General features: G+C 46.4%; 2 protein-coding genes across 3 annotated transcripts; one reads left to right on the forward strand and one right to left on the reverse strand.

Annotated features, from left to right (window-relative positions):
* Window positions 1–20176: 20176 nt before the first annotated feature.
* On the reverse strand, window positions 20177–22509 carry Dhrsx (dehydrogenase/reductase X-linked). The gene has a single exon (XM_041659170.1). The coding sequence runs from the start codon at window positions 22461–22463 to the stop codon at window positions 21456–21458; it is 1008 nt and encodes a 335-aa protein (XP_041515104.1). The 5' UTR covers window positions 22464–22509; the 3' UTR covers window positions 20177–21455.
* Window positions 22510–32701: 10192 nt separating this feature from the next.
* Window positions 32702–60514, forward strand: Anxa5 (annexin A5). 2 transcript variants are annotated; one of them, XM_041659129.1, is made up of 13 exons: window positions 32702–32943; window positions 33454–33490; window positions 43948–44032; window positions 45115–45209; window positions 47373–47486; window positions 48965–49055; window positions 51542–51621; window positions 52119–52175; window positions 56109–56202; window positions 57298–57393; window positions 58730–58788; window positions 58986–59108; window positions 60017–60514. In XM_041659129.1, exons 2-13 carry the CDS (start codon window positions 33482–33484, stop codon window positions 60077–60079), a joined length of 966 nt encoding a protein of 321 aa, XP_041515063.1. In that variant the 5' UTR covers window positions 32702–32943; window positions 33454–33481; the 3' UTR covers window positions 60080–60514. The 2 variants fall into 2 exon arrangements, with proteins under 2 accessions (XP_041515063.1, XP_041515062.1); XM_041659128.1 differs by lacking the exon at window positions 32702–32943 and adding an exon at window positions 33140–33345.
* Window positions 60515–60948: the final 434 nt, after the last annotated feature.

Genomic DNA, 60948 nt, shown 5'->3' on the forward strand with positions numbered 1-60948 from the left:
GGCCACTTCAGTGGGTCTCCATTTCTTAACACTTGATTAACAGAGGCAACGCAAACTCGGACACCTCTGCCGGTCAAGGAGATGGCAGGAAGGCATAAGCTTGTGTGTGTGTATGTGTTTGTGCATGAGCATTTATATATATTATGTGTTAATGTATATGTGGTTCCCTGTGTGAGCTGTGCATTTCTGTTGCATGTTGTATGTATAGCTGTGTGTCTATGTGTGCATGTACGTGTAGCTGACTGTATATAATTTTATGTGGTTGTGCTGGGTGTCGTGTGTTCCTGTTTGTGAATTGTGTATGTGCAGGTGTATGTGAGCACATATGTGCACACGCATGTGCATGAGGTGAGAGGAGGGCTCTGACTAGCTTGATGGCATCTTCTTGACCTTCAAACATCCTTTAGAAGTCATAAATATCATGCAGGCCAAACAGACAAAGCAGGATCACGTCCTATGGTCTGGTGTAGGCAGGCTGTTCAGGTTGTTCTCTATTGCTAATGATAGGAACAGCCCTGGCTGTCCTGGAGCTAGCTCTGTAGAGCAGGCTGGCCTTGAACTCAGAGAGATCTGCCTGCCTCTGCCACCTTAGTGCTGTGATTAAAGGTGTGTGCCACCACTACCCGGCTTGTGATAGGGAACTTAAAAACACCTTAGGAAGTTCATTTTGATGTCAGATTTGGACTGAGATTTTGTAATTCCGGTACGACATTGCTTTCTTCGTCTGTCTCCTTAAAAAACCAAAACCATAAGACTATTAGCCTGGCCAGAGTTTTAAAATCTCTGAAAATATTTAGTCCATTGCTAAGCATTATTTTCAACACATCTGTGTTACTGTAAAAGCAAAGTCACTATAGAAATTTTCAGTAAATATTTGACAACAAACTCAATCTGGTGGTTGAAGGATGATTAAATATGAGATATTTACTCAATGTGATAGATAACATGTTGTTACTTAAAGATGGGATGTAACAGGCTGATGAGCTGGCTTAGCAGTTAAGAGCACTGTCTGCTCTCCCGTAGGACCCATGATCAATTCCCAGCACCCACATGGTGAGTGACAAGCATCTGTAACTCCTGTTCCAGGGAGCCTCCTGGGGCACCAGACACACACACAGTGTACAGAAATATAGGCAGGCAAAACACCCATACACACGATTAGTTCTTTAAAAGAAAGAGAACCTCCAAAGTTGCGAATTAAAAAAATAAGAAAATAAAATAAAAATGAAACATATGAAATACATGTAGTAACAAAACATTTTTACCCTAATGCTAAAAAGTCCTGCCATAAAATTTTGTGTTACCATGGCTATAACTATATAAAACACATGCACAAATTGGCCATAAACAAATTAGAATAACCGTGGGCTACAGGATTTCCTGATTTTTTTTTAAGCTTTAAAAATGTTTTACTGATGCTTTAATTGAAAAATGAATGCATTACCATTAGGAAAAACACATCGTGGAACTGTGTGTATGCTTCTAGCCTAACCATTGGCATGTTCTCTCAGGGTGAGGCCTTGCCTGCTTGAGCTGGCGTGAGTGCCCAGGGCACAACTTGCTTGACCTCTTTACTTTGAAAACCTGGTTTCCTGTGTGACTTTTCACCCTTTGTGTTGAAAAGAATGAAGATTATGCCTTTTTTTCTGAATCTTAAACTCCATTAAAATATTCAATTATTTTATACCTTTAATCAGGTTATTTATTTGCTCCACGCTGAGGTCCAGATAGATATGAGAAGCAGAGGACCTGAGAAGATGGTCCAAGATAACGTGCATTCTGTGTAAGCCTGAAGACCTGAGTTTGCATCCCCAGGACCTATGTAAAAAGCTAGATGTGTTGTTAATAGTAACATGTGAAACCAGACTACCAATCTAGCCCATTAGTGACTGGTTAATTGCTAATTAATGAATGGTCAAATTTCTTAATTTATTCAGCAAATGCTTTGAGCACCTACATGGCTTTGACTCGTGGAATGCATGCGTGGACAAAACAGTTGAGCATCGGCGCCACTTTGTGGGAGTTAGCTTGGAGCAGGGAGACAGGAAATAAACACTAGGTATGACGGGAAAGTTATCTCACACATTCAGAGGAAACAGTGCCGCTAAAAGATCAAGCAGATCCGAGAGTGAGCTTTCGGCTGCAGAAAAGTAAAGAACCTCAAAAGTAAAGAACCTCTTGGCTGTCCCCTAAGCAGGCAGAGGAGGCCCTGAGCGGGCAACTGAGCTAGGACACCTGGTGGGGAATCCAGGGACATTGCTGCAGGCTGAATGGACAGACAATGCAACCTCACTGCTGTGTCTGGTGACAAGACTCATTATAGATCCCGACTGCCAACACATCTGGCTTTCTGGGGTGTCGGGGGGCACAGGAGAGTGTAGCTAAGAAAGACTGCAGCTGAAGAAGGGGAGCCCCAGAATTCTACCTTCAATATCAGTCACTTCTACCCCAACAGAACAGATCTGACTCCAGGGCTTCACGATTTGCTGTGGAGAGCTATCATGCTGGATTTTGGCGTGGGCTGAGACTCAGCTCACCTCACTCGTTCCTAATTCCCAGACTCTTTTGCCTCTGATTACCCTGCCTGATCTTTGATAGCAAGGCCCTTTGCCTACGAAGTGTATGGTTCCCATGGCTTCTGCGGGATTCTTCTGCTTCCTTGGGTCAGGAGGAGAAGCGAGAGGGGGCCACTCCCAACCTCTGCTTCTCCAACAGGAACAGGCCGCTGGAGAACAGCTTTCCCAACAGCTAAGCTCGCTAGCCATGACAACATTTGGCTCCGAGTCAGCTGGTCCTATGAGTCGTGCCGCACCAGTGTGTCTGAAGTCTCGCCAGCATGCCCATTTCATAAGAATTCCACTTTTCTCCCTCATGTTCCCCCCAGCAGAAATGATCTCACCATGATTCAGCTCTAGTCCATGAAGTCTCCTTACCCGAGTTAGAGAGGCGGTGCTTAAAACTAAGCCAGCAAAGCCCCGACATCCTGACTCCTCCCTCAGGCCCATAAGAAAGATGGTGATGGTGATGCATTTCTGTGGTATTGAACCTCTGTGAGGCATACCTGGGAGGGCATTGAATTCCTGGGCTATATAGCTCAAACGCTTTCTGAGGCAGGGTTTTATGTAACCCAGGCTTGTTGTAGACTATTAAAGACATGCTGCATTCTTTTATGTTGCATTTGCTTAACTTTGCTGGCCTAGAACATCTGATTGGTCTAATAAAGTGCTGAACAGCCAATAACCAGGCAGGAGAAAGGATAGGCGGGGCTGGCAGGCAGAGAGAATAAATGAAGGGGAAAAAGAGAGAAAGGAGGGGATCTAGGCGCAAGAGAAGGAGGAGGACTCCCGGGGCCAGCCACCCAGTCACACAGCCGACCTCAGAGTAAGAGCGAAAGTAAGATGTACAGAAGTAAGAAAAGGAAAAGGTCCAGAGGCAAAAGATAGGTGGGATAGTTTAAGTTAAGAAAAACTGGCTAGAAACAAGCTAAGCTAAGGCCGGGTATTCATAAATGAAAATAAGACTCCACGTGTTTTATTTGGGAGCTGGGTGGGCCCCCCCAAAGAGCAAAGAGCAAAAACAGCCAACAACACAGGCTACCCTTGAATTTCTCTGTAGCTAAGGATGGTCCTCCCCAGCCCAAATGATGGAATTACATGTGTGCATTGCCATACCCAGCTTATGTGGTGCTAGGGCTTGAAACAGGGCCTCAGGCATTCCAGTGAGCACTCTACCAATGGACCTACAGACCTTGCCCCAACTCCTGCGGTGCCTTTCATAAGAAGTTTTTACTTTGAAACAGGGCCTCACTCTGTAGCCCAAGCAAACCTTGACTTAAAAAAATAAAGTATTACTTAAGTGTGTGCACACATGCACACACACAGGTACCTGAAGAGGCCAGAAGAGGGTGTGGATTCCCTGGAGCTGGAGTTACAGGCAATTGTGAGTTGCCCATCATGGGTCTTGGAGACGAAAATCCATTCTTCTAGAAGAACAACAAATACTCTAAACCACTGAGCCATCTTTTCAATCCCCATAGCCTTGAACCTTTGATTCTTGATCTCATATCCAAGTAGTTTGGATTACAGGCCTGACCAGTAAGACTCCTTTTGAAATGCATTGAACATGTGTGCCCGTCTATCACATACAGACAGCTCAGTATCTGCCAGCTAGTGTTTCCTCGGGCCGGGTTAACTCCCATTACCGTCTGCTCCTGGCTGCGAGGCACCTTTGTCTGACAAAGCGCTAAACACTTTTTCCTAATGTTTCAGATCCACTCGGCTTACCACCTACACTTTATTAGCTTGTGTAGAGACAACTGAAACCCTTGTTCTCTTCCAAGACTTCTTGGTCTGCTCCTGCGCCATTGTTCTTCCTGCATGACACCTCGTCCTGCTAGCTGCACTTCTGTTGCGCTCATCAAACAACCTGGCCAAGTCAATTGAGTGGAGAAAAAAGGTTCGTTCGGCTTCAAATTCTAGGTCACAGTCCATTATTTTGAGAAAGTCAAAGCAAGAACCCAAGTAGCTAGTCATACTATATCCACAGCCAGGAGCAGAGAGAAATGAACGCACCCACGCTTGTTTGCAATCAGCTTGCTGCCTCCTGTGTTGCACTATTCAGGGCTTACTGCCCAGGGGAAGGGTGCTGCTCACAATAGGCTAGGTCTTCCTACTTAAACCATCAGTCGAGACCACCTCCTCTCCAAAACATGTGCACAGGGCAACCTGATCTAGACAACCTCTCACCGAGGTGCTCTTGTCAATTGATTCTCAGTGACATGAAGCCAACTGTTAAGACAAACAACACATTGCTGGAGTTTTAATGGGGGACATTTTCCCTTTGCAGCAAATTTGAAGCTCAGCACGTTCTTTCCGGTGCATGCAAAAAAAAAATTCAGCTCCTGCGAGAATGCGCCATCCCAGAAATCCCAGTTCATCCCTCCCCATAAAGAATGCCCACTGGTCACAGCCTATGCCTTCCTCAATCTTTTTTTTTTTATTATTAAGAATTTTTAATGCAATCTTTTTTCTTTTTACAGAGTTATCCCTCCCCTCCTCTTGCCCTGCCCACTCCCTCATTCACTCCTCAGAAAGAGTAATGCTTCTCATGGGGAGTGAATAAAGTCTGACACTTCACTTCGAGGCAAGACCAAGGCCTTCCCCCTTTATCTTGGCTGAACAAGGAATCCCCCCAAAGAGAATGTGCTCCTAGACTCCAGTTCAAGCACGAGGGATAAATCCTGGTCCCACTGCCAGTGGCCCTACAGTCTGCCCAAGCCTCACAACTGTCCCCCACATTCAGTGGGCCTTGTTTGGTCCTATGCATTTTCCCCTGCTATCAGTCCAGAGTCAGTGAGCTCCCACTAGCTCAGATCAGCTGTTTCTGTGGGTTTCCCCATCATGGTCTTGACCCCTTTGCTCGTATTATCGCTCCTGCTTTTCTTGGACTGGTCTCCAGTAGCTCGGCCCAGTGCTTTACTATAGATCTCTGTATCTGCTTCCATCAGTTGCTGGTTGAAGGTTCTCTGATGACATCTGTGACCACGGAGCCTTGGCCCAGACTGCCCCTGGAGAAGTAAGTGTCTGGGCTCCTGTTCTCTAGGCCCTTGCCCTGGGAGGAGCAGCCCTCCTGGCTCTTGCATTGCCTTCCGAAAGGAAAGCTGCACCTGTGTTCTACGCCTGGCTCTCCAGCCTCCCATGCAGGGCTGTGGAATGAGTGCAGAGTTCTGGAAGGTTGATATTCTTTCTACCTTTAGATGGACTGTTAGAGACAAGCTGGGGCAGGATTTTGTCAGTGCCTGCAGACCTTTGAAACCAATTTAGCTGCAAGGGAGTGGAAAGCCTGCGGGTATATTTGGAGAGTATCTCAGTGACCTGGGAGAGGTTTGCAAGGTTGGCTCTCAGTGGTCCCAGACTGGGCTCTCTGTGGAGTGAGGGGGTGTCCTGTTGTGTTTGTAACTGACGTGAGGCAAAGTGGTACTTGTTGGTGCTGCACCTCAGGTCACTGGTACCTGTCCTCTCCTCCGTCCCCCGTGATGAAGACTCCGAAGAAGCAGGAACTTACAGGGGTTCGTGTTCAGAACTCATTCTGTGCAGAGTGTCTCTGGACTGCAGTGGAGACCTTGCAGTGTGTCTTATCCTTTTCTTCTGTGGGAAGCACCTGTTTCTCTGCCTATTTGTCAGTCACTGAAACCCATGCTCCCTATTTTCTTACAGGGTGTCTGTCCTGGGGAAGAGATTGTGCCAAGGATTGTATCCTACCTCAGATTTGTCCGTATGTGTGTCCTTCCCCAGTGGGTTCTGGGCAGTCCCGACAATGGGTGTTTTTTACCAGTGGGTTTGGTGAGGTCCCAACAACTAATGTCCTACCCCAGTGGGCTTGGGGATTTCCTGACAATGAGTGTCCTTCCCAGTGGGTTTGGGTAGGTTCAGATTAGCTTCACTTTGGAGTCTTGATGAAAACAGATCCATTTTAAGTGTTTTCCTGGCCTGCTCAGGTTGTGCGGCTGACTTAATTTACCCTCCCCCCCACACCCTCTGACAGGGTGCAGTCCTTGTGTCTTAACCACTTCTCCAAGGCCCCTTTCTTCACACCCACAACACTCTCAGGGCCCAGAGTTACTGTCATGACCAGAGGATTCTGCAAATCTTACTTGGGGATCTGTTTATGCTCCCAATCTGAACTCTCTACATAGCACAAGAATGCTTGCATTTTGGGGGGTATTGGGGTTTCAAAGAGCCTGGGGAGGATATGCCTGTGATTCTTAGTAGCATGAAAGGTTATTTATTCCACACTGGACACTTGTCGTTTGTTTTTTTTTCCCCCACGTTGTTGGGGATTGAACCCAGGGTCTTGCACACGCTAGGCAAATACTCTACTACTAAACTATGGCCTTAGACCATTTATAATTATTTTTTTTAACATTTAGTGTGTGTGTGTGTGTGTGTGTGTGTGTGTGTGTGCATGTGCACATCCACAGCATGTTCTTATGCGGAGGTCAGAGAAGTCAGCTTTCTCCTTCCACGTTAAGGGTTCTTGGGTCTGAACTCAGGGTGTGAGCCACGCAGTAAGTGCCCTTATCTCTAAGCTGTCTTCCTGGATCCCGTTTGTGATGTTAATGGCTCGAAATGCTTATTAAAATAAAACAAACAAACTTCTGTAAACATTCATCTTAGCTGTGCTGTGACACCCAAGAGCAGAGTGTAGTCAGAAAGCGCAGCAGCAGTGGGAGAGCAATGGACAACTCTGCTCCCGCCTCTTGCTTTCTGGACCCTCCTCTTCTCCCCATGGGGCCACGTCACACTAAGTCATGGGGCCTAGAAAAGCGTCTTTGAGGGTGATGTCTATCCTCACAGCCTCTCGTGGTGGTGTGTGCCAGCAAGAGAATGTGAAGCAGCAAAGTCATAGGGAGAAGGCAGCTTCTAGAGCTTTCCACAGGCTGTGCCATTGAGTAAATACCTAAGAAAAACCTGGGGCAACATCATTTGAGGCAGGGGAAGCAAAGAGGGCACTGGCTCTGTGTAGGACTGTGAACGGGGAAGTGTTCAGCTTAGGGTGAGGGCAGAGATCACGACACACAAGTTTTTGAGCTCCTAGTAAAATATTAACTTTTACTTTGAATGAATTGAGAAAGTTTTGAGGAGGAATGCTATTGGGTGAGGCCCGTCCTTTCTTAGAATCTTACGACGGCAAGTTGAGACAAGCAGGAGTGGGCAACAGGAGGGCAGAGGCATCAGCTTAAAGCACATTTTACAGTGTGATGGTACTAGATCCAGGCATGATGGCTCATACCTGTCATCCCAGCAGTTGGGAAGTAGAGGCAGGAGGACCAGGAGTTCAAGAAGACAGCCTGAGACATATGGGACCCCGTGACCAGTGACAGTGATGAACAGCCCTGGAGCCTCCAGAGGTGTTGTCCCCAATGTGCCCGATATCAAAGCATCCTGTTAGAATTGTTTTGTGTGGCAGATTGAGCAGGAGTCTAATTCTACAGCAGACATTTTGATCCGTTGATGTGGTGTTGACTGAGGTTTCTGTCCCACCAGGTCCTGCAGCCGTTTAGTCCCAAATAAACACACAGAGGTCTATATTAATCATAAAGTGGCATGATTAATAGTAGAGCAGGCTTCTTATTAACTCTTATAACTTATATTAGCTCATAATTCTTGTCTGTGTTCACCACGTGGCTTTGTACCTTTTTGAACGAGGCAGTCACATCTTGGTGCCTTCTGTGTATGGGTGATGACTGTAGACTGAGCTTTCTTCTTCCCAGAATTCTCCTAGTCTCATTGCCCTGCCTCTACTTCCTGCCTGGTCGCCCCGCCCATACTTCCTGCCTAGGTACTGACCAATCAGCATTTTATTAAAACAAGTACAAGAAACAATTCTTTACAGGGTCAAACCATTGTCCCGCAGCCATGTGGGATGTGAGGAAGACAGTTGTCCCATGTCATGGCCTGGGCAGCTGGGACATGTTGATTGGCATTCAGCAAGAGGGAGGACATTGAAGCCTTTGGCTAACAACAGGGGAGCAGGTGTCAACACAATGGGCTTAGAATTCTGTATTCAGCAGTTACAAATATACAGATATCATTCAAAGCTGCAGGAATGAACAAGGCTGCATCACAAGTGAGTGTGGGAGAGTGGAGACCATCAGAGAATAAGGAGATCATGTATCCTAGCACATGATGCTCAGAATTCGGGCTCAGGGAAAAGATCCAGCCCGAGAAGGAACAGCAGCAGTCTGGGTGTGGGAGAAAGCCAGCCACAGCATTACCCTGAAGCCACATGGAATGCAAAGAGAGCATTCAAGGAGAAACACAGGCTGGTAGCATCCTTGCCTTCCACCTGGCCTTGATCTTCAGCACCGGAAGGAAACCAAAATTTTGGAGAAGACTTGACATGACAAATACAAAGTCCTTGCAGCTGCCAGCAGGGTGGCTCTCTGGCTGCCTGGGCTCTTAAGCAGATGGTAGTGGAGCATTTGAAAGCATTGTTCCCTGTGCCTCCCCTGAGCATTGGCAACAAGGACCCAGGTAGTCGCTCCCATGGTGCATCTGGTGTCCCGGAGGGCCCGATAGAGATGGCGCGGCAAGCCGTCCTATTGGGACCATAATTCCTTCCTTCTCTCTTTCTTTAAAAAAAGCCAGAAGCTGTCGGAGCCCACAGCCTGGCACAGCACAAGAGGCGTGAATGTGGGAACACGCATTGCTGACTCAGCGCCTGAAACCGCCTGGGCTGCGCAAGCGCAGCTGGTGTAACCGGTCGGTAAAAATAACCTAGGTGGATTCTTCGCTTGTTCGTCTGCTGTAGGCCGGGTCTCGTGTAGCCCAAGCTGCTTTAGACCCTATGCGTTCAAAATCCATCCTGGACTTCTGATCCTCCTGCCGCCACCTCCGCTGTGTTGGGATTGTAGGCACATGCTGCCATGCCCCATGGAATATACGTGCTTCTTTTCCTTATACACACAAACCACACACACACACACACACACACACACACACACACACGAGGGGAGTGACAGTAAGAATTCTAAAACATAAATATTTTCAGAAGACAAAAAGGTTAAGATGTTTTGCTACTAGTCGTTTCAAGCAGAAGTGTGAAAAATCGCTTTTTAAAAATGCGACGAAAACCAGTGGTGGGTATGGGCCAGGCTTCTCTCAAATGGGTCTTCCTCAGTTGGGGCATCTGTAACAAAGTGTGTGTGGTTTAATTCACTTCAAACGAAGTTTAAGGCAGGAGTAACATACAGTAAAGTTTACATAAAGGAATAACCAAAGATGGTTAAGGTAAATAGCAATTTCTTTTCTGTAGGAAGGAATATTTAAGTGTTTTATGGTATTTCAACTCCAAAATTCCTCACATGAAGGCCACTGAGAACTCCATACTCCCGAACACATGTAGTTTATATTGTGTGTGTGTGTGTGTGTGTGTGTGTGTATGGTGTGCATGCAAGTGTGTACATACATCAGAATGTGTGTGGGTGCAGATGCATGTGTGTGCAGATTGCACATGTGTCTGTGTACATGAGGACACCAGAGGGTGATGTCAGTGTCTGCCTCCTCCCTTTTCCCCGTATATGTCCAGTTGGGCCTCTCGCTTGAACACAGAGTCCCCTGATGCAGCCAGTCTAGCTAGACAGGGATCCTCTCTCTGCCTGCCTGGCACTGGGATTACGGGAGGGCCATCCATCAGACCTGCCTGGTGCTTCCATAGGTTCTGGGGATCTGAACTCCAACCCTCATGCTTGCATGGCAACGGTCTCCCCCACTTATCTTCTCAGGTCTCCCCCACTTATCTCCTCAACCACTGCCCTCTCCTGCTTTCAGGCAGTTTGATTCGCATCCTAACTGGTCTGGAACTTGTTTCCTAGATCAGTCTGAACTCAGAAATCCTCCTGCCTCTGCCTCCCACGTGCTGAGATCAAAGGAGTGCGCCACCACACCCAGCTCTACACACATTTTTAAATTAAAAGAAACCTTTTCTTTGTCTGAATAGACATTTTTTTACTTGTAGACTATTTCAGTCAGATAGATATTATAAAAATTATTATTAATTTCTTCACTTGGTGTTTAAAAACAATAATAAACTACTTAATGTTGCTATTTTCCTGTTGCAACCTAAGTATCACAGCCTCCATGCGCGCTAGGAAACCCTCACCCCACCACGGGTTTCCCTTGAACAAAGAGCCTTCTGGAGGGGATGTGGTTGGTTAGAAAGGGAACCTAAGTTATGACTCTAGCAGCCGCTAGGGGGTGACATCTCCTCGCGGTCTGTTGAGGACCTGGGCAAAGGGCCGGGACCCAAAGTCGCAAAAGCACCTCGGAAGTTCTAGAAGCTGATTCAGCTCCAGCGCTGCGGCCCTACTCTGCCTGGGCCTCTTTCCTCCTGGTGAAAGCCGTAGGTACTTAATGCTGGGTCTGAAACATCTTTCTCCAAGGCAGGTGTCTCCAAACCTGGGCTGAGGGCCTCGCTATCAATTCCTATAACAAGTGGGATCCCTCGATGCTCACCCAAGACACAGGGTTCATCTGGCAATCGGTGGTCAAAGAGCAGACGCCCACCAAGTCAAGCCGAAGACCGCGTCTGGGAAGCGTCTTGGGAAACGTTTACAGGCGACAAATAGTGCGTTTCCGGCTGGGATGGGAACTCAGCTGAAACTTTGTCTCTCTGCAGGGCCAAGACCAACCTGAAAGGCTAGGCCTGAGCAAGTCTAGGCGGCCCTTCTTGGCTCAGGCTCCTGTCCCTGACAACCCAAGCTTCCAAGCAAGGCAAGGTTCTCTTTTCTCTGATCTTGATTCCTTGAAAAAAATGGAACATCCAATTTCACCTGAGAGGAGTCTTGAATGTGAGCATTTGTGAAATAGAACAATATAATTTATTTTTCTTTTTAATTCCTTGAGGGCAGAGAATGAAAACAAGTACACGACCGCTCCCACTCCTAGGTATGGTTGAGAAGGGTTTTACTGTAGATATGAGGGAGAGACAGCCAGAGGCATCTGAAGGAGTCCAGACTGAATATGGTCAGCAAATAGATCGGGCCATGAGAGAACTGGGCTGAGGGCTGAGGGGGTATGAAGACCAAAACCAGAAGAGAAAAGAGAGGCTCGAGAGAGGGCACCAGAAGAAATAGAAGAAACAAGAGGACAAAAACGAACCAAAGAGACCACATGGACAAAATGACTGCGTTATATAGCAAGCAGAAGCTGGGGGAAGGGAAGAGAAACTCAAAGGCTGAAGAGGTTTAGGGTAGGGGGCGCGGAGGTGGGGAGAGCCGGGGCTGGGGGTCGGGGGAGATGGTGAGAAGAGCCGAGAGGAGCCTGGACTCTGGAACAGGTACTTGCAATGCTGAGAGAGCCTGGCGGCCAGTGTCTGCTCTTGTGAGTTAAATAGGCACGCACCAGTTAGCTAGCCGCTGTCCCGGGTTCCTTTGGAACCTAGGCAGGCGCAGCACAGGTCCTACAGACCGCAGCCCTAGCACACACTGAACTGCGACTGTTCGGTAAATTGTGCTACACATTTAATCCACCAGGTGGCGCTCCTTCTTGCTGTCTACCTTAATAGAGGCATGTTTCCAGCAAGAGAGGACATGTCCCGAGAAGAGGAGAGGGCACAGCCCCCGGATTAACAGTGCATTGCTGAGGTGACTCACATCAGGCAGTTAGCAAATGCTCGGCCCTGACTGCGGCTGTTATTACTACAAAGCAAACACAGCTAATGAACGCATTAGCTGCTGGCTCTGTGCTCCCGCAGGAAGGAGGTGCAGACCTTACAAAGCCCTGCTGCTGTGGTTATTAAATAGGCCATTAGTGAAGGTTTATTTTTAAAGTGATACCATTACTTCTCAGCACCTCTGACCTGCCTACTTTTCCTCCAAGCCGACAGCACCTCTTTGACAGCCTATTATGAATCAAGATGGAGGTCACCACCAAAGGGCTAAGACTTCCTACATGGAAATGTTTGTCACTTTGGTTTGAGTCTAGGATGAGCAGAAAGAGCTAGCTTCTTGGGACGTTCTGTAACAATGAAGGGCCACATGTAACATGAGCCTGCTTGTTGTGGTTTCTGTCCCACCAGGTACCCCACAGTGGTTTAGCCGCAAAGAAAATCACACATAGGTCTCCATAAATTATAAGCTGATTGGCCCATTAGCTCTAGCCTCTCACTGGCTAACTCTCACATCTTGATTAACCCATTTTTCTGATCTATGTTAGCCATGTGGTTCAGTACCTTTTTCAGTGGAGCAGATCACATCCTGCTGCTCCAGTGGTCTGGGCAGGAGTGGCAAGAATCAACTTCCTCCTTCCCAGAATTCTCCTGTTCTCATTATATCATTTCTACTTCCTGTCTGTTTTTTCCACCTATACTTCCTGCCTGGCCAATCAGCGTTTATTTAAAACATGATTGACAGAATACAGACAATTCTCCCGCACCAACTTTGCTTGCTGTATAGTGGAAAATGCAACTTCCCAGCTACTCAGCGATGGCAGGACTGTCATTAGGACTGGACAATTCCTCGTTGCCAGGCGCTACCCTGCACGCTTTGGTTTGGGGCACCTTCCACTGCCTCTGCTCACCAGAGGCCAGGAACAACTTTCCCTCACCTCACTCTGATGAAATTTAAAAACACCCTGTTATTTTCATGTCTATTTGATAAGGATCCATGACTAATGGTGGGCTCCAATATATTGGGACCTGGCATTTAGGTTTTGTGACTAGATGCAGGACAATTTTGGCAGAGACTGCCAGAGGAAATTTTATGCATTCCTATTTTATTATGACTGTATAATATCTAATAATGGCTTGGCTTATTGTCTTTTAAAAAGCAGATGAATTCTGTGCCTTACAGAAGTTATTCCAGCAGATCTGCTGATGGGCTGAGGGAACCCCAACAACCACGTGGTTTGGGAAGCACTGCTGGTCCCTCAGTAGCAGCACAGGCGGAGGAGGCCTAGGGATACTGATGACTTGGGAGGATGAATTGGATGCTATTCCAGGAAGCATTTAATGTCAGTCCTGTGGTTTGTTTGTTCTCTGCTACAACTTGAGACAAAATCATGAGATCTGTGGCCAGTGACTCACCTACCAGAGCAGAATCCTCAGCAATTTATCTCTGTCTCATTTTCCTCATCTTCAAGAATTAGAATAATATGAATAACTTCTCTGTTCCACATGTGAAGATGAAATAAAGTCAAACCTTTAGAAATACAGAAACAAGCCAAGATGGTGGTGGCGCACGCCTTTAATCCCCACACAGAGACAGAGGCAGGTGGATCTCTGTGAGTTCAAGGCCAGCTTGGTCTACAGAACGAATTCCAGGACAGCTAGGGCTGTCCCACAGAGAAACCCTGTCTTGAAAAACCAAAACCAAAGCCAAAACAAACAAACCAACCAACCAACCAGAAAGATACATGGTGCAAGCTTCAATCCTGGACCAGCAGAGCACTTGAACTATCATTCCTGTCTGTGCACATGTGTCCTGAATCTTACATACGTCTTCCCCCCAGGGGCTCTGTTTGCAAAGGACCAGGAGCTCAGAGGCATTTCTTCCAGTATTCTGAATGGTATTTCAGGGCTGCCTAGAAATAATAGTCATATTGACAGGAACAACCAGGGTGAGCATGCGCTGAATGACAACACACTCAACAACCCTGTGAAGGAGGCTCTACCGTCAGCTTCATGGATTCAGATGGGAACAAATGAAATATTTGTAAAGTGACATAGTTGGAACAAGGACATCTTCACCAATAGAGCCCCACTCTCAACAAACACACACTGAACTGATATCCTCTCCCAACCCTGTGCACTTAAAACCCCGAGAATTCCAACTATGACACACTTCAGATCCCCAGAAGGCTTGTGATCTGGCAGGTGACACAGATAAGCATAAAAGAATGCTCATGAGATGTTGTGAGAACAAGAGACCAGTGTTTGGTACTGTGGAAACACGAACAGGGCAGTGATGGTTTTTCTGGGTACTTTTCTTAGCGAGATAAAGGGGCCCTTGAATGAATGAGAAGGTTCAAGGCTGTTCCAGAATATAGATTATAGACTGAATGAGGTCTCCACGGCTAAGGCGACAGTGAGACCTACGGAGATATGATTGAAGTTGTCATTCATCACTCAGCCCTTTATTTTATTACCAGGGTTATCTTTGGGGAAAGAGAGATAATAAGATGCTGTTAGACTTGAGGCAAAGCAGTTGCCTGTATTGGCCCTGATCCATAAAGCCAACAAAAGAGATAAGCCATCAGCGGACTTTGCTCTGACCTGTGAGGACAATGTGCTCATTGGGTTTCTGCTCTGTGATGAGAAGTCGCTTTCAGCATCAGCTTTTAAGACGGTGGTGTCGAGTTTTGTTCTGAGCTGCAAGTAGTTAGAGATGTTTGGGGCTGTGCCCTTCCTCCGAGGATCCCCTGTCTGTGTTGGACACTTGTTTTCCACGTTGCTAGGGAAAATGTGAGGTGGTGGGGCTCCTCCTTGGGCAGGCAACCCACCAGGCATGTGTTGGTGTTCTTCCCCTTCCCACTGACGAGCTGGAAGAAAGCTGTGGTCTTGGAGAAACGTGGATCCGGAAACGCCCATCAGTAATGCTCTGTGACTTTCAATCAAGGATGGAGATCAGAGTTTCCATTCAGTGTTTTGGACGGTCTGACAGAGGGCAGCCTCTAGAAGCTAGCTTTCCCTGTTTCCTCGTGTGCTCCCCCACTGCAAGGTATGAACGTGATGGAGGCCTCATGCACGGATCTCCTTGGGACCAATGTTAGGATGTATAGACAGATTTAACACCCTTGTTAGAGGCTGTTGCAGAAGCCAGTGATAGCCAATTCCAAGCCCGCTGGGACTGGCTTCTTCACGGAGGAGGGGTATGTGGAGATGCGGTAATACGTTGGAGAAAGGATGAGGAATGAGCTTGGGGGACTTGAGGACCACGAGGGCAGGAAATGCAGAGAGGCAGTGTCCCTCCCAGAGGTCTGCTGTGCAGGCAGGTCCTTAGCATCCATCGCGCCAGCTGTTCGTCAGCTGGATCAGCACCACCCCTGACTGACACATGTCCTATCTGCACTGTAAGCAACTGCAGGCTGGGGATCTGAAACTTTCAGTGCAGTGGGGGGAGGGATGAGATGGGGAAAGGAGAAAGCTGAGAAAGGATTTCATGTATTTTCAAAAACAAGTAGGTGAAAGGGGGGAAAAGCTGTCTCTCCTGCTATGAAGAGTCACTGCCTGTGGGAGTTTGCGTAAGAATGGCCCACATAGGCTCATATGTTTGTGTGCCTGGGCCCCAGTTAGGGGAACTGTTTGGCAAGGAGCGGGAGGTGTGGCCTTGTTGGGGAAGTGAGTCCCTGGGAGAGGGCTTCAAGGTTTCCAAAGCCCACATCAGGGCAGTCCCCTCCCCCTGCCTGCTGCTTACAGGTCAGGATGTAAAGCTCACAGCCACTGCTCAGCACCATCCCCATCTGCTTCGTGACACAGTGATCACAGACTGGCCCTCTAAAACTATAAGCAAGCCCCCGATTTAATGTTTTCTTTTATAGGAGTTGCTGTAGTTAGGGTGTCTCTTGACAACGACAAGACACCGCCTGAGCTCCAATTCTGGCTCTTCTATTTACTCATTTTTGACCACAACCATTTATTTAACCATCTTGCACTTACGTTTCTTTGTTCATAAAGAGGGAACAATAATAGTATTTATTTCACAGGAGTGTTGTAAGACATTAGATGCACTTAGGACAATATCTGATATACAGTAAACACTCAAAATGTGATAAAATGATACACTCTTTCGGGGACTCCATATATATATTTGCCTTTAAGCAATAACATACTTTTTATTTTTTACACCATTTTTTCCTATATACATTCATCAGAATTACTATTTGTACTAGTCAAGGTTCTCCAGAGGTGCAGAACCATCAGAATAGAGATATTAAAAGGGATTTGTTAGAGCAATTGGTTTACATGATACAGTCTGGTAGTGTGAGATGTGGTGTTAGAGGGACTTTTAGCAGGTTGGGCCCAAATGCTAGCTGGTGACCAGGTACAGCATGCAAAGAGAGCCTGAGTAAGGAGTTTTATTTAAAGGTCAGGAAGAGAGAATGAGAGAGGGACAGAGAGACAGAGAAAGAGGGAGGAGAGAGAGAGAAGAGGAGAGGAAAGACCACAGAGATGGGCTTGCTGGGAAGAGTGACCAGGTGTGGGCACAGCTTGTCTCTTAGAGCGCCCTGGGCACTGCAGACAGTGGAACTGCTTGTCGTAAGCCTAGGGGTGACTTGCCCAAGGGGCGGGGCCAGGGTGTGCCTGGATACTAACAGGTAGTCCATCGATGTCTGTCTCAGTACCTCAGACCTAGACGATTCCACAGTCTCATGCTGGGGCTTAAGGCCTAGGGGTTCCTGAAGGAAGCTGGTCTTCATGCTGAGAGGCAGAGAGCTGGGCTGCAATGTCAGTGAGGATGGAGGTGGTGGTGGTGGCCCTGATGGCGGCGGCAGCAGCAGCACGAAGTCACCAGCAGCACAGGTAGGTGAACTCGGAAAGGAGATGGAACATAAGATGGCATTTAGGGCGGGGCTTCCCATTTCAAATAACGTAATTAAGAAGATACCTCATGGGTGTGCCCAGAGGCTCCTTGTGGGTGATTCTAGATCTTGTCAAGATGAGAAATCAACAGTGACACTGTTTGTGGCAGCTAAAGTCCTGGATTAGATGGCGATTCTGTTTTCCTCTATTAGGGATCTGAGGACAGCCAGGACAGACTCAGCTCCGGGTGCAATGGAAGTTGGCCTGCTTCCTTCCTTCTTTCCTTCCTTCCTTCCTTCCTTCCTTCCATCCATCCTTCCTTCCCTCCCTTCCTCTTTCCTCCCTCCCTCTCTTCCCTCCTTCTTTCCTTTCTTCTTTCTTTCTTTTCTTCCTTCCTTTCCTCCCTCCCTATCTCCTTCTTCCTGTCCCTTCTTCCCTCCTTTCCTCCCTCCCTCCCTTTCTTCCTCCCTCCCTTCCTTCCTTTTCCTTCCTTCCTTCCTTCCTTCCTTCCTTCCTTCCTTCCTATTTCTCCTTTTTAATTCTTTTATTTCCTCTTTCTTTTACTTTCTGTCATCTTTATTTCAAAGCTTAGTTTTAGGTTCACAGCACAATTGAGAAAAATTGCAGAGATTCCCATCTTCCGCCACACACTGCTTTCCCCAGCTGTCAACACTGCCCACCAGAGTAGGACTTTCGCCAGTGACGAGCCTGCCATTGCTTCACTGTCATCCAGTGTGCAAAGTTTACCACCTGGCCTCTCTCATGATGGTATGTGTACTGTGTGTTCCAGCAAATGACCTGTATCACATTAAAGGATCAAGCATAGCAGCACCCCCTCCACCCCCCCCGCAAAAGTCCTCTTGCCCAAGCCTTGAAAACTTCCAAGGTTTTCAGTGTCTATAGCTTTACCTTCGCTAGAATGTCCTCGAGGGGGCTGTTGCTCTGTAAGCCCCTGAGGGTTTTTGTTGTCTCAGACTCAGCCTGTTTCTGGAGATAATTCTACCTAAGAGGTCTTCCAGGGCCTGGTCCTCACTGTGTCTTTTTTTTTTCCTGCATGTGCCTTTTGAGACAAAAGAACAGCAATAACAAAAAATAAAAAGCCCAGCTATTCAGTTTTCAGGGGTTTTCTGCTTGATTTTTAATGGAGCATCAGAATTTGGTCAGACCACACTTTACACCCTGACCTCTGCTTAGAAGACTCCTCTGGCCTCAAGGCCGTGGGTCTGCCATCGCCTTGGCCTTAGCGGCTCCCCTGTGTCATGCCTGGCTTTCCGACCTCTCACTCAGCGCTCAGAGTGAGCAATTGTCCAAAGGAAAAGCCAGTTTCAAAACATCAAGTTTCCTCTCCAAGATGCCTCTTTTTCCAGGATCGTTTTGCCCAACTCCAGATGTCTCAGCAACCCTTCCAGGCTTCCAGACCCACCCTGATCTGTGGATTTCAGCCTTCCCAGAAGCCTCAGCAAGTCTCTAACCCGAGTTTTATCTCAGCCGAGGGACTTCCTGACATACATTCATGACAGATGATTTCTTAGTCTTTATTTTTCCTATTGATTAATAAAATGAGCATGGTGATAACGGCTGCAACCCCAACACTTATGAGGGGAAAGCAGAAAAATCAGGAGTTCAAGAGCAGCCTGAGTTGTATGAGATCTTGTCTCAAGAAACATCAAGCCAAACCAACTAAAGAGGTTCATAATAATCCATTATATACTTTAGGTGAGAAATCCACATGTCCCATTGACCACATGTATAATTTTACAGGGACTTGTCCTAAATTAGCATGTTGATATGTTAACATACTTGCCATTAAATATTATTCTGGCTTTCTGAAGTAAAATTTGCTATCATATTCATTTATTTTTATTTGTGTATGTGTGCACACACACACAGGCCATATGTGATGCCTATTCTCGGTTGTCAACTAGACTATATCTGGAATGAACTATAATTCAGAAATGGAGGCACACTTGTGATCTGGACCTTGAGGCAGGAAGACAACAGGCTTTCAATTTGGATCTTGAGGCAGGAATCTGGGCCACACCTTCTGCTGCAAGTGTATACAGGACAATGGAAGAAAGAAGGGATTGTTTATTCTTCACCTGTTGCCTTCTCCTCTTCAGTCTCCTTCACTGGATTCCAGCATGTGCATAAGACCAGCTGAGATACCCAGTCTCAAGGGACTGAGCAACTACATTGGACTGCAGCCTGTCATTCCCATATATCAGCCCCAAGCAAGCACTCATGCACGCACAGGTACACACACACGCGCGCGCGTGCACACACACACACACACACACACGCACACACACACGCGCGCGCACACACACACACACACACACACACACACACGGGATTTCATTCTATAAGTACTGTGACTCTAGAGAACCCTAATATACCATGTTAACCAAGTATAGAGGTAAGATGGCCAAGTGTGGGAATCAGTTCTTATCTGTGAGTTCCAGGGATCAAACTCAGATTGTCAAAGTTGGCAATAAGCACCTTCACCTGCTAAGCCTGTGTAGTGGTTTGAACAAGAACGGCCCTCATAGGCCCATAGGGAGCAGCCCTATTAGGACGTGTGGCCTTGTTGGAGGAAGTGCTTCACTAGGGGACTTGGAGGTTTCAGAAGCTCAAGCCTGGCCAGTGTGGCTTTCACTTCCTCTGTCTGCCCATCCGGATGTAGCAATCTCAGCTCCTTTCTCCAGCACCATGTCTGCCTGCACACCACTTCCTGCCATACAATAATGAACTAAACCTCTGGAATGTAAGCCAGCCCTATTGAAATGTTTTCCCTTTAAGACTTGCCATGGTCATTGTGTGGCTTCACAGGAACAGAAACCTAACTAAGAAGGCCATCTTGTCAACTAAATATATGCGGATTTTAAAATGGCTATTTAGTGATCAGAATTGCCATATTGCACAGTGTATGTGAAAATGAGGCTGGGTATGATAGCTCAAATCTGTAATCCAGCACTAGGGAGACAGAGGCAGAAGGATCACCATGCGGTTGAGAGTTTGAGGCTAGCCTGGTCTGTATAGTGAATTCCAGGCTAGCCTGAGCTACATAGTGAGACCCTGTCTCAAAATAGAAGAGTAAGCTGAAAGAACTGATTAAGAGATTGAGGAAACAGATGTTTATAACCGAATGCTTTAATTCTAAATTTCCATTTTAGGTGGGTGATGAAACTTAGCCTTAGGGAATTTGAGGATTTCTTAGGATTGCACATTGGCATCAAGAAGCTTATGAAGTGGCGAAGCATCGAGGCTGGGGTGAGGGATCATTTGTTCATGATGAACCCCAGCATGGGCACTTCCTGTCTCCTCATAACCTATATTCCCTTGAGTCCTGTCTTTCTCTGGGTACTTTTCATTCACGACTGCAAAGGAAAGCTTGTGTTCCTGACCCAGTCTAAAGAGAAGAAACTGCAGCGGTCCAGCAGGAATGCTGGAACCTGTACACACATGGCCCTGGGTCTCTCCCCAGTCTGTAAAATGCTCCCAATTGTCTCGACACACTAGCTGATGGGCTTTTCCCATAGAGCTTTGCTTTCTCTTGAGGGGTAAGAGCAGTCATCTTTCGGGTCAATTTTCTGCTTTTAGAGGCATGGTTTGCTTAACAAAGTTATGACAGTGTTTGTCTAGGGTGTTTTCTTTGTTGTGAGGATTTTTAGTTTTACTAAAGATGCAGGTTTTGAAACTCAAACTAGGAACAGCCCTGTGTTCCCCAAAGGAATAAGAAGCAGATGAATGGGGAGATGTAAAACATTTCGGAGGAACACAAAGCCTGGTGAGTGGTAAACACCACTGACCTGGATTCGGGTGTCCAAGCTCAGAGAGCTCCTAACCTGTGTCAGGGTTTCCACTGGCCAGCAAACTGGACTGAGTGTCAGAGTCCTCACCTCAGCCTAGTCCAGAGTCAGCAGGAAACACAGGTGGGAAAGAGGTGAGGTCAAGACTAAAAACCATAGTGTCAATTCGTGTTCATGACCATTCCTTCCAAGATCATACAAAGTGACAGTGAAGTGATTGTATACAGCTAACAAGGCATGTGGTCATAAGAATAGGTATGAAACTATGTGAAATTCAAGAAATGAAGAGGTGGGTTAGTTTTAAAACCAATGTTACGAGGCAAAGTTAAAACCACAGTTGGAACTAGGAAGTCTGATGGTCTGAAACAAGGGAGAATAGAGATGTTAGAGCAAGGGTTGAGTAAGAGATTTATTGCATGTCTGTGAAGGAAATCAATTAGCAGCGAAATTATTATTTTTTTCTTGGTGCAGAGTCCTTTATGGTGCCCCACTGCCTGGCTGGGGGCCCCATGGGAGCCTGGGGGGAGAGGCGGCAGTGGGCGATGATGTCACTTGCCCACACCATCACAGCATCAGGTCCATGTAGGTGCTGGGTGCAGAGTCTGTGGTGCCATTGTGGGTGCGGGCCTATTCCACGCCGAAGCCCATCCCGTCGGGGATCCCCGCCAGCCGGCAGCTCTCCGCCCACAACCGAGCCTGCAGCTCCACATCCCGCGCAAGGCCCAGCGGTTGCGTCTCGGCCTCGTTGTAGAGGTAGCGGCCGCCGACCCCTTCCAGCTCCGGGGCGGCGGCGGCGTAGACTGAAGTCCAGGCGCCCTCGTCGGGGGTCTTGAAGAGCAGCCAGCCGAGTGCCCGCTGCACGGCCCGCGTGCCCCACCACACATGGCGGAAGAGAGCCGTGTCCACGACGCCCGGGTCGACCAGGTTGGCGGTCACGGGGTCGCCGCGCGCCGCCAGCAGCCGCTGCAGCCGCTGCGAGAACAGGACGAGCGCCAGCTTGCTCCGCGCGTAGGCCGCGTGCGCCGAGTAGGGCGACTTCCGGTCCTGCGGGTCCGCCGGGTCCAGCTCCCCCACGTAGTGCGTGGCCGATGCCACGGTGACCACCCTGGACCTCTGACCCGGCGACCCCGCCGACGTCAGCGCGCCCAGCAGTAGGTGCGTCAGCAGGAAGTGGCCCAGGAAGTTGACGCCGAAGTGGTGCTCGAAGCCGTCCTCGGTGCGGCCGGGGGGCACCATCATGACGCCGGCGTTGTTGACCAGCACGTGCAGCGGGAAGCCGCGCGACAGGAAGTCGCGGGCGAACTTCCGGACGGAGCGGAGGGAGGCCAGGTCGCAGAACAGGAAGTGCACCTTCTCGTTCTTCGTCTCCTCTCGGATCCGGGAGACGACGTCGTTCGCCTTCGCCGCGTTGTTCCCGGCTATGACCACGCGCATGCCCAGCCGGGCCAGCCGCCGCGCCGTGGCCAGCCCGATGCCGTCGGTCCCGCCCGTCACGATGGCCACGCGGTCGGGCTGTGCGGGCAGCGCCGGCTCCCGGAAGCCCCCGCGCAGGCGGCGCAGCAGCTGCGCCAACAACACGGCGGCGCCCACCGCGTAGACCAGGACGGTGGCCCGCAGCGCGCGGAGCGTCAACATGGCGAACGGCTCCGCCCCCTCGGCCTCTGACCTCCCAGCGGTGAGCCCGAGGTCCCCGCCCGTGGCGCGCTCGGAGACGGAGAGGAAGCGGGCGGGGGTGGGCTGGGGAGGAGTGAGAATCTCCAGCTGCTGAACTTTTACATCCTTGGTTAGGGCAGCTGAGCCCTGTAGGAGAAGCTGCCTGCAAGCCAAGCCAGAGGAATCTGACGCAGTGAAACTGACCAGCTCACCCTCGGGACTGTGTTCCAGCCTCTCTTTTCCTTTGTCTATTTGACTTTTTGTTTTGTTTTGTTTTGTTTGGTTGGTTTTTGTTTTTGTTTTTTGTTTTTTTGTTTTTTTGTTTTTTTTTGAGACAGGGTTTCTCTATATAGCTTTGGAGCCTCTCTTAGAAGACCAGAAGTCCCTCAAACTCACAGAGATCCACCTGCCTCAGCCTCTCAAATGCTGGGATTAAAGGAATGTACCTCCACTGCCCAGTTTATTTTGAGGCGTGCTCTTGCTATGAAGCCTAGGCTGATCGGAAACGTCAAGAGAGAGCTGATATTGCAGGCAGGTGTTGCCGCGCGCGTAGCTTTTGCTTTTAAATGTGAGCAGACAGGCATGAGACATCAGCCATGCACGCTGAATGTATAGATCTTGATGGATATAAACAAACACGCGAAAAGCAGCAGCTGGGTTGGGAGCAGAAAAAAAAATCTTAGGAACAAATACGTGAACACCCCTGGTTAATAGCTTCATGTGGGTAAGCAGAGAAGTGGGGGGAGAGAAAGACGTGGTACAAAGCCGTGCAGAGAAGAACACATTACTTCCTGATGTTAAGTATAGCAGAAAGTTTCTGATGTTAAGTGTAACAGATTTTAGAGGATAAAATTAAACCATCCAGAAAGTCAGGGTTTTTTTTTTTTTTTTTTTTTTTTTGGTTTTTCGAGACAGGGTTTCTCTGTGGTTTTGGAGCCCGTCCTGGAACTAGCTCTTGTAGACCAGGCTGGTCTCGAACTCACAGAGATCCGCCTGCCTCCCAAGTGCTGGGATTAAAGGCGTGCGCCACCACCTCCCGGCCTGAAAGTCAGTTTAAAAGTTAAGAAACAGAAAAAGGAAGATACTAGAATTTAAAAAGCCCAACACCGATAGACAGGGGTTCCAGAAAGAGAATATAAAAAAGGTAAGGTATTTTCAGAGAAATATTTAAAAAGTTGCTCCTGGATGCTGTGTGAAACTTTTGCACCATGGAGCTGAAGAAAAGATCCTGAGATGTCCCAGAGATTAAAGAGAGCAAGGACAGGAATGGCCCAGACTTCTCACTGCCTCCCTTACCACCCAGATGGAAAATGACCTCATGCCCTGTTTCTTAGTAAGCAAGAAGGGGTAGATTCAAGGCATTTCAGAGATGCAAGTTTAAAGCGTTTGGCATCCTTTGAATTTTTTTCAGAAAAATACTGGAGAATGAACTCCACAGTCAGCAAATGCTTGAGGAAAAAGGGAAAATAGGACCCAAGAGCTGGGGACCTTCTTTGTAGGCACCCACTTGTTTCAGTCTTCATGAGCCAAGCGACTGCTGGATGTGGGACTCTCAGCTACGGAGATCTTAGTTGGCAGGAGGTGGCAGGTATAGAGCCACTCAACTGGGCAGGTGCAAGCTGATGCACGATTAATAAAAACCCAGAGACTGATTCTAGTGTTCAACCTGAAGACCAAAAAGGCGTAACGGCCAGCCAATAAATAGCTCTTACCTCAACCTCAGTCCAAAATGGCGATTCTGCCTCCAGGAATCTCAGAATGAGACCGTATCTGAGAGCTGTCTCCTCACATTTTATAATTCTCTCTAGGGCTGGGATTAAATGCATGCACCTCCCATTTTCTATGGTAACTAGTGCATCTACTGGGATTAAAGGTGTGTGTTACCACTGCCTGGTCTATAAGACTGACCAGTGGGGCTGTTTTACTTTCTGATCTTAAGGCGGTCTTTATTTATTAAAATGCAGATAAAATGCCACTACAGCAAGTTGTCTCCAGGGAAAGGTGTGGGTACAAGTTTGCCAGCGAGTGTAAGGGTTTGAAGGGATTCTTTCAGGGGAGAGTTTAGAGATAAGAAAGTTGCAGACACCAAGGAAAGTAGTGAGGACAATGGAAACAGTGAACAAGTAGACTCAGCTTGCTTCTTAGACCCCTTTCTGAGTTACAGTTATTTCATTTAGCCAACCAGCGGTAAGGCTTGCCAAGGAGTATGGTTCCTAGACCCAAGGGACCACAGAAAGGTCTTTAACTTGCTTAGGAATGCTCATGGCCTGTGAGCCAGTGGCCTTTTCTCTCCAGAGTAGTCGTTTTTAGGACAACACACTGGCTTTCACTCTCTCCCCAGGCCTCTGGTGCTTACATGGCCACCCCTCTGTTATAGCTGCAGCATAGGTGTCCCTTGAGCTGCCTCAGGCTGAAACTGGGAGGGCTTTGTTCTCATGTGTTCCCTCTTGAGTTTCCCTTCTGTGCCTAAGTCCTCCTCTGGTGGCCTCCCAGGATTCCTGGACGATGAGTCATGCTGGAACGGGCTGACTTCTGTAGGCCACTGAGGTTGTTGTCCTCTGTTGGACCCTGCTGGGTCTTTCCTAACCTCGAGGGCCCCTTCTTGTGCAGCCTGCGTTTGCTTGGCCAGAAGAATGAGGCAGAGGAATGAACCCCGCTCTGGTGCCAGCGGCTTGTCCTTCTCAAGGGCAATCGCTCCGAGTACTTGGGAATAGTGGCTTCGCTTCACTCGTGTGTTCTGGAAGCTCGGTTTTAAAATGTGTTTTGATTTTGGAATTGAACACTATTTTGCATTGTCTTTATATACATCTATTGAAATGAACATATGTTTATTAACTAGTAAATTCTGAAAACATAGTCTCCTCTGTGATTATATCAAGATTCATAAACCTTCCTTCACCTTATCTCCTCCTTTTAGTAAACTGAGAGGCCCTCCCTAAAATAAGCCTAGAAGTCTCCAGACTCATCACCAGAACATAGGTTCCTGTTCTTAAACCGCCTCTGGATGGAAACAGAACAGATTCTTCCTTCCTATGCCTCATTCCTTTGGTTCAGTTGTTTTTTGAGATCACTTCATGCTATTATTATTATTTTCATTTTTTACCTACTGAATACGAATCAACTACATATTATTCACCCACTCCCCCCCCCCTGCTGTCTTCCAGTGCAGAAGATCAATACCAGGGCCTGGCGGATTATAAAAACATGACTTAGATTTCTTGATTTGTTCCCGAGAGACGCTGATAGGATGGAATGTACGGAGTCTAGAAAGGAAAGAGCTTGAATGAAGAGACTGTCTCGGTTTCCACGCCAGAGGCCTTAAGCCATGTAAGTGGTGGCAGAAATTTGGAACTGTTCTTTTTGTTCACTCTGTGAACGTCAATCAGACAGCCCATCCAAGCTGTCCCCAGACGACACACTCAGGCTGTCCCCAGATAGCCCACCTAAGCTATCCCTAGATAGCTCACCCAAGCTGTCCCCAGCTAACCGTTCAAACTATTCTTCCGCATAACTTTTAAAATCACATTTCAAAGTGAAGTGGGAGAAATCAAAGACAGGCAGTGGATCATTCAAAATCCATGAAGAGTGAATACCTTGGAAGTTGGCCCTGGAATTTCTGTCCTGTTGACCTCTGACATGGACTGTTTGAATGTTAGCTGTGGCTTTGTGACACCTTACCCTTAAGGCTGGAAAGTGTCCCCATACCTCTGGGTCAGAAATCCAGAGCAGGCTTGCTGGGTTGTGTAATTTAGAGCTTTCCATGAGGTGTAGTCAAAGTACCGAGACAGGATTGCCCAGTGAGGTGGCTCCTTGAGGGGAATACTGCTGAGAACCAGGAGTCATGGCTGAGGCCCCAGAACAGCAGCTGCAGGGCAAGGGTAGGCTCTCCTTTGCCCATCCAAAATGCTGGCCCCAAAGCATCCTCTTTCAGGGCTTGGCCCAGCACACCAACGTCTTATTCATAAGTGTATAGGATGTTCCTAAAGTGGAAATGATCAGAAGGATTACTTTTGTAGTCTCACTCATTAGTAAGCTGCCAGCACACAAGCAGGGTGCGGCTGAGGTCTGTCAGCTCTGTGCCTCTCCCATATTCCTCTTCTGCTGAGTCTTTTGTAATTGTTTTATAATGAATTGATAAGCGTATGTAAATGTCTTGCTGAATCTTGTGAGCCATTATGGTCAATTATGTATGAGACCCGAGGAAGAGGCTGTGGGAAACCTGATCTCTAGCCATTGTTCAGAAATGCAGAAGAGGGACTGGGAATTGGCTCAGCAGTTAAGAGCACTTGCTGCTGCTTTTTAGAGGAGGCTCTGCCTCTGTTCCCAGTACCTCCTACCATCCATAACTCCAGCTTTAGTCCCAAGGGATGTGACACCCCATTTTGACCTACTTTGGCACAAGGCATGCACATATGCATGCATACATGTAAGCAGAACACTTAGACCCATAACGTAAATTTAACTTTTTTAAAGTGCAAACTACTCAGGACTCAATGGGTGTCTGAAATGAGCATGGTCTTATGAGACTCAGCCCATAGTCTATCAGGTAGACCTTTACTCCAGCTAGAGTCTAAATTGAAGCTTATATAGTTAGTATCTAAAGAGTCTGAGAACTGCTTATTGTGAATGGAAAATCCCACATATTAGTAACAGAAGTTGTTTTTCCCCCTTCGTATTAGTTTGAAAGATAGGACCAATGAGATAGACATGTGCACACACATACACAATGAGACAGATGAGAAACTGCTCATGTGATTGGGGAAGTTAAGGGCTGTACCATCTGCAGGAGACCAAGGGAGGCTGGTGGGAGAGCACAACAGAGATGATGGATAGATTCGGATTCAAGCTTGAACCTGAAGCCCAGTGGGCAGAAGACCACCCTGGCTCTCATGCAGAAGTGAACCTCTTCTTGGCCCTTAACAAACAGGGTTAGGCCTATAGGGGGAAGAGTCTGCTTTACTCAGTTTGCCAATCAATGCCAGTCTGCTGCAGAAATCCTCATACATGATGAAAAGCAGCATCTAACCAGACATCTGGGTAGTCTGGAGTGCGGTTATGTTGACATCCCACGAGGACCTTAACCTTGCCCACTGCCTCACTCCCCAGCGGCTGGTTAATAGAATACTGCTGTCAACGCAACCTGTCAGGTCAAGGGCTGGCTAGGCAGACTTTGTGTGCCTTTTCTCCCACCGCTGTGCTCTCAGTGTCAATGGCAAGGCACGCTATAACTTTATGAATGAACAATGGGTGAATGATGCTAATGTTAAGAAGGCCATCATGCAGGCCCCAGAAGCTAAAATGAACCGGGGTGTGTGGGTACCAAGGGTGTGTGGGTGCCACGGGTGTGTGGTAGCCAAGGGTGTGTGGGTGCCACGATTGTGTGGTAGCCAAGGGTGTGTGGGTGCCACCGGTGTGTGGGTGCCATAGGGTGCCACGGGAGTGTGGGTGCCAGGGGTATGTGGTATCTGGTGGCTAGGCTCACAGCTGTAGTGCTGTGAATGGATTTAAAGAGCTGTATTTTCACTTTTGAGTGGGATGGGTTGGGACAGTATTTTCTTTTTTAGAGTGGGATGGGTGGGGACTGAATCATCGACATGAAAAATGAGGGTTGGGTTTGGCGGCAACAGTTTTTTGGAAGGAGAAAGAGGCATGAGAAACTGAAATCAATCATCCTGTTATTTTAGGAACTGAACAAGGCAGCTCATGTAAAATTAGCCACCATCCCAAATAAAGAAAAATCATAGCCAGGCGGTGGTGGTGCATGTCTATAATTTCAGCACTCAGGAGGCAGAGGTAGGCAGATGACTGAGTTCAAGGCCAGCCTGGTCTACTTAGTGAGTTCAGGACAGCCAGGACTACACTTAGAAACCCTGTCTCAAATAAATAAATAAATAAATAAATAAATAAATAATAAACAAAGCAACAACAACAAAAAAATCAAATCACTGCCCAAGGTCGTATACTAATAAAATCATAAGACAAAATTTTAATTGAGTCAGGAATGAGTCTTCCCCAGAATTCAGGTTCTGTCTGAGAATACATCTGTTCTTCTAGGAAAATTCTCTCAAAGCTTATTTTGAACTCATTTTAATAACTCTTGATAATTCTGAATACTAGCAAATTATGTTAAGCAGCAGTCTTTCTTGAAAAACAATAAATCAAAATCCCATTCTACACTACATTCATGTGTCAATTTACTAGTATGGTTTAAACATGAAATGTCTCCCATAGCCTTCTGGGTTTAATAGTTCTCAGCTGGTGGTGTCATTTGGGGAGATTATAAAAACTTTAGGAGGTGGGGCCACACTAGGTGCTGCCTTGAAGACGCTATCTGATCTGCTTCCCAGCTCACTGCCCTGACCATCATGAGGTGAACAAGTTCCTTTACCACCTACTTCTGCTGACATGATATTCTGTCTAGAATGTTGGCCAAGCAAGCATGGACCAAACCCTCCAAAACTGAACCGAAAGAAGTTCTTTGCAGTGATATTTTGTTTGTAATCTAACAAAATTTGCCTGAAGGTCAGAGTGCAGAGATAGCAATAGAGGTCAGGCAGTGGTGGCACGTACCTTTAATCCCAGCACTCAGGAGACAGAGGCAGATGGTTCTCTGTGCTACACAAGATTGAATCTGTCTAAAGGAGGAACAGAGTTCACACAAAGGTGGTCCCAGCACTTGGGATCCCACACCTTTAATCCCAGCTCTAGGGAGTGGAGTCAGGAGTGATATGATGGTGGTCAGAGGAATATAAAGTGGGAGGAGACAGGCGCTCAGATGCAGGATGTAGTTTCAGGTTTCGTGGAGACTGAATCGACTTTTTGATTTGAGGTAGAGGTAAGAGCTAGTGGCTGGCTATTCTGCTTCTCTGATCTTCAGCAAACTTTATTTGTTTTCTTTTTTAACTTTATTTTATATGCATTGGTGTTTTGTGTGCATTCATGTTTGTGTAAGGGTGTTAGATCCTTGGAACCGGAGTTATGGACAGTTGTGAACTGCCATATGGGTGCTGGGAATTGAACCCGGGTTCTCTGGAAGAGCAGTCAGTGTTCTCAACCACTGGGTCATCTCTCCAGCCCACAAGCTTTATTTGTTAGATTACAAACAAAATATCACTACAGTTCTTCCCCTGCTAAGTCCTTTCTGTCATATACCTAGTCATAGCCATGCTAAGGTACATTCCCTAAGCGCACTGTGTTAGCTGCTCAAGATTCAGACAGGACTCTGGTCCTTGCCTAAACAGTTTTTGTAGATTATTTTACATACATTTATTGCTTATTTTATGTGCATTATTTATCTTTTTGCAGCACTATGGATTAAAGTCAGGGCTTCTCGCATACTAGGAAAGCACTCTTATCACCGAGCTACATTTCCATCCCTCTTTTTACTTTTGATTTTAAGACATGATTGCTGTGGGATGATGCTCTTGTGCACTGTCAAGATTTGTCACCAATATTAATTAAATAAAATGTTGATTGGCCAGTAGCCAGGCAGGAAGTATAGGTGGGGGTGACCAAACTAAAAGAATTCTGGGAAAAGAAAAGGCAGAAAGTTGGTCAACCACCCAGACACAGAGGAAGCAAGATGAGATGCCTCACAGAGAAAAGGTACTAAGCTACATGGCTAAACATAGACAAGAATTATGGGTTAATTTAAATTGTAAGGGCTAGTTAATAATAAACCTAAGATAATAGGCCAAACATTTTATAATTAATATAAGCCTCTGTGTGTTTCTTTGGGACTGAATGGTTGTGGGACCGGGTGGGACAGATCCTTTTACATAGGATCCCACTAAATTTCCCAGGCTAACTTTGAACTCACTTTGTAGACCAGGTTGACTTTGAACTTTTAGTTTTCCTGCCTTAGCTTCCTAAGTAGCTACAACAATGGGCCTGCACCACTAGGCCTGGCTAGTCATTTAAAGACCAAAACATTCTTTCTGAAAGATTCCAATGGATATTGTAATAATTTATCCAGATCCACCACATTCTAATCTCCTGTTTGGGGAAGTTGATTTACTTTGTTGTTGTTTTAATTGATTGGCTGACTGATTGATTAATTTTATATCCCAACTGCAGTTTCCCCTCTCTCCTCTCCTCCCAGGTCCCCTATCCCTCTGCCCCCTCCCATCCAGTTCTCCATTTCTGTTCAGAAAGGGGTAGGCCTCCCATGGACATCAAAAAAGCATGGTATATCAAGTTGCAGGAAGACTAAGTTTCTCCCCTTGTATCAAGGCTAGACAAGGCAACCCAATATGAGAATTAAGGTTGGAAAAGCCAGGAAGAGTCAGAGACAGCCCCTGCTTCCACTGTTGAGTCTCATAAGAAGACCAAACTACACAACTGTTCCATATATGCGGAGGGCCTAGGCTAGACCTGTACATGCTCCCTGGTTGTCAATTCAGTCTCTGTGAGCCCAGGATAGTTGACTCTGAGGGCTTTCTTGGGGTGTCTTTGACCCCTCTGGCTCCTACAATCCTTCTTCCCTCTTTTGAGCAGGATTCCCTGAACTCAGCCTAATATCTGGCTGTGGGGCTCTGTCTCTGTTTCAGTCAGTTGCTGGACAAAGCCTGTCTGATGACCACTGGGCTAGGCACCAGTGGAATCTAATCTTATAATTCTGCAGGGTCTTGGCTTTAAGTCCTTGGACAGCACATATGAAGGCTGTTAGCACGGTGGTGGTACCAGAAAACATTCTGAGATGTATCTAGGCTTGTTGTGATCTGATATATCACCCGTACATTGATATGCTAAAACCCAGCTTCCAAGCTCATAAGATTGCCTTAAAGAAGCAATTACTCATGAAGATTTCACTTCATGGTTGAGATTAGTGCCCTTACAAATGAGACCCCCCAAGGAGCCTGGGAGCATCTTGTGCCATGTGAAACTTCACTGAGATGATGTTCTCTGAGCAGAGCCTCACCAGACCCTGAGTCTGCAGAGCCTTGATCCTGAATTTTCCAGCTTCCAGACAGCTGAGAAATGAACTCCTGTTGCTCAGAAGACAGCCGTATTACATCATCTTGTGCATTCTTCCACGCATGCTGTCTCCTCAGTGTCTGTACGTGTGCTATTTTTAGAATTTTAAGGTGGGGTATCTTAGGCCTGTTTTCCCAGGTGCTCAGCACACTCAATCATATTAATTCAGGCTTCTTTAGTTAGAAAACTTTCCCGATCTCCTTCGGGAAATAGCGGTCCTCTCCCTCGCCCACAAGCTCTGCTTTATCTTCAGTATAGGACCCACCACACTGGACATATTGGATACGGAAAATGGGCAGAATGAGGGTTTAGAGCTGTCTGGGGTCCAGGTGAATAAACTGGTTGTAACTGGAAGTAAAAGAAACATTCGCTGGGGAAGATCAAGATTCTGGGTGTAATAATTCCTGCTCTTCTACCTGACTACTGGGGAGAGCATTTTTCCGACTACCCACCCACAAGGCATCGCTTTCTACATCAGCATTCTTCATCAGGCTCCTCTGCTTCTAACTCCAGAGTAGAAAGAGAAAGGAGGAGCACGCAGCTGAGTAGGTGTGGGTGGGAAAAACAATGCCTAGGTCAGTTAGAAGGAGATGCTGTTACCTGTGGTCAGAAAATAGACAAGTATGAGCGACTGAGGGATACGTGGGTCTTAAAAAATGCTCAGGGGCGGGGGACAGGGAAATGCCTGCGACGATGTCTTTGTAGTCCTTGGAGAGTCCTGTGGGAGGATCCCTTGAGTGCAGGAAAAGAACAAAATAAAAACCCAAGCAGTCTCTGAAAAACAACAACGGCAATCCCCTGGGAGAGGTGCTGAAATGTGCTTGGCTGTGCGGAGCGGCTAGGTCCCTGGAGGGAGAAGGGATTCCACTTAGCACATGAGGAGGAAAGGCTGTGGGACAGGGGTAAGGCCATGGGAAGGTGGCAGGCTCCCCCCCCCCCCCCCCCCACTTGGCAGTTGTGTCTCCTTTGCCAGAAAACCATCAATCTACTGGACCTTGTCAGGGCCAGACTAAGCATGTGGCGCCCAGAAAATTACAAGCCCTGAACAACCACATTCTTTCACGCGATCGGCTTCTTTCTCAAGACTTGATCCTGACATTTCCTTCTAGAACATCCATGGCTAGGGCGCCGCTGTCCTATTGCCTCATTGGCAGTCCCGGCGGGAGGGGGAGGGTCAGCCCCTCCCACACCAGCGAACCTGAGAGGGGCACAGGCTGCTTTTCCGGCGTCACGTTAGTCACCCTGCACCTCGCAAGACTCTTGCGAGTTCCTGGCTGGGTTTGGAACTAAAACTATTTCCAGAGGCTTTGACATAGCCACGTAGGCTATACAAAACTGCATCTGCGACAAGGCCATCAAGGCACAGACATTACGCTAAACTCTTGAAAACAATCTGGGGAAGGCCCTCACTGCTCCTCGCTCAGCGTGCGGTGGAAGATGCTGTGGGACGCGATGTGACAGTCCCCGGCTCTCCAGCCCCAATCAGGTCCGTGGGATAGAAACGAGTCCAGTACAGAGGAGGGTGGACGTGGACCAGCCGCGCCCCACGCAGGCGCGGGAGCACAGAGGACGTGGCAGAGCGTGGCCCTGCTAGGGGGCGTGGCCGGACTTGAGATTTAGGGACGTTGCCGTGGTGGGGGGCGTGGGTCCCGCAAGGGAAGGACCGTAGTTAGGGGTGCGGCTAAGTGGCTGGGACAAGGCAGAGCTTGCAGAGCTGGGGGCGGGGCCTTGGTGGGTGTGCGGCCTTAGCAGGGGCGTGGCGTGGCGGGGCAGGGTCGGGCTGGGCTGGCCAGGGCGTTTCCGTTGCACCGAGCCGCGGAGTACTGCCCTGTCCCTCGGCGTGTGCATCGGTACCCTCCTCGTCCGCAGTCTGCGCTCTACCGTCCTGGTGAGTGGCCGTGGTCCCGGGAGCAGCTCCTCCACCAAGGGCGTGGGATGGCGAGGGGCCCTTTCTGGGGAAGGAGACCTCTCTGTGACCTCTCTCTCTCCCCCGCAGCTCCGGCTCGCTCCTGACCGACAGCATCATGGCCCAGGTAAGCCGTCCGCCAGCTGTGGGGGCGATCGGGACCCTCTCCAGAAACAGCAGAGTTCGGGGAGATGAAGCTGCTTTCGGAGTCTCTTGGTCTCCGCTTTCTCCTTCCACGGTCTGCTCTGTGCCCTCTCCGTGACCTCTTGGTGTCCCCCTCTGTATCCGCTCTCCTGTTTCCTCCCTCATCCAGAACCAGCTGGTGTGTACATGTGAATCGGGACGCCCCAAATCCAGAGTTGCCAAAATTAGAACCCGAGCAGAAACAGTTCTCTTGGTCATGTGAGGCGAACGCCCTTTTGGCTTCCCTTATTTTTTTTTTTTTAATTTTTCCCGCAGTTTCCTGTGTTTGAATACTGGGTGTGCGCGGGCGGTTTCCATGGTGTTTCAAGGGCGCTTAGTCCAGCACTCCGAGCTGTTTGTTTAAAAAGAATGGACTGTTCATCAGTCCTGCTCCCGCCCCCTTCCTCTGCTAAAGGCACTGAACCAAAGTAATGAACTCGCGAAACGAGTTGTGAATTGAATTTGCCTTGGGACTCTTTCAGAAGTTGATTACCTAATAGGTGTTTGTTGTTGATACTGTTTTTTTAAATCTCTAAGTATTTGTTAAGACTGTACCAAAGAAATGCTAGTTTATATAGGAATTTGTTTTTTGTTTTGTTTTTCAAGACGGAGTTTCTCTGTGTAACCCTGGTTGTCCTGGAACTGACGCCTCCTAATCAGGCTGGCCTTGAACTCCGAGAGAGAGAGAGAGAGAGAGAGAGAGAGAGAGAGAGAGAGAGAGAGAGAGACAGAGAGACACAGAGAGAGAGAGACAGAGAGAGAGAGACAGAGAGATAGAGACAGAGAGAGAGACAGAGAGAGAGAGAGAGAAAGAGAGAGATCTGCCTGCCTCTGCCTCCCAGCTGCTGAGTTTAAAGCTGTGCGTCATCATCGCCTGGTTTGTATAGTAATTTTAAAAGTTGATCATATAAAAACTTGATCATATCATCCCTAAAATATTCCACCCTGAGGCCTGGGTGGCTACGCATCACGGGAGGTGGAGGCAGGGGGATCGGGAGTTAAAGGTCATCTTTGGTCATCAAGGGCCTTGGCTATGGGAGATTGTCTCAAAAACCTAAAGAACGAAACGTTTCCACCCCTAAACTAATTTCACACATCTTGCCAAACTGACTGACTGGCTTGTCAGAGTCCCGACAGCCTTTAGCTGACGCAAACATTGCTCCTGCACATACGCTCCTGCGCATACACACACTCTCCCATTAGTTCGGTAGTCAGGTTGCTTCAGTACAGTGGATACGATTTCTTGGCCCGTTCCAAGAGAAAACGGAGGGATTAAGACGACTTTGGAACTTTGGGAAGTTTCTCCAGTGCTGCTGTTTGTCGGTCTTCGCACTTCCCTAGTTCTCTCCTGTTTCCTCTGGGGGACTGTGGGCTTAGGTCCTCAGCATCAAGTCTTCTCGGAATTGCAGTTCTCTTCGTGTGCTGGTGTGGTGACAGACGTGGTGGTTTGCAAGCCTCTCAGAGAAGCTTCCTCTGTCCTTGCTGACTTGGCTTATTCTTCAAATCTCTCGTAAATTTCCCAGTGATGTCTCAAGTGTTTTTGTTTGGACAAGGTCCCCATGTGTAGCCCAGGCTGGAGTAGAGCTTGTGTGCACTCTAAGGGTGGGCTTCTTTTTTTCTGAGATCCCCTTGCCTCAGCCTCCCAAGTGTGGACATGACAAGTATGGGCCACCACAGCCCCCTTGAAGTTTCTCAAGCAATTCTTTTCTGTTATACCCACTCTATATCCAGGGTAGTATTGGAAACATTGTTATATGTTGAACTTTCTGCAGCTTCGTCAGGAATCTGTGGAGACCACAGAAGTAAACCATTCTGTTAAGAACATTTCAGATTAGAATAGTGTTTGATATCTTACATTTGCATTTGGTGATGATCAGAACATCCACACTGGACAGCTGCTGTCTCCCCTCTCCCTAGTGGTTTTGGGGACCAGCTCTCAAAGGGCTCACTCTGGCCCTTTACTTACTATGTAGCTGAGGATGACTTTGAACTCCTGGTTCTCCTGCCTCTCCCTCCCGAGTGCTGGGATTTCAGGTGTGCACCAGCATGCCGGGCTCTAACTGCGCTCGCTGTCTAAATCTTTTGGGCTCTGGTGTTGCTGGAGGAAAGCTGCAGCTTCTCATTAGGTTTCACTGAGTTTCTATGGAAGGACTTTTGTTGACCTAAGGAGATAGGAACCAGAGACTTACACTCCATGACATCTGGAGAGCAGTGGGATCAGATTTCTATCTTAGGGGTGTGTACTTCAGCAATTAAAAATTCATTGTTTGAACATTAGTGTCTCTTGCTTATTGAAAACTTGAAATGTAGCTTCCCTCATAGTAAGTCTTCATATTTATGACTTGAAATACATACTTATATATGATAATCTCCCTTTATTTGTGTTGGGAATGCACCGTTTATGAAAGTGGAGAAATCCAGAACCACCATGTTTAACCATGATGGTTTAGCCATGTTTAGATAGAACACGAATATGGCCATCTACCTAAGAATTGATTACAAAGAAGTGGCTGATCTCTGGTGGTACCACGGATTTCCATTCCTCCCCTTCATAACCATTCCCCTTCCCTCCCCCACTCTTTCCTCTTTGTCCCTTATATACATATTGTTCTATTTTTCAGTTACATATTTTACTTTTTGTTAGACAAATTTCTTCAACAAGTTCATGAATGTAAACGGTGCATTCTGATTTCTCTTGCCTTGCTTCTAGCTCCCTCCCAGGTCCCTCCCAGCTCTCCCAACCCCACCTCCTCTCTACAGGTTTTATTCTCCCCGCATTCTTGTCTTTTTGTCTTGTTTTGTCAACCAGTGAATTAAACCAGGGCTGTCTGTGGGGTCCAGAGTTTGTAACAGCCCATGGAGCCTGGGGGGCTCACCACGGTAATTTCCTTTTTCAGTTACATTTTACCTTAAGCCCATGAGAACAGGGACTAGAACTGAGGCAGACGATCACACTGAAAGGTGTGTAATTTGTATTAGAGTGCTTGGCAAATACACTCAGAACTGGAAGAATCCAGAGTAACACCACGTGACCCACTTCTTCATTGGTCCTATTCTTGGTCCCTTAGCGTCACTGGACTGACTGTTTGACAGAGGAGATAGTTTAGTAATGGCTTTCTTAGTCTTCCTCAAAGAACACACCGTGGCTAATTGTATCTTCTATGATGCCTAGGGAAAGTAAATGTAACATGTATTAGGCTAGATTTTATTAGGCTAGATTTTAAAAATTGGGTTTTAGAGCTTTTTTTTTCTGAAATTTTATGCTGTTGTCTTAGTTAGGGTTACTATTGCTGTGATGAAACACCATGACCAAAAACAACTTGGGGAGGAAAGGGTTTATTTCACTTTCAGGTTTGTTTGTATGTTTGTTTGTTTGTTTTTTCTGGTTTAAGTAAGGGCAGGAGCTCACACAGGGCAGGAACCTGGAGGCAGGAGCTGGTGCAGAGGCCATGGAGCACTGCTGCCTACTGGCTTGCTCGGCATGGCTTGCTCAGTCTGATTTTTTAATTGAACCCAGGACTGTCAACCCAGGGTTGGAACCACCTACAATGGGCTGGGCCCTCCCACAGTCACTAATTAAGAAAATGTGCTACAGGCTTGCCTACAGCCTCATCTTTTGGAGGGAATTTTCTCAGTTGAAGTTCCCTCCTCTGCAGTGGCACTAGCTTCTGTCAAGTTGACATAAAACTAGCCAGCACAACTGACCCCCTATCAGCTTGACACACAAACATAGCACTGCTAAGCTACAACCTTTTCTTTCTTGTTCATCCCCAAGACCACACATAAATATCATCATATATATGTATACAATATATACATTCTAAATTTTAAAAAATCTGACAGTCTTTAAAAATTTGTTCTCTTTAAAAATACTATGTCTTCCTGGCGTTGGTGGCATATGCCATTAGCTTCTGGCACTCAGGAGGGGGAGGCTGAGGCAGACGGATCTCTGTGAGTTTGAGGCCAACCTGGTCTACAGAGTACATTCCAGGACAGCCAAGGTTACACAGAGAAACCCTGTCTCGAAGTGCCCCTCAGAAAAGTCACCTCCCCCCAAAAAGCAACAACAAAAAAATGCAACTCAATCTCTTTTAAAAAGCCAAAGTCTGCAAAACTTCAAAATCTCTTTAAAAGTTCAAGGTCTCTCCATTGTGGGATCATCTAAAAATCAAAACTAAGTTAAATACTGTCTTCCTTTGAGAAGGAAGAAATTGGTGCAGGCAAAGCGAAAGGAAACTCCCGAAGCATCAGTAACTCACACTCGACGTGTCTGGGTCCACTCAGGATCTTCTGAGATCCTCCCAAGGGTGTGGTCACTTCCTCAGCGCACACAGCTTGTCTTCCACTTCTGCCTGGCTCCGCTCCACTTCTGCTGCTGTTGTCCCATGGTACCGGCTTCTCCAAAAATGATGGAGTCCCTGCTGTAGCTGAGCTGCACTTCCACCAGTAGCCTTCCCTGGGCTCTCAACAGGGCTCCAATCCCGCCGCACAGTGCCAAGTCTCAGCTGCCCTCCATGACCCCTTCATGCCTTCTAAACCAGTACCTCTTGGAGGACTCTTCTATCACCAAGTTCAGCTGCCAGCGTAAGATACAACCTTGGCCACCTCTGGACCGCAGTTTCTGTGTGCTGACCCCAAGGAAACACTTCTACACTGCTTCACCTCAGTGATGCTGGTCTCTTCTCAGTCGTAGCTGATTCATTAGCCCCAGCTGACCAGCATCCATTGTCCTTGCAAAGCAAAGATTTTACTTCAGCGGTTCTGGTCTTTTGTTAACCACAGCCAGTTCTGCTCCAGCTGACCAGACACTAGAGACTCTACTTTCTACCCAGTAGAGTCTTTACTTCCTTCTGAAACCTCACAAGCCAGGCCTCGATCATCTGCATTGCTCGCAACATCCTTGTCTTCAGAGCTCCTACTGGAAGCTTGCCAAGGTTTGTGCACTCATTGGCTTTTGTAGCCCAAATGGTCCAAAGTCTTCCACAGTCTTCCCCAAAACATCATCAGGTTGTCATGGCAATACTGTACCATCCTGGTAGTTAGGGTTACTGTTACTATAATGAAACACCATGACCAAAAGCAACTTGGGGAGGAAAGGGTTTATTTCGCTTACAGTTCCACGCAACACCACCACAGCTAGTTTTTCATTGTCTAGCTACAACCAAATTAATAGGCATTCCAATTTACTTTAAATACTTCAAAGTTCATGGGCTTGTTTTCTTTGGCTTGGAAAAAGAGTTGTCTGTATTTCATAGACAAATGAATCATTTCATAAATTTAATTCAGTTTAAGAATGTAACTTTCACATAATCAATTTTTTTAGATTTATTTATTTATTTATTATGTATACAGCCTTCCTCCATGTGCGCCTGCACACCAGAAGGGAGCACCAGATCTCATTATAGATGACTGTGAGCCACCATGTGGTTGCTGGGACTTGAACTCAGGACCTCTGGAAGAGCAGTCAGTGCTCTTAACCATTAAGCCATCTCTCCAGCCCCACACATAATCAAATTTTAAGAATTTAATTTTGAGAACTCTGAACTTAGTTTTATTAGTTTTGCTGTTCCTAAAGAGTTAATGTATTCACAGAGGCAGGAATGTCATGAAAACAGAACTGGGCTCCATAAATCTTCAGAAGAAACTCCAAGAGTATCAGTTATCTCAGTGGTATATATTTAAACTGTATAAGGGTTGGTTTGAAAATTTGGGGGTTGGTTTAGAATTGTGGGCTCATAATAATAATTTACAAAGACCCTTTCGGAGCTGGCAGGAGCCAGGTAAACAAGTACATTTTCCACGAGCTCATTACAGAGGATTCTCTAGACACTGACTTAGATCCAGGCCAGTTGTCTCTCAGCTGATCTCTGGATGCGGGACCAAGGTTGCTTGTTACCCTTGGCTTCTGCCGCCCTGGCTCAGGATGTTGCTGTTCCTGATCCCTTTGACTCTGAGATTTGGATTCTGAGAAAGTCACTTGGCTGCTTTGCAAGACGCTGCTCACTTGGTTGGCAGCAGCAAGCTCTGGTTTTATCGCTTTTCTGAGCTCCTTGGAAGACCTGCTCCTGTGCGTGACTTAGTGGTGTGCGCTCTGTGATTTTCTTCCTATAATGCCTTTAGAGTTCAACATAGAATAAGTTGTGATGTATTTCTACATCACAGATCCATTTCTGAAAGATACTTAGTTGTATAACTGTTTACTATTCTGACATCGCACAAAAGCATGAGTCGAATTACAATTAGTGCTCCTATGATCTTTGCTTTAAATATGTTTTGGATCCATCCTTTCTGTCTAGTGGTTTCCACAGTATATAAACATAAAAACCCTTAATTGGAAGGAACCTGTGCATTTGACTTCATTTCTTTGGACACTTGTTTCTGTTGTCTTTACTTCCATTTGTGTGTGGATCCTGATAGTTGCTGCGTTTCTGGGGGTTGTGGAAGAGGGGTTGCTGTGTTGAACTTGGGAGGGAACCTGTTCTGATAATCCTGGGGACTGCTCCACTACCACCAAGGAAGTAGACTAGGCAGTGACTTCCTCATCATGCCAGGCACAGCTGAGACTGGATAGGAGGGACCACCGGGGGAAGGGAGCAGCTTTGGTAAGTGAGTGAGGTGGTGGTTGATGAAGGGCTAGGTGCGGATCAGGATGGCTGGCTTGCTGAGTTTAGGTTTGGGCGGAGAAGAGAGAAGTGGATTTGTTGAATGTGAGTTCCTATTTAATATTTAGATTCTACACTAGGGAGTTCAACTGTCTTTAACTCCAGTTCCAGGGGATCAAATGTCTAATTCTGGCCTCTGGGCACCCTTACTCCTCTGGTGCACACAGACTCACACAGGTTCACAGTCATACACATAAGTTTTTTCAAAAAAACAACAAGCCGGGTGGTGGTGTCTCATGCCTTTAATCCCAGCACTCGGGAGGCAGAGGCAGGCGGATCTCTGTGAGTTCGAAGCCAGCCTGGGATACAAGAGCTAGTTCCGGGACAGTCTCCAAAAGCTACAGAAGAAACCCTGTCTCGAAAAACAAAAACAAACAAAAAACCAACAAACAACACTTTAATGGGGGCTGGAGAGCTAGATGGCTCAGGGTACTTACTTTTGTAGAGGATCCAGGCTTGCTTTCCAGTACCAACAATGCTTATAACCATCTGTTGGTAGCTCCGTTTCTTGGGGATCTGATACCCTGTTCTGGCTTCCTTAGGCACTTGTGTGGTGCATGAACATACATGCAGGTAAAACACTCATGCACATAATTTTAAAGTGTTTGACTACATTCCCTACTGAACAGCAAGGTACCCACACTCCCTAACTCCTCTCACTTCGGTTGACTTTTATATTTTTTGTCTCTGCCTAACTAAACAGCCCTAAGACTCTCTTCTATCTTAGCACAGTTTAAGTTATAGTCACTAGATTTGTACTTCTTAAATACAAGAGGAAATGAAGCTTCAAACTGTTCACTCTTCTATAAACCTGATTGTTTTCTGATTGCCTTGCAAATGAATCTTACCACTTTCCAAGTGTTGTTCACAGAATGCCCTGCTGAAGGCTTAGGTGAAACAGCAGACTCTCCCCTGCCTCAGGAACTTATGGGAGTTAAAGCTCTTGCACACATCCGCAGAGGAGGGGCCACCCTTACTGTAGGCAGCTAAGAGCACTCTGTCACTTTTGATTTTACTGATGTTTGCCAATGGAGGACGTTCCTCACTGTCAGGGAAATTTAAAAAAAATATAACATCAAGGATATACCATACCAAAGATTTTCTTTAAAACTGGTATTGGAGACAGAACTCAGGGCCTCACATATACTAGGCAAATGCTTTACCACTGAGCTATATCCCCAGCCCTCTTTTTGTTTTTATTTTGAGACATGGTCTCCGAAAGTTGCCTGGACTAGCCAGGAAGTCACTCTATTGCCCTGCGCTTTTGTTCTCCCTATCCCAGACTTCTGAGCAGCTGGGATTACAGGCGTGTCCTACAGAGCCCATCTCACAGAATTCTCAGTCATGTTTACAAACTCTGATTTTGTCATTGGAGCTTTTCTACCATTGTGCAACTAACTTAAATAGTGATCCTGTTGTTCCTGACCGTGAGAAAGAGGTCAAGGTAGTTGGATGGTTTGACCGACTGAGATGAAGCAAAAAGGAGGAAGGCATGAGAAAGGCAATGGAAGTCCTGAGAGCAGTAAACCAAGGAGGGCTTGGAGCCAGCCTTCCTCTTCTGACAGGGCCAGCACAAGGGTTGCGATCGAATGTCTGACCTGGATGCGTTCACCCACGGGTCCTGTGAGAAGCAGGGGTTGGGATCGTATGTCTGACCTGGATATTTTTACCCCGTGGTCTGTTAGAAGTCCTGATTTTTTCTTGGGTTTATTTCATTTTGCAATGCGCAATCACGTCAGGCTGACTTTTCCATCTTTTCTTAACCATTCAATTATTCAGTGATTAAGATTTTTCCCCATCAGTATCACAGGGAATATTGCTGAGCCGTTAGTTTGTTCACCCAGTTGGACCTTCCTACTTCATGGGGAGGGGAACAGAACATTCTGTCTTCCTGTCTCCCCACCTTTCTAGGCAAGAAAGCTATTGAGCTAAGGAGTGGATATTTTTTAAGATGAGAATTAAAAAGTGAATTCTAGGTTTTGAACAGGTGTTGTCTAAGTAGGTCGAGTACTTCCTCTCCTGGGGAATTGGTGATGAGAGATGAAGAGAAATGAGGGTAAACTGAGGTGGAATGAGGCACCAGATGAAGCTTATTCTGTGGACTGTGGGGATTTCTGGAGATGGGAGCCTCCTGGATGAGCCCCTCAGCATCACGTTGCACTTTGTGTGGGTAGCAAGGGGCAGGCAGCGCCCCAAGCAGGGCTCTGTCCTCATGACTCAGATGTATGACTCACGTCTGGTCTCCTAGTGCTGTCATGTGACCTTGCTAGCCCTCAATGGAGTGTAGCAAAACTGAATCACAATTTCTAGAAAGCTCTTAAGTATATGGCAGGAAGTTATGCCTTCTAGCCAATAGCTGAAATCTTTACGGGTATTTTTCTCCTTCTACCTCCCAGGAAGTTTCCCTCAGTCCTTAGGCCAGGCATATTTTGAGACCAGTGTCTTCTATCTTTTTGTTCAACCTTGCCCATGTTTATCTTTGTCTCCTTGCAGTTTCTTCATAACTTATAAAGCAGATCAGCATTTCTGCTTTTCAGACTATTTTACAAAGCTGAATTTTACAAACCATTGTTTGGAGATGTAGTTTTCCCAAAGCAATCCACCTCATCATCTTGCAGGACCCATTGCCACAGGGATACATCTGCCACACCTCCCGTCCTCTTCCTCTGGGCTGTTCCCTCCTCTCCTTTCTTCTGTGTGCTGAATAGTTTTATGTTAACTTACCGTCTCTGCTGTTAGTCTCGGAGAGTCTTGGCTGTACTCTTAGATAGTCTGTTCCTCTGTCCCCATCGCTGTCAGTCACAGTGCTGAGCAGAGCTGACTTGTTCCTTACGCCACTGCCTACAGTGTTCCTTGTTGACTGCAGGGTCAACTCTGTGCTTTTCGCATAGCTTTTGAAGACCTTTCCCGTGCTGACTTTCCTATTCAACCTGATGTTTTTTCCAGTCTGCTGTAGCACTTAACCCTTTCCCCAAATGGACAGATCATTTTCTTCTTGTGCTCTTTAAATCATGCTGATAGTTAACCCCTGCGACTGTCTATTTTTATGACATTGGCGACTTTACAGGCAGCCTTTAAGTCTCCCTTGGGCTGTCCCTGACCTCAGTTTCTTCTCTTCCCCCTTCTGTGCTTTCCCCAGCACATGCGTGACCCTGACCAGCCTCTCACCTGCTTGCTCTGCTGCTCTTGGCCACTGACGTGCCTGCCGCTTTCCTGCTTTAGACATCATGGGAGATTAGTAGGAGCATTTCATGCAGCAGTGGGAAACAGGGGGGCTTGGAAAGAGGAGTGCCCGTCATGGCAACCATCTGGCACACAAGTTCCCAAGTGTTCTCAGAAACCTCTGAGCTGTCTGAAGACTCCCAGGAGCTACCTTTCCAACCGAGTGTTTAGACTGGGGCGTCACATTTTAAAGCAGGCTCAGATTGAAGTGGGAGAGCCTTAGCAGGGAGGAAGCCTGCAGGCCTGACTGTGAAGCAGGAGGCCTTGGTTGGGCGAGCATAGTGAGGGAGATGAGGGATACTATTGTCAGCAGCTGGGTGTCTCCTCCCCTTGACTGGCCCTGTCACTTCTCCCCTAGTGCTCTCTCCCCCTTTCAGGTGGCTCACAAATCCCACCGGATGGTAAATTTACTTAGAGGTCAAACACAGCACCGGGCAAAGGGAGACTGGGCTGCGGTGTTACTAGCTTTCTGATGTTGGTCACAGCCTGAATAATACTGTCCTTCTGTCTGTCCCAGGTTCTCAGAGGCACAGTGACTGACTTCCCTGGATTTGATAGCAGGGCTGACGCAGAAACTCTTCGGAAGGCCATGAAAGGCTTGGGTAAGTTGCACCTGTTCATTCTAAAAGACCAAGAAAACAGGGTGGAAGGCGTGTACAAATTCACTCAAATAATGAAATGGTGTCTTTACCATCCTGAAGAATTCTCTAGAATTTGATATGCAAGTGACATCAGCTCTGTGTTCTGGGATCACCAGTCCAGCTTACACATAGGGAAACTAGAAGCTCAGGGGCCTTGTCCATCACATGTCCATGTCCCCTGCTTTAGGCCCCCCTGCCCACTGCCCCAGTATCTTTCTAACCAGTTGCTGACCTCTTGAGGGCTTTTGTGTGTAACTGGCTGATCTGCTCTCAGACTTCTACACCAGATTCTCATTATCCTCACCTTGAAAGATTGCCCATGGCATCCCCAAGGCCCGTTTCAAACTCATCTCCCACTGCTGTCTAATATCTGATCCAGCCAGACCTGGCTGTCTCTATACATGCAAGTCCCACGCTTTTCTATTCTGTGAGCTTTCACCTTATTCTAAGCCTATCCTTTTATGGCTGCCTTTCAGAAGTCTTCATCTGTCAAGACTCTGTTGGGTACCTCCTTCCCCCAACCTCCTCTCTACTCTTGTTAGCCAGGACACCCGGCTTTGCGTCTCATGTAGCAATTGAACCTCCCTAGGGTGTTTGCCATTCTGCTTTAGCTCACAGCTATCTGTAGCTTTTTAAATTTTCTACCCCAAATTATCTATAATTTGAAGCCAGGCACTATGGTTTTTTTCTTCTCTCATCTCCCGATACCCAACACATTATGCTTTGTGAATAGCTCTTACTTGGGTAACTGTGTAACTATGCATGAAAGGTAGGCACACCGAGATTTTAAAAGCCAGAAGTGTTTGTCCAACTGAGGATAGAAGGTTGTGTGTGTATGTGGTGTTTTCATGTGTGTGTGTGTGTGTGTGTGTGTGTGAAACATGATAGTTAAATCCTCTTAATTTTATATTTTCTTCAGTGTAAGCTGTGTCTTATATTTTTATAGAGTGCATTAAGAGCACAGTGACTGCTGAGCTAATTGGACGTTGCTTAGAAAATGGGTGTGTGGGAGGCAAGCTGTCTTTGTTTCCCATCAATTCCAGGCACTGATGAGGAGAGCATCCTGACCCTGCTGACGTCTCGAAGCAATGCTCAGCGCCAGGAAATCGCTGAGGAGTTTAAGACTCTGTTTGGCAAGGTGAGACCGCGACCCAGCCAAAGTGGGAGGGAGAGTCCGGCTGTGGCTTTTAAAAGAGTTTGAGAAGTAAAACAATCACCCCAGATCTGTCAGGAAGTTTTTCAGGACCCCTCCTCTCCACCTCCAGGATAGGAGAGTCCTTAGATGCTCATGCCCTCAGGAATGGCACGGGGCTCTCCTGTAACTTGCTCACCTCCTTCTGATGAGGTTAAGGAACGGCACTGGACTCTTCCTGTAGCTTGCTCGCCTCCTTCTGATGAGGTTAAGGAATGGCACTGGACTCTCCTGTAACTTGCTCGCCTCCTTCTGATGAGGTTAAGGAACGGCACTGGACTCTCCTGTAGCTTGCTCGCCTCCTTCTGATGAGGTTAAGCTGTCCCTGGATGATTAGAAGATCAGTAGATGACTAATATATACACGCCTTGTGCCAACAGATTGTCATACGGTGTCGTTTAGGAGATAATAAACAGCCTCTCACAGTTGTCTTTCCTTGCTTCATGCTTTTGGGGTGTAAAGGTATTAGTGGCCCATGTTGTTAACTGCCCTTGTCCTTCCTCTCTGTTTCCATCATCTATTTATTTTAGGTATATGCCTGTATTGCAATAATAGGTATATAACTGTATTGCAATAATAGCTATAAGCCTATACTGCAATAATAGGTATATGCCTGTATTGCAATAATAGGCATGTGCCTATATTGCAATAATTTTAATTTATTTGATTTCAATTCTATTTGATTAACAATTCAAAGCAAAACTTGAAATCTTACTGAATGAGAGCATATGTGAAATACCATAATGTAGTTTTGCTATTCTGACAACTTACACTTGGCATTTCCCTGTGCGGGACCAGGAAGTGTCCTTTTGTGTTTCTGGATGGACCCCAGGACCAGTGCTCTCCATGGAGCTGCAGTGTAGCCCATGGGTAGAAGGTGTCTAACCCCAGTCCTGCTGCCTGGTGTGCTGGAGAAACACTGTTCCTTTTCACTAATGATTGCACACATTCCCACACTACAGGTACCCCAGCATACGCCTCTCAGCATAACAATGTTCATTGACTATATATTAGAATGCTAATAATATATATTAGAATTTTATAGTAAGAGAAAAGATATTGCTTGGATCTTATAAGCTAAGAATATGTTTGTGAGTTTTGAGAAAATTTCTTTTGCTTTTTTTTCTTTTTCTTTCTGGTGCTGGAGGTCCAACCCAAAACCCTGTACATGTGACACAGTGCTCTGTCACTGGAATGCATTCTCGCCCTTCAGGGGAACTTTTCTAATGATATTTCTGAAAGGACACTGGAAAACCACGTGTGCTAAGAATGCATGCTTTACATGGCCCAAGTGCTTTGCCACAGAGCAACATTGCTTCTTAAACTTTTGGTTTTTGTGCACGGGCTGGGACAGGGGACTTGGGATCTTGAGGCAGAATCTTGCTCTGTAAAGCCAGGCTTAGTGTTGAAGGCCTGTAATTCTAGATAATTCAGAGGTTGAGATTTCTACCTAGAGCCAGGTGTAGTATCCCAACACTTGGGAGGCAGAGGTAGGTGAATCTCTGTGAGTTCTAGGACAGCCAGAGCTACATAACAGCGAGAGACCCTGTCTCAAAAAAAGGGGGGGGGAGAAGAGGAGGAGGAGGAAGAAGTAAAATAATGATAATGATGATGATGGTGATGATGATGGTAACAACAGTCCCACCTGGGGTGCAGAGTTATTTAAGAACAGCCTGGTCAGCTGCCTCAAAATTTATAAAGGGCTGGGAATGTAGACTGACTGTAGGGTGTTTTCCTGGCATGGGGAGAGCCTGGGTTTCATCCTAGCACCAAAATTAAAGAGTCACATATTTCCAGGCCGACTTCCTGCCACAGTCTCCCATATACTGGAGTTACAAGCATATGCTACCACACATATTAGCCTCCTCTGTCAAGGTATTCCATTTTATTTTAACACTTGAAGTTAAGGAAAACATCTTTAAACTCCTTGGTAGGTAAATACCGCTTTTGGAGGTGTGGGTCAAATGTCGAAGGTCCATTCCTTAGGGCGTTGTTTAGCACAAATAGTGTCTGAAATACTTGAAGAAGCAACGTAGAGAACTGGCTGGAGGAAGCTGTCCTTCCTGTGTGGGACGAGCGTGGTCACTGAGTTTGTGTTGTCTGAACTAGGACCTTCTGGATGACCTGAAGTCAGAACTGACTGGGAAGTTTGAGAAGCTAATTGTGGCTCTGATGAAGCCTTCGCGGCTCTATGATGCCTACGAACTGAAACATGCTCTGAAGGTAATGCACGGGGCCTTCTTTCTGTTGGTAATTAGCCTGTGTGTGGGTTTTTTTTTGTTTTTTTTTTTTTTTTTTTTTTTTGATTTTTGAGACAGGGTTTCTCTGTAGCTTTTTGGTTCCTGTCCTGGAACTAGCTCTTGTAGACCAGGCTGGCCTCGAACTCACAGAGATCCACCTGCCTCTGCTTCCCGAGTACTGGGATTATAGGCGTGCGCCACCACCGCCCGGCTAGCCTGTGTTTTATTTGACTCATTTCAGTAAAGGATGCTCAGGAGACAAAACTGTGGGAGTCAATAAGAAGTAAAGGCGCGTGTCATTTAATCTTCTTGTATAGTTAAACTCAAAAAATACTGTCTAAAATTTTAGCGTGCTGGAGTTCTATACTTCCATTTTATCTTTAGGCTTTGGAAAAGTTACAGATGAGATAGTTTAATCTTTCAAATAGAAAGGCAGAAGCTGACTGCGTTGAAACATTTGCTCAGACACTGACAGGAGCGACTTGTCCTAAGTGGGTTCTGAATCGGTAGACAAAGTAAGTAGCTCAGGAATCCCACCCGCACAGCAGAAGGACAGGAATCACCCAGACAGGAGGCTGACTTTGCTGAGTGTCTGTGCCTTTCTGCAATTACAGTTTTGGAGTAAATGCGACCTTAGGACCTTGAGAAAAGGCCTTTTAACAGAATACATCTCAAACACTGTGAACAACTCAGATTTTCCCGTAGGATAAACTTAGGTGTTTTAGTGTTTGAGTTTTTGCAAAGAAGCAGAAATAGAAACTATGTTATCTTAAACAGAAAACCTAAATTTAGCCACATTGCTGCTTATATGTTCTGACGTAGCAGGGTAGGCATGACGTCTATAAGCACAGGAAGGGAAACCAGTTAAAACTATTTTTCAGAAAATGAAAGTGAGTTCCTGCAAGAGACCCCATTGTCGGCCATCTTTCTGTTCTACTACCTGAGATGATCTATTTAAGCAATAAGGGTTGATTTTGACTCATGCCCACAAATAACTGGCCTCAAGGTTTTTGGCCTGTACTCAGGCAGGAGGCCAGTGAAGAGAAGAGACAGCTATTGTCCCATCATCTCCTTTAAAGACATCCCCTAGGGACCTAAAAGCTTTTTAAGAATTTGGTTAGCAGCCCCTAGTGCTATCTGGTGACCAAACATTTGGGCTTTTAGGAGGATACCATTAAAGATCTTAACTCTAATGGTATGTTTGGTGGACATAGAAAAATAAACTTTAGTTTTCGTTGTGCTAAATGAAAAGTAAAATAGAATTGGATAGAATTAAATTGCCACTGGAAAGAAAATTAGTGTAGAATTTGTTAACTCTGTAGTAATAGACCATGAATACAAAGAAATCCATGTTTTTTGGGTATTTCTGTAATTATGTAATTTGGATAACATCCAGAGAAATAGCTTTTCATTTTTATCTCATTGACATGTTTTTGCCATTAAAAACAAATCTTCCAACAGGGAGCTGGGACCAGTGAAAAAGTATTGACAGAGATTATTGCTTCAAGGACACCTGAAGAGCTACGGGCCATCAAACAGGTTTATGAGGAAGGTAAGCAGCTGGAGGTCACCGCCTTCCTGTCCTCATGTGGCTGTGGCCCCTTGTAGTTCTCATTGTCCGCTGAATGAACTGTGAGTCAGTCAGGCTGTTCTTCTTCAGTAAAAACAGACGGCAGGAACAAACTTGACAACACCTTAAGGGAGATGCAGTTTGTTTTTGCCTGAGACTTGCAGATACTATAGAAATAGACTGGCCTTTTCTTCTATGTTAAGTTTCTTGAAACAAATTCAACTTTATGCTAGATGTTAAGAGCTATGTAGAAGACATTTTGTGGAGCGGGAAGAAAGACTGAAACCCTTTTCTAGACTGGAGTTGATAAGACATTGATAAAATTACTTTTCATCTGCTGGGAGTGCTTGGCTAAAGCGTCTTGTATTTTTGGATGTTATTTTTCGTGTAACCCATTTTTTTCATCTGTGAAAACAAAGTCTGTATTTTAGTCTAGTTCGTATGTCAATGCTAGGTATGTACTCAAGTCCATGAAATGAAAATGAAGAGACTCTGATCTTGTCCGGTTTTTATGTCGTTGGACTCAGCCTGGGATGTTGGCCAGTGGTCATGGCTCTCTGTGGGCAAAGCTTATAGAATTTAGATGTGATGTTGTTAACCCACCAGGTAAGAACAGTGTGAAATCTACAGCTACTGAACCATACCCGAGCTGGAAGGTATTATGAAACTTAAGTGAAGTGAGCTGGGTGCAGAATGACAAACACTTCATGATGACTTCACTTGGGTAGGCTCCAACCAAGTGATAAAACAGGCAAAGCTGTAGAGTAGAAAGTAGCATGGTATTTGCCAAGGCTGGACAGGAGAGACGGTGAAGAGAGATGGTGGGAGATGGTGCTCACCGGACAGTGAGGTGGGGGGACAAGTTCTGGGGATGCGGTTGGAGCATGGAGACTATTCATATCACCGTATCGTACAACTGAAATTTGCTAAGGAACTAGAACATGAGTGTTTCATCATTCACAGAAACCTACATGGGGGTACCAGTAACCATTTCACAGTGTGTCAAGCACGATGTATACCTTAAATACACACACTTATTTATTTATTATTTATTTCTTGTCAGTCAGCAAACTGGGGAGGAAAGGCTAAGATGGGTCTCCAGTACTAAAGGTAACTTTGATCATCAGTTAACATGGACCCTGTGCTGAGGAGCACAGACTGGGGGATCTAACGGAGCCTGACCGCAGGGAGGAGGGCGCATGTGTGTGTGTTATGGGCTGGTAGGGAGTGTAGAGAATCTGCATGCCTGGAAGATGAACACGGCTGTGAGTCAGCTGTATAAGGGCTGATGGAATGTTGAAGGAACAGTTGAAGGAGGGAAGGGGGTTTGAGGCTAGATGTATATTGGAGATATATATATATATATATATATATATATATATATATATATATATATATATTGGATCGATAGCTCTGTAGGAAGGCAGTGAGGAAGTTGTATAGTAATTATGGCGCCACTGAGGTTGCAGGGAGGTGGCGGCCCAGAGTACAAATCAGAGCAGCAAATGTAGGGGAGGATTTGGTAACTAATTACGGGTACTGGAGTAGAGGAAGGAATCAGATGCTTACAGGCTTTGTATCTGGGTAGCTGGTTCTCACACATAGAATAGAAGGGTCGGGCTTTTAAAATATTCTGTTTTCAAGTGCTGATTAAATATTTTGATGCCTTATAGCAAGGCCATTTTATAATAGCTGCTAGAGAGTTAGCTAAAGGCTCTACGACTCAGAAGGGCTCAGTTCTTCCTTCCTGTGACCTCAAGTTGAGGATTTGGACCTGAGGGGGGGGGGTCATACTTTAAAATGTCATTGCTGTCTGTCAGAAGTAACTTAATCGTTGCAAAGGGAAATATCTTATTAGTGGGAGATATGACCATGCAAAGACAAGAATTCTGAGGATGGAAGACATCTAGCAAAAAAAAAAATCACATAAAACATTCGAAGAAGGGCTGGAGAGATGATGGCTCAGAGGTTAAGAGCACTGCCTGTTCTTCCAGAGGTCCTGAGTTCATTTCCCAGTGACCACATGGTGGCTCACAACCATCTGTAATGGGGTTTGGTGCCCTCTTCTGGCCTGCAGGCATACACACAGCCAGAATATTGTATACATAATAAATAAATATAAAAAAAATCGAAGAAGCAGAACTTCAGTTCACGATTACCATGGTTTTAAGCTTCGCACTGTCCTTCTGTCTGTTCACTTACTAACATTGGGGGAGAGCATTTCTAAGTGGCTGTCATAATTTAGGCTTGAGGAATGCTTTTGGGGGATGTCAATAGAGCCCATTTTCATCCAGCCGCTCACTTATTGAATTTGCCATGCGTGTTTAGAGCATTCATTGATGGCAGAGAGCAAGTTTTTGTTAATCAAATATACGTGTCTTCCTGTATGTCTTGTTCATTTGGTAAATGGTCCAGGGTTTTTCTAGCTAAGAGATGCTATGACCAAGTGTGAAATCATTGCTTTGCAGAATACGGTTCCAGCCTGGAAGATGATGTGGTTGGGGACACCTCAGGGTACTACCAGAGGATGTTGGTGGTCCTCCTTCAGGTACTAGTAGAGACTTAACAGAGTTGACTAAGGGGCGGGTTGGAATGACATCCCGTATTAAGTTAAGGCCACTTAAAAATCTTTCAACAATTCCTGAATTGTGCAGATTCCCACTTTGATGCTCACCTGCTGCCTGTACCTGTTTGCGCTGTAGAATATCTGATTCAGACTGGAAAGAGCCAACTCATTCATTCGTTTTGGGCAGCTGTATGCAGCCTGTTCACTCATAGATTTTAGAATCAGCAAGGTTGTGCTGGTTTGGGACACTGCTGTGTGGCAGTGCAGCATGCTGTATGGGTGATATGATCTCAGCACTGTAGGGTTGATATGATCTCAGCACTGTAAGGTGATATGATCTTAGCACCGTAGGGTTGATATGATCTTAGCCCAAGCATAGTTTTCCAGGGAGAGAACGTGCCTTGGCACAGGTATCAGGTGCATCTTTCCATCAGAATGAAGATGCTCTGTAGTCCAGTGTGTGATGTCCTTTCTTACAGGCAAATAGAGACCCCGATACTGCGATTGATGATGCTCAAGTTGAACTGGATGCTCAGGTAAGTAAGGTGTATTATATGACAACTTTGTTATGACTTAGAAATAAGAAGAATTTATAATAATGAAAAACCACAACGTGTATTTTAAGAACCTTAACAAATATATTTAGCAGCTACCTACAAAACATATGACTCAAAAAGGTACATTTTTCTTACTCTGATGTGGCCAACAAAATAATTGTATCCAAAGCTGAAATAAAATTATATTGCAAATTACAGCTAGACATGTTCTTTATCATCATTCACAAAATAGAGAATTTTATTTAAAAAAATCCCCATGTTACTGTTCCATTGCTATGATGGGAGAGGTTTTTTAAGTAGGATAAAATAAGGAAGAACAAATAAGTTGTTTATGGTACAATTGACATTTTATTATAAAAGAATTGACGTGTTAGTTTATTTCAGCATTTAGAAATTCTGTTTCCCTTGACACATTGTAAACAGAATGACTGTTCTTTTGCCAACTACTTTTTTTTTATCAACCCCCAAATGAAAAATTTCACTTCAGGGACTTCTGAATACCAATGCAGTCTCAGTGTGAATTATAAGACACTCCCATGTAAGGAAGAAGGGTTAGGAAATGTGAAACATGAGCGCTGAAACCTGGCGATTGGTCCTAGAGTGCTTGTGTTCCTAGACTCTCCCGCTGTAGCACTGTCTCTGGTCTGCTTCAGTTATGGTGCCATTGAAAAGGGGAGATCTGGTTGACCACTCCATGCAGTTGCCAGCAATATGTCATCTGGCTTTGCTAAAGAGGGAAAGGTTATATTTTGAGTGGTTGATTTCTTAACAGCTCCGATTGTTGTGATCCCGCCCTCACCAGAGAAGAAAGGAAGTGTTTGCTGAGGGTGTACTGTCCAGTATTTCACTGGAGAAGAAAGGACGCATTTGCTGAGGGCGTACTGTCCAGTATTTCACTCATGCCCGTCCTGCCTGGGAAATACCAGCTGTACCGTGTTCCTATCTAAGCCCTGCAAACTTAGGGGTTCATCGTCCTCAGGATAAAGTCCAGGCCTATGAATGTTTTTCCTTAAACCTAGTAATCCTTGTCTTCAGCCTCCCAACCCATCTTGAGTTCTCTTTCCTTCTCCTGTTTTTACCCCATCTTTTCAAAGGTCAGTCCCCCTTTAGATGCTTCCAGTGTGGCCCTTCCTGACCTTGAAGGCATGAGTTAGGTGGCCCTCATGAAGAACTAAAGCACCCCAGCTTCCTGTCCCTGTCTTCCTACCTCAGCCTGCCTATCAAGGGCCCTGTGTCAGTTCCATGCCAGCCTCGGCTCCTCCAATAGCTCTGGCATTCAGTCAGTCACTGATGTGTAAGGGTCACACTCCGTCCAGGAGGCCTTTCCCAACTGTGATCAAGGAAACAAGCCCAGGTCCTCAGAATAACATTGGAGCTCCAATTTCCAGCCCGACTCTGTGACCCCAGCACCCTCTCTCTTCCCCCAAACAAGCCTCATGGTCAATGTCAGCTCCCTGTTCTGGTTTCTTATCTTATGAAGCATTTATTAACTGTATGTTGAAAGCTCAGATCCAACTTCTCGTAGAGGAAAGGCAAGAACAGACATCGATCGAGTTAACGATCCCCCAGCTAGGAGCTTCACCCCGTTTCAGATGACCACATGGCCTTCCAGGCATGGGTTTCTTTAGGCTTTTGTGAGAGACAGTGTCGTTCTCACATTCCTGCTCTCAGGACTCGGCGCTCTGGAGGTTTTTCAGTGGCTATGGCTTGGGAGGCCAACTCTAGGTAGTCTCAGATGACAGAGGGGAGACCCACATTAGGGCCCCATGGACAGACTTCCCAGCAGATGTAATCTGATGGAATCGGCACTGTGTTGTGTGAGGCCTAGGGGAAACACTCTCCTTGATCCTTCTCATTGATTTTTTTCCTCTCACCATATGTTGCATGGAACTGTCTCTCCTGTTCATGGGCCTCTGGTCACTGGAGATCTTGGGCTTCAGTTCTGGCCCTTCAGGTCAGAATGGGGCCATGGTTCTCACAGACTCCTACGCACCAATGTCCTTGTCTGGGAACTGTGTTGATTACCCAGCCCGTGGACACATCACTTACCTGTCATGCAGCAGATGTGACCATTTAGGATACTGAAAGTGAGAATTTGCACGTGTGAATACTGCCGCATGGGGCGGACTTTAATATCCTCGACAGAACCCAGGCTTTCCTTCCTTCACCGTGGCCAAGACCAGCAGAGAGCAAGCCACACTGGCCACGTCCTCTTGACTGTTCGCACCAGTGACCCAGCCTTGTGCAGTCTGCTTCTCTCAGGTCTGGGGAGCCACACACCCCCTCTACCTGTTAGCAAAGGCAGCGAGACTGGCTTCAGAGGTGGGACCTGTGATGTCTCAGTGGGGCGGAAGTGGAGACAGAGGGCTTTGGAGGTTTTCTCTACTGACACTTGGCACTGAGGCAGGTCTGTTATCTTGGGAATCTGAAAGGCCACAGTGAGTCATTCACCTGGGAACTGAACTCACGGGCAAAATTTCACTTTTTTTATTACTTTAAACATGTTAAATTAATTTCACCTTTTGAAAAATGTTTTCTATAATTTATTTATTTTATGTGCATTGGGGTTTTGCCAGTGTGTCTGTCTGTGTGAGGATGTCAGATCCCCAGGAACTGGAGTTACAGACAGTTGTGAACTGCCATGTGGTTGCTGGGAATTGAACCCGGGTCCTTTGGAAGAGCAGCCAGTCCTCTTAATTGCTGAGCCGTCTCTACAGCCCTCAGTCTCGCCTTTTTTAATTGTGTTAAACTGATTTAATATTTTAAGAATGTTAAAACTGATGTCTGTCATCTTTCTTGCCCAGTTCTTGCTCTGGACAGAGGATTGGACTCTTAGAGAAAGGAGAGAGGAGGAAAAGGGAATTGTGTTTATTGAGCACAAGGATGTCTGGAAGGGTCTTATCTTTTAATTCTCTGTTGGTAAAATAAAAAATAGCTCTAGATCACTATAATCACATGCTTGTACCACCAAGATCAAGAGGCAAGTTACTGTCCTGTCTTGTCTTTATTTGGAGCGTCCTTGCAGAAGAAGGCCATCTCCAAGCAAATTAAATTCCTTTGGTTTAACAAGGTTAAGTCTGTTAAAACAGTAACTAAAAACCAGGCAGTGGTGACACAAGCCTTTAATCCCAGCACTTGGGAGGCAGAGGCAGGCGGATCTCTGTGAGTTCAAGGACAGCTTGGTCTACAAGAGCTAGTTCCAGGACAGGCTTAAAAGCTAAAGAAACGCTGTCTGAAAAACCAAACAAAAAACACAAAACAAAAACACAACCCAGTAACTAAAAAGGTATGACCTTGTAAAGGTTGGTACACCACAGGTGACCTTAGATTTTATAACGTTCATGATAAGTTTTGTAATTTATTAAATCTAGGTTAAATTTATTTAACTTGTGCATGAACTTTGTGAGTATTTCTATTTTTTATGTCAAAAGTAAATATGGGTACTCGGGTGGTTTCAAAAGTGCCCTATAGATCCCAGCCACTGTGCTCTCCTGCAACGTTAAGCGTTTCACCATGAACCGTGTGGCTGTGTACCGAGGTGTTCTATAGCTAACTCTGCTTACATCACTGATGTAAACAAGAATTATAGAGTTTGCTTTTTGTCACGTGCTATAGACATGACAGCAACTATAGGATGAGCAAAACAAAGCCCAGAAACTCTTCATTGAGTTACTTTCCTGTCTGTAAACCAGTGTTCAACAGCGAGATGGCAGGAACTCTCGCAGACCACGGCATCTCCTGGAAGATGGGATATTCCTGCCAACATTTTGGAATGAGCTTCTGTGTCATTTCTGTGCTTTGTATGTGACCTGTTAACTTGGTACACAGGCAGGCAGATTCACTGTTCAGGAAGGTACAGAGTACTTGGGAAACAAGAAAAGTGACTGACTCACGCAGGGTGGTTCATTACAGGCGCTGTTCCAGGCTGGGGAGCTGAAGTGGGGGACAGATGAAGAAAAGTTTATCACCATCTTTGGCACACGCAGTGTGTCTCATTTGAGAAGAGGTAAGTAAAAAATAAAAACAAAAACAAAAAACCAACTGCTTGAGACCAGTGCTTTGGGAAATCTGGAAAGAACATGGGCAAATCTGGACAGATACCTGCCCCTGAAGAATCAGTTTCCACAGTTTGATCAGGAGAAATCGCAGAGTTCTTGACACTGCTACTGCTGCTTTTACAAAGCTAGGTGTCTCAGCAGTCCCTTCACCCTCAGAGGTCCAGTCTTTAGGCTGGAGTCTTGTCAGGCGCCAAGGAGGGTCACATTCTAAGAACTTGCTGCACATTGGTCCCTAAGATTCATAGGCATCCATTCAGTGCAGCTGTCAGTGCCAGCTGAGAATTAGTTTGGTGGCAAGTGACAAAAAGCCCTCATCATGGCTTTATTTCTGTGGGGGTGACGTGGTGATTTGTAGGACCTGTATCCTTTTGTTTTCCTGCCACACTGTCCTAGCGTGTCCCTTCTTAGGCTCATTACCTCATCATCACAAGTTGGCTGCTGTGGCTCCAAACCTCGTTTTCACAACAGGAAGAGGAGAAAAGGTTAAATCAGTTCTACTTGTTGACCACCTTTTAGAAGGAAGGAGAATCTCTCCCAGCAGATTTGCCTGTTGCTCTCACTGATTAAAACCAGCAAGAGGCCAGGAAATGAGCATCTGTGAAACGATGTTTAGAAGCCAAGCTTGGTGCCTTATGCCTAAGTATAACCTCCATGCTTAAGCCTGCCCAGCTCAGGCAAGCCACTGTCACATATTGGCCTTATTTCGACATTCATCCTGGCTAACAGGCTCTGTCTGTTAACTCGAGACAAAAACTAAAAGGGTGCAACTCTGTGACATTGTAAAGATCGGGCAGATCTCAAGTGAGCCTTTGGAGAGCAGAGACAGGAGGGTCAAAGTTGAGGCCAGCCTGTGTGACACTGCAAATTCTTCTCACGACAAACAAACGTTAAGCTCAATTTTGCAAACTTCTAATTAATGACATGCATTACAACATAAGTAAACTGTTGCTTAGGGCTTGGCACAGCGTGGCCCTCACAGCATGGAAGGTGGTGTGGGGTTTCTTCATCGATTGCGAAGGCATGTTCTTTTTTTACTTTTCTAGTGTTTGACAAGTACATGACAATCTCAGGATTTCAGATTGAGGAAACCATCGATCGAGAGACTTCAGGGAACTTGGAGCAGTTGCTCCTGGCTGTGGGTAGGTGAATTCACAATGTGTGTAATATTTCCTGTTAGACCATTTGATTCCATCCAGTTGAGACTAAATCTGAAGATAATCATGTTTCTTCATGGAAAATAAGGGAATGACATGGTGTCGGATGAACTGAACTCCTGAGTTTCCCTTTGGGAAGTCTAGGCTGAGGTTGTGGATACAGGTTATCTGGTTATTTGCCCAGTTGTTTGTAGGTACTAAGGACATTAGTAGGACTCATTTTAGAGCCACATTAAAAACAGTTCAGCCAGGTGTGGTGGCTCACACCTTTAATCTCAGCATTGGGGGCAGAGGCAGGAGGATCTCTGTGAGTTCAAGGCCAGCCTGTCTACAGAATGAGTTCAGGGACAGCCAGGACTGCAACACAGAGAAACCCTGTCTCAGAAAAAACAATAGATAGAAAACAGTACTGTGGGCCTTTGATGCTGGAGATGTTACCACAGAGCTGCGAGTATGGCTGGCCTGTGATTCCTGTGTGCTTTCAGACTACTTTGAATACTGTCCTCACAGCTTTGCATACACTGCGAAATAATCTGGCTAGGAAAAACACAAATGTGTACCTTCGATGTGATGGCCTGGTGGTTGTTTTCAGGTCAAATCGCTTTCATTAAGTGCTGAGAATTACTGGGGGAGTGAGTCTGTAGTTGACTGTGGGTTTTTATCCATTCCCCAAATCGTGAGGGTTCAAGGTCCTGGTTTCACATGGTCTGAAGGCGGCCGGTCTGTCATTTGTCTGTCTGTCCTGAGCATTCGACATGGAGCTCATTCTGGCTTTTTGTTTTGTGGAAATTAAGCAAAACTTATGCAAATAGTCCACTCTAAAAAGTCTCCTTTTACATGAACACACCGCCAGTGAGCTGGACACTTGGCTCTTTGATGATGAAGACACACATGGAAGTCACAGTTAGTTTGGAGGCTTAGGAGAGCACACAAGTGCTTCCAGAGGTTATAGTAGTCTTGTGCCATTTGATTGAACATCTGGAACAGAAACTTCAATTACTTACATAACACATCAGCGACAAAGGCTGTGGCATGTTAACTACCCAACGAAGACCGCAGAGAACAAAGGGGCCCAGAAAAGACTTGAGCCTCTGGTCCAGTGCCTTTCTGTGCCCACATAGACCTCTGTGGAGAACCAAACCAGTGCCTAAAGTATTTGGTGAGGGAAGCCTCGCAGCGTGCCCATGAGCCCCTCTGCAGCACATCTCACTTCAGACTTAGAAACAGGACTGAGAGCACATGATTCAGTGTTCGCACTGCGATTACGTCAATCTCCTCATGTCAGAATAGCCTCTGACAGCCGTATTGTGTGTTATCCTAGTGAAGTCTATTCGGAGCATACCAGCCTACCTTGCAGAGACCCTCTACTATGCGATGAAGGTGAGTGGACACCGTGAACCGTCTGTCTAACGAATGTGCCCTTCTCTGTCTGATTACGCTTTAGACAACAACCTGGGAATTCACATCTTCAAACGGGTTGCCTCTCCCTACTAAACTGCTAAACTGAAGTGACTCAGACCAGGGGCGTTTGATGCTGTCTGTGAAGACTCAATGCCTGTGTTCTTTCTCCTCTAAAGGGTGCTGGGACGGATGATCACACCCTCATCAGAATCGTGGTGTCGAGGAGCGAGATTGATCTGTTTAACATCAGGAAGGAGTTTAGGAAGAACTTCGCCACTTCTCTGTATTCTATGATCAAGGTAGAGCTTCGTCTCACATTAGAGACTCAGAGCCAGACCGTAGGCGGCATGCAGGAAACGGGTGAAAGAACCCTCCAGTTCCTGTGTTTATAGGGTTAGAGCTAGGGGTTCTGAGGAGGACAAGGAAAGAGTTGGATGTCAGGCCTGACCATGGTCCATGGCTAGAACATGTCCTTCTGTGTTCATCGGCATCCACTGTCGCTGTCAACACTTCTCTCTCCTCGCTTTTCCTCTGCTGTCAGGTCATATCTGCACCAAGGGACCAAGGCAACACAGCCATCACTGTGAAAGGGAAGCAAGTCTGACCTTGGAGTTTGGCCACGGGTCTTTTGACAGGCTTTCCTGTGGGGACATTAAAGTTCCTGTGGCCTGTGTGTAGAGCAGGGTCTCAGTTTAGCAAAGCTTTGTCCTTAATGTCTGTGGTGTGTGTATGTGCACGCGCTTGGACTGAAGGGCTCTAGAGAGTCGGCACACGAAAGACACTAGTACTGCACACACACTTGGGGCTGAGGCAGCTTGAGGGAAGCATGTTGTGTGCTTGGGGCTGAGGCAAAGCCCTAGCACCCAGGTGGGCCTGTACCTTCGCCTTTGTTAGCCTGAGAGAAACTGGGAGTCTGTTTGGAAAGTGTGATGATCTTAACATACTTGGGAAAGTTTCCTTGCTCTCTCTTTTTAGATGGAAGAACATACTTCACTGTAATTAAGACAACAGCTCTTGAGGGGTCAAATTAGAAAGTTAAACCAAGCAATGTTGCTAGGAAATTCCCTGCATAGCATTCCTATTGCAGGAGTCATGAGGAAAAGTCCCCAGTTGGGAGAAGTCATAGCAACACAATCTGTGCCCAGATAGCTCCTGATCTCTTATTTCCTGTGGCGTTTGTGAGTCATCAAGCTGTGTCTGGTTCCAGGGCGACACATCTGGAGACTATAAGAAAACATTGCTGCTGCTCTGTGGAGGAGAGGATGACTGAGAGAGCCCAGAGCGCATGGTGCCGCCTCCGCCATCAGCTTCCCTCAGCAACTGCAGCCATGCTCACCTTCCTGTGCCTGACAAGCTGCCTTACTTGTGCTAGTATGCTAATCACCAGATGTGTCACAGATGACAATGGTGGCACGACCTCCTGATCTCCCTGTTGACATTAGTGCTGGCCTTAACTCCTGTGTGTGTCTAAGTCTGAGTTATTAATATTGTCTGTAGTGAGGGCAGATTGCTTTTTATAATCTTTTTAAAGCTTCTTTTATATTAAGTTAATAACTGTATTACCTTGATCGGAACCTTAGCCGTGAAATTGTGAACTCCTAGAAATGCTGCCAATCAGGCTCAGTGCTTTATCAGACCTACAACATTATGAAGGTCATATCAGGAAGTTTAATGACAAATAAACAAACATTCCCTTCCCTCGGAATCCGGTGTGCATCGCCAAACTTATCTAACATTGATGCTCTTTTGAAACCTGGCATTTGACAGTGGCATTGGTAAAAGCTAAAATTATAGTACATCTTGGAGTACTGAAAAGGCAGCCCTGCCTGCAAACCAAATTTCCTAATGGAGCAAGATGAAGGATGGTGAAGGCATGGCGGGGGGGTTGGGGAGGTGTCTGGGCTGGGCGTGGGGTGGAGTGGCATGCAATGCATTTGTGCGCACGTGTGTGGAAGGGTGTGCGTGCGTGCATATGTGCGTGTGCCTGTGTGTAGGTGGGTGTGTATGTGTGTACGTGTGTGTGTGTACGTGTGCGTGGGTGTGTGTGCATGCATACATGTGTGGGGTATGTGTGTGTGCATGTGCCTGTGTGTAGGTATGTGTGTACGTGTGTGTGTACGTGTACGTGTGTGTGTGCAT

This window comes from Microtus oregoni, unplaced genomic scaffold (assembly GCF_018167655.1).
Source record: "Microtus oregoni isolate MIOR12 unplaced genomic scaffold, Mior012 000010F_ref0000083, whole genome shotgun sequence".
NCBI lineage: Eukaryota > Metazoa > Chordata > Mammalia > Rodentia > Cricetidae > Microtus > Microtus oregoni.

Coding starts and splice junctions, on each gene's coding strand:
- Anxa5 (XM_041659129.1), top strand. Junction 44,033..45,114: donor GAAGGCCATGAAAGGCTTGG/GTAAGTTGCACC, acceptor CATCAATTCCAG/GCACTGATGAGGAGAGCATC. Junction 52,176..56,108: donor AAGTTGAACTGGATGCTCAG/GTAAGTAAGGTG, acceptor GGTTCATTACAG/GCGCTGTTCCAGGCTGGGGA.
- Dhrsx (XM_041659170.1), bottom strand. CDS start 22,463: ATGTTGACGCTCCGCGCGCTGCGGGCCACCGTCCTGGTCTACGCGGTG.